The sequence below is a fragment of the Cantharellus anzutake genome (assembly GCF_015039405.1).
Source record: "Cantharellus anzutake strain C23 chromosome Unknown EI90scaffold_55, whole genome shotgun sequence".
Classification (NCBI taxonomy): Eukaryota; Fungi; Basidiomycota; class Agaricomycetes; order Cantharellales; family Hydnaceae; genus Cantharellus; species Cantharellus anzutake.
This window is the reverse complement of record NW_024067005.1, coordinates 5,864-67,585: the sequence shown is the minus strand read 5'-3', so window position 1 is coordinate 67,585 and position 61,722 is coordinate 5,864. Positions and strand designations below refer to the sequence as shown.

The window sequence follows — 61,722 nt, the reverse complement described above, 5'->3', positions numbered from 1 at the left end:
TCTAGACCGGTGGCCCTATGGACCGGATCACCGTACAACTGCACCAGAGCGTCATCGCTTTCCTTCACATCCTCCCATGGGAGTCATTCAGTTTGGTGAAGCCTGAACCCCATCCTCCCATACCTTGGCCCCAATCTCCCACCCCCAACGAGAATCCTTGCCTCCCCCACTTCCTCTGCCATCCTCCTATGAGCCACCATCGAGGCCGGGGGGCAGCACTGCCGGATATCACACACTTCACTTCAGTCGAGCAAATCGTGGTGCAGGATGGAGGGACAATATCTCTTCTCAGCAATGCCATGATCATTCGAGGTATGCAAGGTGTATACAGGAGTGTTTTGTCTGTTATTCTCACACTGCATGGTGATATCCACAGGTGCACCTCCTTTACCCGTTTGGCCACTCTCCCCTACTCCTGAAGCTGGAGACCATGTAAAGAAGTGGAGAACGGAATTATCTGGTAAGCTGTCTGCTCTTTTCCTCTGTGGGGTCGTTTCCGTCTAATCTGGAGACGATATCTTAGAAGGCACTGTCAACCGAGCTTATCGTCAGACACCGATCCGCATTGTGGGGACAAATACTTCTGCCCCTACAATGGATCATACGCCTCCTGGGTGCGTGCCGCACCTTCGGCAAAGACAAGTCTCTTGAACGTCTCTCCAAAACACTGCGAGTTCATGGACACTTCCCAGCGACCGGTTAGCTATGATCCACTCCGCCCACACCTTGCGCTCATTGAGCATCATCGCCCCTTCCAGTACATTCCGCTGCCAATCCTTAACATCGATCTACTTCGTTCTCCCGATGGTCTGAAGTGGCTTCCAACATCTGAGTGGAGGGAGAAGATCATTGGCACGCAGTCCACGGTAAAGCAACTTCTTCGCCATGTTCAAGACGTAGTCTCCCATCTCTGCCATGCAGAAATCCTTCCCTCTCACCATGAAATTATGGCTATACTCAAGCGCGAGTCAGAAGTCTACCTTGACAAGCTGTTCCACTCCCGGATGATTGCGGAATCTGAAAACTACCATCATGACACCGTTATCGATATTGAACGCTGGATTGGAGAGCTATGAGGGCATCTTCGCTATTGCTACCTCGTTTCTCTTGATGCATGTGCCATATTGGGTGGTGTGGAACTTCCGACATGGCCAGTTCAAGAGTTAGTCCTTGGGACCATCTTTGACGCCTCAGAGGGCATTCACGCTGAGGTCCATGACCCCACCCTTAGTGCCTCTGCCTTGGCCTTCGCCCTCACTCTGGAAAGGTGGGGGGTTCCCCATTGGAGGGTGGAGTATGGCGAGAAATGCTTTGCAGTGTCTCGGTCATGTCCACCTTTACTTGACCAGGTGGCGGAGCTTGCTCTTCAATGGGAGATATGGAACTGCGCTGAGTCCAAGGATCCAAAAGGTGCTGTGAAGGGGGACATTGTTGTAGGATTTGACTTTGTTGTTATGGCAACCGCTACACATACCCACCCACAGCAATTCTTGTTTGTGGCCCCGAATGACAATCACTCTGCCCAGCACTTTGTCATGGAGCAATGCCTCCAAGCGCTTGCCCCCAATGGAGATCCTACTTCCTTCGAATGCTTCTCCAGCATGATGAAGAACATCCTTCAGGGAGTCTGGCTTGGGTTGAAATATGAAGAGGGTCTGCATCGTAGTACAGCCTTGGAAGGCAGGAAATGGAAGAACATGAGAATCCCATTCCCCATTGGCACACACGCTCCACTCATGGCAGCATTTGTCAAAATCCCTTTCTCGTACTACCACCCTCAACACCCCCTTCCATCATCCATCCAAATGGTGCCTGTTATCAGTGTTCCCTTGTCATCTGCCACTGGCCCTGCCACCACCGACACTCGGCTAGGTATATCCATACACCTGTCAGGCCCGGTACTGGAGCTACGTGGTGATCTGGATGCAGTGAAGCAGTGGGGGGTTCTTGCCTATCGTGAAGTCCATGCCCCAACAGTGAATCAGAAAGTGGACGGCTGAGATGGGTCGACACACTGTCTCAACCTACTCTGCAAGACACAAGACAGTGCTCACAGTCTCAGGCAATACCTCCAAGCAAGATTCCCAGGTGCGACTATCAGAAATATTGCCATGCATGACTATACACCCAGCGGATACATTGGGGTATATGAGCTTGGATTTGTTGGTGAGGTCTTTTCTTGCGGGCTCAACCAAACCATGATCCAGACTCTCTTGGACCATGCACCTGCCCCGCTAATCCCTCAAGGCCCAGACACCTTGCCAACTGAGACAACGGAGCTGTGGACCCGGATGTACTCCCAAGACCTCTTTGAATACAATCGCTTCCGGATCATGACAACAATGTCCAGCCAAGGATGTTTACCGTTCAAAGTGGTTGAGGTGACCTTCAAACAAGATGTGCTCGAAAAGATGTGCCTGTGCGGGCCCTTTGAGTTGAGCGAAGAGGAACGTTTTGCTCTCCTTCGTTTCTGCCTTATCCTTTGTCACCTTCGCCGCTTCAAACGCACATTCCATCAACAAATCTACCCCTCAGAGGGTTCTATCTATCCTGGTGTCGTTCGTTTCATTGCCGGTTCTGCAAGGCAACTTTTTGAGGGCATCGAACTACGAACAAACGAGATGCTGAAGAGGTCAGGGAACCCGTCTCAAGAGGAGTTTGAGTCCATTCGTTGGCAGCCAAAAACTGGCCTCTTTACACTCAAAGTGGTGGAGAATCCACCTGCTCCCCTAAACAAGCTGACTGTGGAGGAACTACAGGGGTTGTAGTTGGAGAGACATGTAACATTATGCAGGAGGGGGTTGTGGCCGCCGTTCATACGTTTCATACATGGTCTACCATTTGTAGCACCTGCACCCTGTTCTTGATTCTCACTATGCAAAGCATATGTTCTTATTTACTGCAGTGTGAAACGGACTTATACAGACGTCAGCATGTGGTAACTCGTATTGCGACTCTTGGGCTGGTGTATCGCCCTCTCTGTAACTCGGACCGCTCTGTATTTGTGTTCACATTTACAGTATCCATCTTACATTTGTCAAGCTTACAAGTTGCGTGGCTATGAGTTAAATAATGACCTGTGTGATACCTCCATTGTAAATAATATCTATTCACGCTTTTAGCGATTAGCGTAATGTTGGGCTATCCTTCAACCAGGCAACATCTGGATCCACATGTTCAAAACCTCATCTTTCTTGTCACTAACTTCGTCGGTATCAAGCAATTTTGCCATGGCCCTGGCAAGTCTTCCTACATCGGCACCTTTACCACGAAGCTCATCTCCAACGTCCCTAACGATTTCCCAGTGCTGAGCTGTGTCCAAGGTTTCAGGAGGTGGTACCTTCTTGTCGATGGGCAGTTTAATGATGTCGATCTCCACCAAGCATTTGACATTTCCTTTCAATAGCGCCTCCGAATGAACCGCTGGCAGAATTTTCAGTGCAGCTCGCCACACCGAGTGTCATGCACATTTGAACAAGGTGTCAAAGGTGGCAGGCTCACCACCCGTGCTTGTTGTGGAAGATGGTGTCTCCGAGCGTGCCCAGGGTGTTGGCCCTTCGTTCACAGTGAGATACGTAATCCCATTATTATTTGATCCTGACATCGATTGCCCTCTAGCTGGAGTGCTGTTGGGGGTTGGATGAATCAACCCAATAGGAGGGATAACCATTGAGGTATGCGATTCTGGAACCGTTTTGCTAGTTCATTCCGTGAAGACATCATTTTGCGGGATGTCAGTGAGTTGTGGCTTGCGTTCTGGTTGGGATCTGGAGCGTACTTCCAGTGAGAACATGGGCAGGTTGAGCGGCTCTATTTTTGAAGGGAGTATTGGTGATAAGGACCTGCTTGATAAAGGTGAGCTGTTACTCGGTGACACTGTCTCTGGTACCACCTCATCCTCCTGTGCTCCTGTCACCTCATTCTGTGGCAGTCTGGCTCTGTCCACCTGACTGCTGTTCCCGGGCCTCATGCGAGGGGGCTTGGCCTTTGCTAAAGCATGCGTGTGAGTGGCCTTCGGCTTCAACAAGTCGAGTGGCTCTATCCTTGAAGGGAGTATCGGTGACAATGACCCGCTGGATACAGGTGAGTCATTATCCGGTGTCCCCGATACCACGTCATCACCCTGTGGTCATACCGCCTTATTCTGTGGCAGTCTAGCTTCATTCACCTGACTGTTGTTCCCAGGAACCATGCGAGGAGGCTTGGCCTTTGCTGGAGCACGCATGTGGGTGGCTTTGGACTTCTTCCTAACTCGCTTGGGAGATGGAGACTCTATCTTACTGTCTCTGACTGTATTCCCTTCCGGTGAGTCTGGTAAGTCTGCCTTGCGTTTCCTAGGTCGTGCCATGGTGAGCGCAGCTTTGGCAACTGCCCTCCTCACCTCATTTTCGGGTAGCATGTATTTGCCAACACTCCCATTTGCATCAGGTGCGTAATGGAGCACCTCACGCTTCTCATACTCCTCTGGTGAGTCGTAACCCATCAGCTGTGCCCTTTGGAACTTCACTGACATTCCCTTACCTTCTGTCATTGTCTCGATTCTCAATTTCTGTTCAGGGTCGGAGTGGTAGAGCTGCATCATACCCTGAGCAGACTCACATGGGGTCCAATCACAAGGGAGCGACTCGTTCAAATGTCGGATGCCATGATGCCAGCCAGCAAAATGGAGATGATGCTCAAGTAAGAATGGAAGTATGTTTGCAACCCTCCAGTCGGTCCTGAGCTCGCTTACACATGTTGCCTCCTCTGACACCAGATATCAGATAGGCAATGTGAAGTGCTCTGTCAAAGTAGGACGTACATATCATTGTTTTAGGCTGCACAGCAGCCTCAGTGTGGCGTCGGCTATGTGGGCCATATGACTTGTCTGCCATGGCAAGGCCGTCTTTCCTTTTCAATATCGGTGTATGATAATCGATGTTGTTTTCGTCCATGGCCTCCATCTTCACTGTCAGGTATTTGTCCAGGCTATCATGGAAATGGACACTTTTCCTGGCAGTTGCTACAACAGACTTCATCAGGCCTGATGCACCAAACTCCTCATTGTTGGACTTGTCCGGGTTCGTGAAGGCATGAAGATGACGAAGGAAGCTTCTGCAGTAATTTCAGCTGATGGGGACCATGAGGACGAGGTGCTCATACCTCTGTTTGCTGATATCGGGTTGGTATGGGCTAAAAGAATTACGAGTAAGCTATCTGCACTTTCCTGCGCTTGCGCTGCATACCTGAAAGCCTTTATGCCGTCATACAGATTTCTTATGGCAAGGGCTGCATCCTCGGTGAGCTGGTGAAAGCTACTGTGGACTGTTCCGGGGGGATGGTCTCATCCGCTACAAATCCCACTACAGTGACGCCAATGGGATGGGTGGAACTAAGTGTGCAGACCTATCATGACAACATGTAGTTAGATTGATTTCTATAACTGCTCCACTCAATCTACTTCACCTGTGCTGCATATTTTCCTGTCATTTTCTGAAGCAGGTGGAGACTTTCTGTCAGAGACCAGGTTGAGATGAAGGAGTGTCTCCATGGCAGAGGGCTTCGGCCTCAGCGACTTGTACATGGGGAACAATAATAACAAGGATGTCGTTGCATGGGGCACAGCCCCGATGCCCTCCGCAGGAGCTAGAGTCTGAAGAATGCGTGGGTGTGCAAGGAATGAGCACCCCATGGCTTTAAGGTCTCTAGTATCATTTGACTTCAACATGAAGAGTATAGCATGTGTTTTGTGGCTGTGTCGATTGATCGATCAACACTTGATTGACACTACCTTGACTGTGAGATGAGTACATGGTGCTGTGATTTCTGCCAAAAAGCCATTTATCTTGGAGGTGGTGGGATGATGAACTACATCCGGAAATCACCAGGCTGCTTTGTGAAGTTCCAAGAGTTCACTGCTGCAGATGTGCAAGCAACTCTTGATAAAAGTGATAATCCATCAACTTCTCAAGAGGAAGGGGATTTGCTGATACAGGCTGGATCCTCCTCATCTATGGAAGTTGATCCAGAGCTTTATTCCCCATTTGATCCTCCAGCTACCAATCTAGCACAGGCTGTGGATGACCCACCCCCAGACTCTGACAATGAATCGAATATGGAATCAGTTGCCTCCGACATGCTTCCTGAGGATGAGGAAAGTGACTGGGAGGATGGGATTGGATCTGAGGATCCTTTCACATTCCCTTTGGGTGTGATTGATACAGAGGAAAGAGGCTTCAGTTATGAGCACTTTTCAGATGCAGGGACTCCATGTAATGCCGAGCCACTGAGGACAAAATAGGAGGAGAGATATGAAGTGGAAGGACCAAACCCCCACCTTCCATGGGCAAATCTCAGTGAATGGAGACTGGTTGAGTGGTTAGTGGGTCAGCAGCTCTCACAGAGAGCCATTGATAACTTCATTGTTGGGTATGTGACTGAGTCCCTGTGCACCAGTATTGTGGTGCTGATGCACCTGATTCAGACCCAAGAACACCCAAAACAACTGAGCTTTGGGTCTGCAAAGGAAATGTACAACAAATTTTCATCAATGGATGGGGCCCCAGCTTGGCATGCAAAAGAGGTCATCCTCTCTGATGCCCCCACTGAGCCCCAGATCCTGTTTTATTGGGATGTGCTTGAGTGCTCTGATCACATACAAAATAATCCTAGCTTTTCAAATGCATGGGATTATGAGCCACAGCGCATCACATATTCTGACACAGACATCCGTGTCTTCCATGAGCCTTGTACAGGAAATTTATGGTAGAGGTATCAGGTGTGTGTTTAATTATTGGCATTTTGCATCAACTTATACTGGGAGGAGGAAGAATCCCCTGATGGGACAATGATCCAGGGTGTCATTCTTGCAAGCGATGAGACTCACCTTACAAACTTCTCTGGATCAAAAGTTTTTCATGCTGTCTATATGACACTTGGAAATATCCATGGTGACATCCGATGGCAACCTGATAGTGGTGCCTGGCTGCTTCTTGCAATCCTGCCAACATCCTCCTTTACCCAGACTGTCCTCACATACACATCTCCTCAATCACATGACAAATTGACCAAGAATGAGGCAGCCACCCTTCCAGGGATTCTTAAGCATCAACTCTTCCATGCATGCATGAAAATAATCACTGCACCACTTTGCCCCTCTCAGCATCCCCACCCAGTTCTAGGCCCAGACAGAAATGTCTGTATGTGCAGGAGCTGCCTCCTTGGCTATATTGCTGACATGAAGGAGCAATGCCTGATTGCTTGTGTTGCAGCAAGGTCATGCCCTGTCTGCTGTGCACAACCATGTGCTGATGGAACGACAATTTGAGACCATTTGACTGCCAAAAAATGTAATGGAGAATCCACCTTGCATGTTCTGAGAAAGGTCAGGGCAGAAAACCCAGATGCCCCAATTTGGAGGTTTCGGTCATTGGTGTATAAAGAAAAATGTTGAGTTTCTGGTTATGTGGAACATCCATTTTGGGAGGATCTAGATGTAGGACCATCTCAGTTCCTGCATCAAGACCTCCTACATGGTGCACACAAATTCTTCTGGGATCAACCATGTAAATGGATTGCAAGGCTGATAGGGGTCAAAACACTTGACAGGCGTATTTCTCTTCTCCCTAAAGAAGGCTGTTGCCAGTTCAAAAATGGTCTCTCAAAGTTAAAGCAAGCATCTGGGCGGGAGCACAGAGATGTTCAGAAATACATTGCACCAGCATTGGCTCAGGCACCAAATGTCTCACCTCCCTTTACTTCCCTCATCATTGCCCTCCTCCATATCATCTCAATCCTCCAGCTCCTGATGATTGATGATTGCATCTTGCAAGAGCTTGAAAAGCATCTGGAAGCAATGTATTCCCATGCTGATGAGCTTATCAACCTTGGCATCCGAACTAATCTTTGGATACCAAAACTCATGGCTCTGGCACACTTCCAACAGGATATCATTCTAGGTGGGGTTCCAAGCAATTGGAGCTCTGAGACACCTGAAACCCTCCATAAAGTGCTACCCAAATCACTCTATGATCAAACAAACCACCGAAATTTTCAACTCCAAATGATATCAATGCTGACCATTTGTGAGAAGGAAAGGGTGCAACATGAGTATGTGAGGTGGCGCTCATTAATTGCTGAGCCACGACTAGTACCACACAATGATGCACCACAACTTTCTAGCATCAAGATTGCAGATAGGCCCCACCAGGGTAATATCTCTATTGAGGTGGTTGCTGGTTGGAGGCCAGAACTATCAGACCTCCCATCAGCAATTTGCCAATATCATCATGAACAGCAATCACAATGCTCAGCTCAACCTCATTTTGTCTATACAATTGATTCAGAGTGGTTCCCACAACAATACAAGGGTTTGGATCTTTGGTGGTCCTATCAGATCACTGTTCCTGCTTTCAATCAGTTCTACAAGGCAGAAGCAAGGGTCATCAAGTGCAAACCAACTGGTGGTTACAGAAGTGGCGTATTTGATTCTGTCTTTGTCCTTGTCCATCCTCAGCACAATGGAATTCATAGTAAGGGCTATTTGCAGATACCCTAACCCACCCAATACTGACGTGACTTGGCAATGGCAGAATATCGTCCAGCTCAGATTCCACTCATCTTCCAAGCATCAAGTAAAACTGGTGCTAGGGAGGGAGCTGAGCATCATGGAAACAAGCTATTTGCATATGTGCTGTGGTGGTACACTGACATACCAATCAGGCTTTCATCAGGAATGTTTCCTGTAAAAAAAGATCTTGATCACAACAATCAATGGAGAAGTGCCATAATTCCACTAAATTGTATCATGTTCCATTGCCCACTTCACCCATCAATAATTGGAGAGCCTGCCCTTGGTACTACAGCTGATGAAATTTTTGCATCATCAACCCAATTCTATATCAACCCATTTTCAAGCTCCCAATTGTATCAGCGTTTGCATTTGTAGGCCAATATACTAGTATAGGCTGAATGACAAATCAGAGCATGGTGCCAAAATAACTCAGCATATTCTACTGCATGGTGACATGAAAACTGTTCATTAGTAAAAGAGCCCAAGGCAAATGAGCTCTATGAGCCCACTGAGCTCATAGAGCTTTTGGAGTGATGATGGCTATTTTACATACATTTACAGAAACATATATGCATATATCTTTCATTACTCAGCAGGTTCCATGGAGATGGGAAGACCATTCATCAGTAGGAAATCACAAGGTCTATAAGGTCTATGAGACCACAGAGCTCACAGAGCTCATAGAGCTCATAGAGCTTTTAGAGCTTTTCAACTGCTGTGATACATGCATTTTCAACAACATATATACATATTATATTTGCACTTCTGCATCCTTGGGAGAACAAAATGACCTATATTTTGATTTTCTGATCTCTATATGTAGAGGGTGGACAGCACAAAGACTCAATGTGCTCTCAGAGCTCTCAGAGCTCCATACTGAGTTTGCTGATGTGCTAAAGGACCGCCCCCTCACCCAGGAGCTGGACCGTGCAGAGGAGGAAGCAGGAGAGGAGAGACCCACTGAGGATTTTCAGGAGGATGACCAGTGAGGGATGTGTCCCAGTCATCCCCCAGCATCACTGTACCTGCATGTAGATACCATGGCAATTCCAGGACTACAGTGCAACCTAAGTTAAACCGAGTGATTGCTAAGAAAAAAAGAGCCACACCCACAAAACCCCACAGAGAGAACCCACAATGCACCTTGGCTGAGGTTGCTGTTCCCCCACCCACAATCTACGTACTATCCAAACACCCTCCCCAGTCCCTCAACCTTCTGGTGAAGCTGACTGCAACCACCTCTCTCACCTCAGTGACCACCTCCACCCTCCCAGACTCAGGGGCCACAGGGATGTTTGTCAGTCACGAATTCGTCTGGAAGCATGGCCTGGAGACTACCCCCCTACCCCAACCAATCCCGGTCCACAATGTGGATGGCACCCCAAATAAGAATGGATCCATCATGGAGGAGGTGGAGGCACTCCTCACATTTGGTCAACACACAGAGCGAGCTCACTTTGCAGTGACCAACTTGGGGTGTCAGTCAGTCATTATTGGTCACTCGTGGTTGACACACCACAACCCGGAAGTGGACTGGGCCCGACAAAAGGTCATCATGTCCTGCTGCCCACCTGCCTGCCAAAGGCTCAGGGTGGCGCCAATAGCTCCGAAGGAGCCTGACCTCACAGTAGAACCCGGGGATGGACTGTACGCAGCCATGATTCCCCCAGGATGGGGACATGACCTGAGGGCAACCACCACCCCATCACAGCAGATGGCCCAAAGGGCACAGGACCCCACCCCAGGGGAAAAGCCTCTTGAGGAGATGGTGCCTGAGTGCTACCGAGACTTCAGGGACAACTTCTCAAAAGAGGCCTTTGACCAGCTACCACTCTGGAAACCATGGGACCATGCCATCAACCTCGTCCCTGAGGCTAAGCTACCATGGGGAAAGACCTTTCCACTGTCCCCTGCAGAACAAGGAGAGCTTGATGACTTCCTCAGGGAGAACTTGGCAAATGGGCAGATCCACCCATCCAAGTCCCCCATGGGGGCCCCAGTGTTCTTCATGAAGAAGAAGACAGCTCCTTAAGGCTGGTCCAGGACTATCGAAAGCTGAATGAGATCACCGTCAAAAACTCCTATCCCCTCCCCCTAGTTTCTGACATCCTCACCCGCCTCTGGGATGCCAAGTGGTTCTCAGCCCTCGACCTGTGGTGGGGGTTCAACAACGTCTGCATCAAGGAGGGAGACGAGTGGAAGGCGGCCTTTGCAACCAACTGAGGGTTGTTTGAGCCAATGGTGATGTTCTTCGGACTGTGCAACTCCCCAGCCACCTTCCAGACCATGATGAATGACATCCTCAGGGATTTCTTAGACCGAGGGGTCGTCATCTGCTACATGGACGACATCCTGGTGTTCACACCCACCCTGGAGGAGCACCGGAAGGTCGTCTGGGAGGTCCTGTCCACACTGAGGGGCCGGAAGCTGTTCCTCAAACCGCAGAAATGCAAATTTGAGCAGCGGAAGATCAACTACCTGGGCCTTGTCATCTCGGAGAACCATGTTGCCATGGACCCAGTGAAGGTTCAGGGAGTGACCAACTGGCCAGCACCCACGAAGGTCAAAGAGGTCCAGTCTTTCCTGGGGCTTGTCAACTTCTACCGCCACTTCATCCAGGACTTCTCCGAGAAGGCCCGGCCCCTTCACACACTCACCCGGAAGTCAAAGCAGTAGACCTGGGGGAGAAAGGAACAGGAAGCATTCGACAGGCTGAAGGAGGCTGTCACCTCAGCACCAGTCCTCACCTTCCCATCGGACTCAGGTCAGTTCCAACTGGAGTGTGATGCCTCCAACTTCGCAACAGGGGCAGTACTCTCCCAGCTCCAGACAGATGGGGAATTCCACCTGGTGGTGTTCATGTCAAAGGGCTTCTCAGATGCAGAGAGGAACTACGAAATCTATGACAAGGAGATGCTTGCCATAGTCCGAGCCCTGGAAGAGTGGCGCCATTTCCTTGAAGGCACCCCTGAGAGGTTCGACAGATACACCGACCACAGAAACCTCTCCTACTTCCGCTCAGCCCAGAGGCTAAACCAGCATCAGGCACGGTGGTCCCTCTACCTCTCCCACTTCCACTTCCTGCTAGTCCATAAACCAGGGAGACTCATGGGGAAGCCCGATGCCCTCTCGCATTGGCTGGACCACCCAAAAGGGAAGGATGACAACACGGACATGACCCTCCTACACCCGGGCTGGTTTGAAGTCAGAGCTATGGAGGGGGTCACAGTGGAAGGAGAGGAGGCAGACATCTTGGACAGGATATGCAGGGGGAAGGAGCATGATGAGGGAGTGGTAAAGGCAATGAGAGAGCTGGAAAGGGGGACCCTACACTCAGACAAATGGGAGAAGGAAGGGGAACTGATCCTCCACTGGGGCCGGGTGTACGTCCCAAAAGACCCACAGCTCTGCCATGACCTGGTACAACTCCACCATGACTCAGTGGCAACAGGCCACCCCGGGCGGTGGAAGACTGTGGAGCTCATCTCCTGAAACTACTGGTGGCCCCGGATGGCACAGTATGTTGCACAGTATGTTTCAGGATGCAACACCTGCAACAGAGTGAAGACATTCCCATCTTGGAAAGTTGGGAAGCTCATCCCAAACAAGGTCCCCACCCGCAGGTGGCAGGTGATTTCAGTAGACACCATTGGGGAACTCCCAGACTCCAAGGGGTACAATGCAACCCTGGTAGTGGTAGACCGACTTTCCAAGCGCATTCATGCAATCTCCACAGTCACTACAGTAGACTCAGCAGGTGTGGCCCGGCTCTTCCTCAAACATGTCTGGAGGCATCATGGCCTCCCAGAGGAAGTGCTCAGCGACCGAGGCAGCACATTTGTCTCCCACTTCTCCAGGGAGCTAGCAGACCTCTTAGGGATCGAGCTCACTCTCCAAAAGTGTAATCCTGCGTCATGAAATCATGAGGTGTCATGACATGTCATGACAATTGAATTGAATCAGACATTTCTTACATTGAAAATTTTGGATTTCATGACAGTTCATGACAAATTGTCATGAACTGTCATGTGCTGACAAGGTTCATGACTGCTGGTGACACAATATGACATGATGCCTCATGGAGGTTCATGAGTGGTCATGATGTTCATGAACCCTCATGACCTTTCATGACAGGTCATGAAGGTTCATGGAGTGTCATGGAGTGTCATATGTTTATTTTGACCTTTCCCCATCATGTAAAATGCTATAATGTCCCATGATGCATCATGGACATTCATAATGCTCCATGAACATGTATGATGAGTCAATGCATGAGATGTCACAAGCACTTATGAACTGTCATGTGACAGACCTTATTTGTGACAGCACTGACTGATCAACCTCCAACTCATGGACTTGTGTTGGCACTGCACTGAACTCTACTTTTCCTCCAGCCACCTTTGCTGCTTGGTGTCAGAAACAGTGCTTGAGGGTATTCATGGGAAGTGGAGCAGAGTATGGCAGTGTGAGTGATCACTTAGCTGATAGGTTACTCCATTGCAAGGCATCAGGGGGTTGGGATGTTGGTTTCAACAACTCAGTGGGAGCATGGTGCCACATGCTCTAGGCTATCCTGTATTCAGGTGTAGTGGAGGGAACCTGGTGGCAATGTAGGCTCAAGTGAAGATGAAGTCAGATGTGAACTATTGTCAGGGCATACCCTGCCTGACCCTGTGCTGCACTGTGCTGCCCTACTCTGCTTCCCCTGCCATCGCTTCTTACTCCTCCTATCTCACCTTCCCCCTCACCTTTCCTTTTTCCTCTTTCTCTATGTACCACCAGTGCACCCACATACCTGGGAATGCTGCACACCCCTCCTGTACCACTACACCCTAATGCCACTGCCCCTATTGCCGCACCCACTGCACACATTCCCACCCACACAGTGGCCACCTCCAGGATCTCCTGCAGAGACACCCAGAGGGGTGCAGCTGTGTGCGGGGATGACATGGCTCCTTCCACGTGACCTCAGCCACATGTATATAACAGCACCTGGGGTGGGAACAGAAGAAGCAGCCTTCTTCACTTCAGACTAAGTGGTCAGGGACACTCACCCCATGACAGAACCACTGCTATGCATAGCTGCTACTTGTCCCATTGAGTCCCCTGTGCTGGAACTTTGCCACTTTCAGAGCTGTCCCTGACAACTATGGACAAGAGGACTTGGGGGGTATTCTACTTGACATTCAAACTGGGGTACATAGGTAGTATACTATATACAATGCATAAATACGAAAGGGAGAACAGAAGAGGGGCTGGTCAGTCTGGCACCTGAATGGGAGGCAGAGTGGTGAACATGACAAACTAAATGAGGGATGAGAACCAGGGAGACAGAGAGTGAGAGAATGAATGAGAGCGAAATGAACAATTAAACAAAGAGGCAAAGTAGGGAGGCAACTGACAACTTGGGTGCCAATATAGTAGCAGATCAAGTGTCAATATTTTACTTATTCATTCTTCACCTGGGTTCTTGTCTTTGAAAATCCCCACTCATTTCTGGACTGACTGGCCCTTCCCATGATTTCTCTCCCTTATTTATACCTTGTAAATACTTTCAGGGACCTTAGTCTGAAATCAACTAGGGCAACCCCCTCTTGTGTGATGCTTTCATATCACTTTCAACTTAAGGGTAACATGTAATTAACCATTATGCCCCCAACTGTCATTGTTGTACCAACAATCCTAATTTATGATCAATCACAACAATTCTTGGGAAGACTCATAGCGATTCATGAAGGTCCATGAGGGTCCATGATCCTTTATGACACTTCATGACACTTCATAGACAGGCATGTAACCACTCAAAACCTGCCTGGAACCACTTAAGTCATGAGCAATCATGACCCCCCATGCAGGTTCATGACATCTCATGAAATTCCATGATGGTTTGTCATGAACCAGCATGACTGTGTATGACCCTTCATGCTGCTTCATGAAGTTTGGTGACCATTCATGAAATGTCATGACTTCCATGATGGTTCATGAACCGCCATTACACTTTTTGCAAGTTACTGCATAGACTGATGGCCAGACGGAGCATGTCAACCAGGAAATAGAAACCTACATACCTCCGGGTGTTCATCAACCACAGGCAAGATGACTGGGCTGACTGGCTGCCGCTTGCCAAGTTCACCTATAACAACCGCATCCACTCTTCCACCCACCACACCCCCTTCGAGCTTGACTCTGGGCAACATCCATGCATGGGGACCGAACTGACCCGCACGTCTGAAGTCGAAGGAGCCAACGACTTTGCCTCTCAGATGATGAAGAGGCAAAGCCAGCACTGGAGCATGCAGCAGAAGAGATGGCACGGTACTATGACAGGAACCGGAAGGCAGCACCAGTCTACCAAGTTGGGGACAAAGTCTGGCTCAACACTCAAAACTACACAACAGACTGACCAACCAAGAAGCTTGACCACAGATGGATTGGCCCCTTCCAGATCGTCAAGGTGGTATCCCCAGCAGCAGTAAAGCTACAGCTTATGGCCCATCAAAGAGGGATTCACCTGGTAGTCTCAGTCTCAAACACCTGCCCCTACACCCCAGACAGAATCTCCGAACGCCATGCAGACCCGCTCCCTGGCTCGGACATTGTGAATGGGGAAGAGGAGTATGAAGTGGAGAAAATCCTGGATTCCAGGTACCGGTATGGACGGCTCTGGTACTTCGTCAAATTCTCTGGCTGGCCAAACTCAGAAAATGAATGGCTCCCCAGAGAGAACCTGGAGAACTCCCCAGACCTCTGAAAGAATTCCACCAGGCCCACCCAGAAGCCCCCAGACCAAGGAGGATAAAGGAAACCCCCCAACCACGGACCACAGCCACTTCGAGGCGAAGTGGCATAGAGGGGGGGTGATGTCAGGGATTGACCCCTGACCCCGCTGTCAGGGCACCCAACCACACCCCAGAACCACCCTCCCTGACTTCCCCCACTTCCCTGACCTCCCCAACCCTACATATCTCTCACAACTACAGCCCACATGTGAGCCCACAGGAAAAATCACGTGGGTCAAGGTGAGCAACTCGCCTTAACCCATGTGACACCTTTTCCGAGTCACAGGAACATGCTCAGCTTCTACCCAGAGTCACATTATGAACTGTACAGTACACTTCCCTTTTATAGCAGCCAAGTGGGGAATAGGGAAACTCACCCTTCTTCTCAACTCAATCCCTGCTTAGGCAAGTTGTAGTTACCCTCTGTAATACATGACAACTCAATCCCCGCTTAGTCCTTTCAGTGAGTTTGAGGAGCTGAGGACAGGGTCTAGCACCCAGCCACCCGGAACATCGCACACACCTAGGCCTGAGGCCGGGCTGTCCCTGATTGAGGACCGAGCCCTGACAGTCTGGGTGGACCCAGGTCAGGCAGGTGTGCCCTGACAAGGAGTACGTAGAGGTGGATGCTGATGTTTTCATTGGTGTGATGACATTTGTGGATCCCATGGATGAAAACTTCTCCATTAATGTCAGGGCACACCCACCTCACCCGGCTCCACCCAGCTCCACTCCACCCGCTACCCCCTTCTCCCCCTTCCTATTTCCTCCTCCCTCCACTTTCCCCTCTTTCTATTCCCCTTCTATATCATTCTCTATTCATGCTATTTCTATTTACATGGACAACTTTCCTTTGATCGATGTACTATTGACCCACCCATGACCCATGCACGATGCACCCAGCCCCGGATGCTCCGGACAACCCCTGGGTGCACCCAGCACATGTGCCTGCAGCAGATCCCTTCGGGATCCCCCATGGGGATACCTGGGTGGGTGGGGCTGTGCATGGGGACGACGTGGCAACTCCCATGTGACCCAAGCACCATGTATATAAACATACCTGGGGTGGGAACCAGAGAAGCAGTCTTCTTCTCACCATTCCCACTTCAGGGACATTTGCCTGTGCCGGACCTGTTGCTGTACACGCCTGCTTCATACCCCACTGGGCCCTCAGTGCCGGGTGATATACCTGGACACTCTCGACCCTGGACTGGTCCCTGACAATTAAATTAGCGTCTGCTCAGCAAGCGGACAAACTGCGATCTGAAGAGCAGATAGTGGCTGAGCTTGTTGATGATGCAGTAAAATCTTACAAATGGGACAGCGTAATACCAGTCCCTAAATCTTCATCCACCAAACTGTCAACACAAAGTGTGACAAGTTCTTCAGTGCCTAACAAGCTCCTGAAGAAAACCCTGCCAATATTCGATGTGAAGTTTAGAATCTCGCAAGAGGTGGGTAAATACCCTGAAAACTGCAGCACCAATTTAAGGTGGATGCTCACTGGTTGTGAGGTCTCAGTGGGGTAGCTCAGCATACAGAGCCATAAGTGATACAAAGATGTGTATTGTACAGTGTGTGTAGGCAGTTAACAGAAGTTACCACTTACCCATGTGACTATATGTATCTTGTAATTACATATGGCTCGGGGTTTGGGGCTATTGCCCTGACATTCTCCCCCCTTGCGTTGCATTTGTGACGCATACAAGGTTAATGATGAAGAGAATAAAATGAGTTACATTGAGTTTGAGATTATCAATGAGTGTTTTATTGTCACCACTTTAAAGTGGACGATTTATACATGTCGGTGAGAGGAATTGAGGGAATAAATGGGTGTGGGGCCATCACTTTGAAGTGAACGGTGATACATGGGTATCACAGAGGGGAAAGTGATGAAGAGAAGGAGTTTTTTGAAAATGAATTTCGACCCAAAGATTATATGTCATTGGTGTTCCTCCTCACTTGTTCTGTGAGGATTCATGTGTAAATGGTGTTTACACACAAGCAGTGGTGGATGTGGGTTTTGACGAAGTAGAGATACTTGCAGTTCCTCGCTACAATATTGTGTGTGGGGCCTCAAGTTGGGGGAAGGTGTTTTCATGGGCACTTCAATGGCATATTACCATGTCACTTTCCCTTTTGGTAGAGTTATTGCCCTGGAGGTGGGTTTTCCTCTGGGTTGTTCATCTGGACATCCGATTGCTGCGTTGGATGCGATGACATAGCCTGGGCTACATTGTCAAGCTGTGGGCTCGACAAAGTGGGCACTCCCTGGGTGGGAGCGGGTTGTTGTGTTCCTGAGCTACTTGGCTCAGGTGTAGAGTATGGTAAGTTTACTGTTCTTCCCATGGGGAAGGGTGGTCACTGGCCTGTTTGTCCAGCATGGAGACTTGCGTCTCTTTGGAAGTTTTCGCTTCCCACTCCGCAGTTCTTGCAGCGCGTTCCTCAGGAGTCCTGAGTGGTTTGAACTGGGACTTTATATAGGCAACTTTGCCTAGACTTTCCCAGGAGATTTTCCCCTTGTTCTCCAGGGAATTGTACTCCTCCACGAGTCTTGCAATACTTGGGAGTCCCAAGAAGTATTTCTCGGTTTCCTTTGCTTTTTTGCGAAGGACTCTATTGTCAAAAACCCGGATCATAGGGGAAAAATGCATGAGTCCGAATGCAGGCGGGGCTCAACTAGAGGGGATCTGAGAGCTCCGGTAGTGGACCGAAGCTTCTCCAGGAAGCCTGGTTCTGCTGGGTGGTACAAGAGGCTCTAAGGAGGACACAGCCTCAGTGACTTGGAGGGAGTGCTGTGCCTCCGTTATGTCTCAGTTAGTCCTTGTATTTCTTATGTCTGAGGTATCTTGTAGAAAGGGGCTGGGATTCACTCAGAGGGAATTGGGGTAGCATTTTAGTCGATATGAGAACTCAGGAAAAACTACAAGTTCTAATCTACAGGTATTTATAAGGAGGGATGGAAAGGACTTTAGTCAAAGTCCGAATGATAATAGAAAAACACCGAAAGGTGCCGAATGATACTGAGAGGTACCAAAAGGTTCCGAACGATATTCTTAATGGGGAACCGAGGTGTCGGGTCAAGAAGGGTGGAGTAAGAGGCCGGAAAATGAATGGGAACTGTCATATCCGTGCATACCCGACCCCGACCTGACTTCCGGACCTCCACCCTCTTCACCTCCAGAGTCATACCCTACCGCTGCCCGTTCTGATACTCACCTTCGGTCCTGGCAACACACCTCCTTCTACCCCCCATGCCACCTCTACTCCTCCTTCCCTCTCCTCCCCTATCTCCGTCTGCTCCGATACTCACCTCAGACCGAACACCGCCCCTCTCGCCACCCTCCTACTACTCCTCCTCCTCCTCCTCCGCTCCTCCTTCACACCACTGCCACCTTTCCATCACCCCCCTACACTTTCCCCGTCCGCTCCAATACTCACCTTCGGACCAGACAACTCTCCTTTCCGCCACTCCTTCCCTCTTACCTTTCTCCTCTCTCCTCCCTCTGGTACTCTTCCGCTGACCTCCCACCAAGTTACGACCTTCCACCGCTGTCCTGTACTTCGTACTCAGGCACTGCTCGTACCTTTGCTCCGAGCCTCCGTCATAGTCCCTACCTCGGACTTTGACTCCACCTCGGTCTTAGTCCATTGCATTGGTGACCTCATACTATGTAAACACCATTGCCAATATTCCTCGGACTTTCAACCCCGCCTCCGTAACCTCCGTAACCTCCGCAACCTCCGAGCTTCGCGGATTGCCTTTGGCACTTTCGCCACTTGTAATGTATCTTTTGCGTTTTCCCCTCATCCCTATTTGGACTGCTGCTTCTTCCCATTCTAGCCAGTTAGTCATCATCCCCACTTCTCCTCATCCTCCTGCCCCTCTGGGCCTCGCCCTCCCTACCTCCTTTCAGACGTATCACAGGTCCCGCCTTATGACCTTCGGTACCGCTCCGCTTCTGTCTTCCCTTTGTCCCCGTTTGGACGTCTTCGTTCCGATTCGGATCCCCTTTGTTTCCTTGTGCTTTGGCCCCCTCCATTATATATATCGGTGCTTGTACATACTCGTTTTGGGCTCAGTCCGAAATCGACCTGAAATGCCCCCTAGTGTCATATCCATACAATCCCGACCTCCGCTCCGGGCTCCTGGAACTCCGAACTCCGACTTCCGGAGCCCTACTTCCCTTCCATCACCTTCTCCTTGCCGACTCCCAAGAGGTTATCCCACCTCCGGCTCGGACACCACCTTTGGTCCAACTCCGGAACATTCCGGGTCCGACCCCAACCTCGACACCTTCCAGACGAGTACGCAAAACCTATGCTCCCGACTCCAGACCTCCGCTCCGGAATCCCGTTCGCATCTCTGTCTCCGGAACCTCCGGTCTTAGCTCTGACCTCGGACTTTGACCCCACCTCCGCTTATACCCATTGTATTGGTTAGCTCATTCCATTTAATTATGTTTGCCAATATTCCGGAGTTTAACTTCCGAGTTCGGACTTTCCGGACTTACGTCGGACCTTGCAACTATTGCATTGCTCCATTCAGTTCCGCTATTCTCCCTCATTCCTATTTGGGCTGCTGCTTCCTTTCTATTCAGTCAGCTAGCCATTCCCCACTCTGTCAGGGCCCGGCCTCGGACTCGGAGGCTCCCTGACCTCAACCCCCATCTGGCCTGTCCTCACACTATGCGGGGCATGAGATGTATAGTAAAAGAAAGGGAATATATACACTTGCCTATGCGGGGCATGAGATGAGAAGAAGGGTAAAGGTCTCATCTCCCCGCATGGTTGCTATATAAAGGAATGGGTCACATGCCCACAACTATACAGCTCCTAGAGTTGTGTAGTGTGACCCGGAGGGAACATCCAGGTGGCAGTGCCCAGTAAGCGTGGGAACGTTCTGGGCGAGTTGCTTGCCCAGAACTGTGGCTGTGACCCGTGGGAACATTCTGGGCGAGCTGCTCGCTCAGAAAGTTCCCACACTATCCCGTGCACGCATGTACACAACACACAAAGGCAACAACAAGGCAACAGTCAAAGAATAAAAGGGGGTAAAGTAGGTGAGGAGTCCGGGGCACCCTAAGGCAGGGTGCTGAACCCTGACACACTCCCAACCTCCTTCCTTCCTCCTTGGGCCATGGCTGTCATATCCATACAATCCCGACCTCCACTCCAGGCTCCTGGAACTCCGAACTCCGACTTCCGGAGCCCTACTTCCCTTCCATCACTTTCTCCTTGCCGACTCCCAAGAGGTTATCCCACCTCCGGCTCGGACACCACCTTCGGTCTGACTCCGGAACATTCCGGGTCCGACCCCAACCTCGACACCTTCCAGACAAGTACGCAAAACCTATGCTCCCAACTCCGGACCTCCGCTCCGGTATCCCGTTCACGTCTCGTCTCCGGAACCTCCGGTCTTAGTTCCGACCTCGGACTTTGACCCCACCTCCGCTTATACCCATTGTATTGGTTAGCTCATTCCATTTAATTACCTTTGCCAATATTCCGGAGTTTAACCTCCGAGTTCGGACTTTCCGGACTTACTCCGGACCTTGCAACTATTGCATTGTCCATTTCAATTCCGCTATTCTCCCTCATTCCTATTTGGGCTGCTGCTTCCTTTCTATTCAGTCAGCTAGCCATTCCCGACTCCCATCCTCCTTCCTTCCTTCTTGGGCCTTGGCCCTTCATTCCTCCTTTGGGAAACACCATTGAGTCAAACACTTGACCCTCGGTGTTGTTCCTCTTTCCATCTCCCTTTGTCTCCTTTTGTCCTACCCTTGTTCCTTTTGATTCCGGACCCCTCCTTATATACAATGTACCTAGTAACTTGTAACCTCAGTCCGAAATCGACATGAATTCCCCCAAGAGACTTTCCCTCTGCTAGACCCGAAATTAGGGACCCCTAGGACAACCAGCAATGGCACAGCGCTCCGCCTGAGTCACTGAGGCCAAGGTCCTTCCATGCTAAGTCTCCAATTCCATTCCGGAGTCGTCCGAATCCCCGCATTCTAACAATGGCCCTTCATTCCTCCTTTGAGAAACACCATTGAGTCAAACCCTTGACCCTTGGTGTTGTTCCTCTTTCCACCTCCCTTTGTCTCCTTTCGTCCTACCCTTGTTCCTTTTGATTCCGGACCCCTCCTTATATACAATGTACCTAGTAACTTGTAACCTCAGTCCGAAATCGACCTGAATTCCCCCCAAGAGACTTTCCCTCTGCTAGATCCGAAATTAGGGACCCCTAGGACAACCAGCAATGGCACAGCGCTCTGCCTGAGTCGCTGAGGCCAAGGTCCTTCCATGCTAAGTCTCCGATTCCACTCCGGAGTCGTCCGAATCCGCCCGGTTTCTAACACCTAGAGACTTCCTGCTCGCCTACTGTGAAATTAAGGACCAAATGGACAAACAGCAATGGCACAGCGCTCCGCTTGAGTCGCTGAGGCCAAGGTCCCTCCACGCTAAGTCTCCGATTCCACTCCGGAGTCGTCTGTATCCGCCTGTTCTAACAGGAATGAGAGATGGGTAAGAGGGGGTTAGCCGACTGAATGGTAAGAAGATAGTTGTGCTATGAATGGGAGGTGACTAATAAGTGATGACGTAAGAGGGGTCACCAAAGGATGCGGGTAGCTCCGAAAGTGGAGTTGCGTATCCGAAGGATGTTGGGTGACTCCAATAAATGAAATGGGTGGAGAAATGGTTTAGGGGTACGTCACAGGATGTTGGAGGTCCGTCGGGATATTGGAGCAAATCTGGAGTCTCTGAATGTTCCGACTCGGGACCAGGCTTCCAGGATGGGAGTGGCCAAGGTTTGGTGTGCCACAACCAGGCCGGAGCTGAGACAGTTAGGAAGAAAGGTGACTTGGGGAGTGGGGAGGCATGGTGTAGGGGATGGTGAAGTTGTTAGGAAGGTGTGGTGTGGTGGGAGTGCATGGGGTCGGGATTCCAGGATATGACATCTATGTACCTTGCCGCTTTTAAAGGTGGCTGTGGCCTGTTCGTACCAGTGTATGAATTTTTCCCACTCACACTTGTCCACCGCGTATGCAGCGTCGTGCGCCGCTTCTGACCCCGCTATTCTCCTGATGGGGAAGTTGGGGTCGATTGTTACATTGACTGGAGCTTCGACTTTACTGAACTCATTGAGTTTGGCAGTCTTGTATAACATGTGGACACTTCCCTGCAGGGTAGCTTGCCCATCGGGTCCTGAGGTACTCAGCAGCCCACCGCCTCTGGCAGTGGTCCCCATTTGGGGTATGCCGTTGGTTTCCCACTGCTCTCCCTCTTCCCCTTGACATGGGTTTGCCCTTCTGAGGGCAGGCCCTTATGCAACCCAGACAGGGTCGCCTGCCCACAGGGTGGCAGGATAGTCGATGCCCCGGCACCATATCCCCTCCCCCTGACCTGGGAGGCCCCCATCATGATGGGTTTGGCAGTGAGGTCTGCCAGTGTGCATGCCTCTTTGAGCTCAGGTTTTAGTAATTTGATCTCCCTCTTTTGGAGATTGACTTCTCTCTCTGTGTCTTTCAGAGAGGCGAAGATGCCCTCGGCATCTCTTCATGCTCTATTGTACTCACGCCTCCAATGGGCCCCATTATTGCAGGCATCATCTGACGCCCTTGAGTTATCAGACCATGCCCATTTGGATGGCCTGGACGAGGAGCCACTGTCACTCCCTTGTCTCCCTGCTATGAGGGACTTTGTCAGAGACCAGGTTGAGACGAGGGAATGTCTCCATGGCAGAGGGCTTCGGCCTCAGCAACTTATGCCAAAAGCGCTGTGCCAAGTAACATGTCTGTGCCCTAACTTACTAACTGGCAACCAGAACTGAAGGGGGTAAACTCTAGTCGATTTTATTACTGAGGTGTAACCTATGTACAGGTTGAGTATAGTTACAACGAGGGCAGGTCTGCAAATGGCAGAGCAGAGCTAACGGGGTTAGACATTAGCCGATTGAATATTACCGATGAGTCGGGTTACGGGGTTAACGGAAAGGTAGGCGATAACCCAGAAACGGAAAGGAGGGATGGGCCCAAAGGTGGGCTTTGCAGGGCAAGCAAGTGTATTACCCAGTGGAGGTGGGGGTGCGCTAGCGGACATCGGAGCTGTCCGGAAACCTTTGGGGCTCTGTACTTAGGGAGGCGTAGGTAATAAAATGAAAGGAGGGGGTGGTGACCATCGAGGGGTACCGAGGGGATTGCAGAATACGGGAGCTCCGAGGTTAGTGAAGAAGGAGCAGAGGTAGACTGGAGGGATCAGAGGGATCAAAGTCGATGGCCGGGGATGGATATGACAGACTTCATCTCTTTCAGCTCCTGACAGAGTTGACCTGTCTGAGCAGCTACCGCTGATGCGATAGCTGATTCCCAGCCTGCATTCGGCTGAGGTGTTGTTGGACCTGGGCCAAATTGGCCAATCCAGGGGGTGATTTGGCCAGGGAAGTTCCCTGGGGAGTATGCCTGGGGCTGCAGCAGCAAATGCTGCCCCTGGAATGGCACTTGTTGCGCCATCGGTGCAGTTTGCACCATGTATGGTTGGAAGGAGGCTGGGGGTATGTGGTGCCTGTTGGCATCGTGGATGGTTGTTGGTTTGTGTCAGGGACTCGTCCGGGTCGAGGGGGTCCGGGTATAGCGTCCGGGACCGAGAGCCTGGCGGGGGGCGGATCGGGCGTGCGTACTGACAGGCCCGATATGGGACAGTAGTCCCTGGCCACTTAGACTGAAGTGGAAAGTTGTTATTATTATTAAAGGAGAAATATTGTACTACTTACCTGAAGTGGAAAGTTGAGAAGAAGGCTACTTCTTCGGTTCCCACTTCAGGTTCGTTTATATACATGCGGCTTGGATCACATGACGGATGCCACGTCACCCTCGCACACAGCCGTAACCACCCGGGTGTCTCCGTGGGAGATCCCAAGGGTATCCGGTGCAGGCGCGCGTGCTGGGCACAGCGGGAAGTCACCCGAGGTGCCCGGGCCGGGTGCATGGTGGGCGCGCTGCAGATGGGTCGGTTGTACATTGATACAGAGAAAGTCGTCCATGTAGAATAAAGGGAGAATAAAGGAGAAGTAAGATAAGGAGAAACTGAGGAGGGGAGGAAGGGAAAGGGGGAGGAGGTAAGGAAGGGTGGACCGGCGGGGTACTGGGTCAGGTTGGGCCGGGTGGAGCCGGGTCAGGTGGGTGTGCCCTGACAGTTTGTGGCACTCATTTGTGCTGCGTGGATCATGTAGTCCATGGTGCTTATCTGCACCAGGTGTTGTTGTTGTTCCAGGGAGCCTTGCTCCCTGGGTTGTCATATCTCAATGTCTGGCAGCTTGTTCAGATCAAATTGAGGGTTGCCTCCCCCAGAGAACGACATTTTCCTTGTTTTGTTTCTCGTGGTGGTGGGAGGGGTTTAGGTTCTTGCATGTGTGGGATTTGCTGCAAGTGTGTGTGGTTTTACATGTGAGCCTGTGGTTCACATGATCTAGGTAGGTTACTCCTAGCCCATGTGATGTCTAGCACATGGTGTGGCTGTCCGGGTGAGTTGCTTGCCCAGAATCTTCCCACACTCTTGGCTGTGGGCAATCGCCCTTCAGCTTTACTTTTTCTGCCTCCATTTTTGGGGGCATAGTGATGCCGAGAGTTCCCTATCTTCTTTGATAGGGAGACCTGGTTCCCTCACATTTTGTAATGTGAGGTACTTGTCCAGGTGGATGAGGTCATTACAATTTCCTAGGGGTTCCCATGTGGTGTCCCCTAGCTCCCCTTAAACCAGAGTTTGTTATGAACCCACACATGGTTTGAGATTTCATGAACTACTGCTTCACAATTGGGTCTTCCCCAAAATTGTGAAATATGTTTATGAGAAGATTTCTTGGTTGTTCGGCTTGTGAGGCACAAGCCAAGATACATGGAATCTTGGGTGGACTCCACATTGTTCAAGTTTTGGTGGCAACTTGAGGACATAGTTTGACATCTCTGGAAATATTTCCAGAATTTCATAAGCCCCTATATACAGGGGCTTTACTTTGCCTGCCCTTCCTTTGGGTAGGTTCAACTTATCTGTGGATAAGTATGCAAGCTCACCTTTTCTCCAAGGCAGCTCCGGGCATCTTTTCTTATTCATCTGGATTGTTTGGGCAAGTGCGATTGTGTATTATTGTGTCATGTGCTGCCATTAGGTTTTCCTTCGCCTTTTGGGCAAAGTCGTTCACTCCCAGGTAGTCCAAGGGTGGTGCTGTTAGGCACATCTTTGGCATGTGGCCATAGATTAATTCAAATGGGGCAAATCCTGTCAGTGTGTTTGAGCTCGCATTGATTGCAAATTCTGCCATCAACAGCTTTGCTGCCCAGTCGCATTGATCTGGTCTGACCATCACACATAGTATCTGTACTACTTTTTGTATCATTCTTTCCACTTGGCCATCGCCTTGCAGATGGAATGCAGTTGTGAATTTCAACTGCACACCAAGTATTCAGTGTAGTTTGCACCAAAATTTTGATGTGAATTTTGAGTCTCAATCTGATATGATTGAGTGTGGTAGACTGTGAAGTCTTACAACTTCACAAAGGAATATGAATGCTAGTTCTAATGCATTTGTTGTTGTTTTTATTGGAATCAGTGGACGTTGGATGTCAACCTGCAGATGATTACCCAGAGGTAATCATATCCCAAGCTTGTTGGGAATGGACCTGTGAAGTCCATGGATATTGATGACCACGGTGTTTCCGGGGTTGGGAGTGGGGGAAGCAGTCCGGGATTTCTCCTGGTGCTTTTCTTTGTTGTTTGACAAGTTCCGCAAGACCTGCAGACCTTGTGGGTGTCCTTCCTCATTGACTTCCACCAGAAGTATTACAGAGGGTTTCCACTGTTTTCTTGGATCCTCAGTGTCCAAGTGTTTCATGGATGTTTTTGAGGATTATTCCTTGAATGGACTTCCTTTTGTAGTTTCCTTTTGGGACTACTATTTGGGTCATCCCTCCTTCTCCAAGTCGGGTTATCAGCCCATCTTTTATGGAGAACTTTTTGAAATTCCCCAGTGTCAGAGACCAGATCGAGATGAAGGAATGTCTCCGTGGTGGAGGGCTTCGGCCTCAGCAACTTATGCCAGGAGCGCTGTGCCAAGTAACATGTCCGTGCCCTAACTTACTAACTGGCAACCAGAACTAAAAGGGGGTAAACTCTAGTCGATTTTATTACTGAGGTGTAACCTATGTACAAGTTGAGTATATATAGTTACAATGAGGGCAGGCCCATAAATGGCAGGGCTGAGCGGAGCGGAGCTAACGGAGTTAAACATTAGCCGATTAAATATTACCAACAAATTGGGTTACGGGGTTAGCGGAATGGTAGGCGATAACCCAGAAACAGAAAGGAGGGATAGGCCCGAAGGTGGGCTTGCAGGGCAAGCGAGTGTATTGCCCAGCAGAGGCAGGAGTGTGCTAGCGGACGTCGGAGCTGTCCGGAAGCCTTCGGGGCTCCGTACTTAGGGAGGCATAGGTAATAAATTGAAAAGAGGGGGTGGTGACCATCGAGGGATACCGAGGTGATTGCGGAATACGGGAGCTCTGAGGTTAGTGGAGAAGGAGTGGAGGTAGTCCGGAGGGATCGGAAGCGGTGGAAGTCGATGGCCATGGATGGATATGACACCCAGGTTCTCTAGGATTTCCCAGTGGATCTGGCTTTGCATGTATCCAGATTTTATTGCCTCAATGAGGTCTTTTCCTTTGAATTGTTTTCGAAGGTTCTCTTCTGGAATTATGATTTCCTCCAGGTTTTGGGCACTCCCCCCTAGAGCTTCCTCTAGGGTATTTCTCACACGTATTGCTGTGAGTCTCTTTTTCTCTGAGTTTTTACTCTGAGTACTGCTTAGCAGCAGTTCTTCGTATTCCTTGACTCTGTCGGGGATAATATCTTCTGCATTTTTATCCAGATGGATATCTGCCAACACATAGTTGTTGAAATGCAGATCCTTGTCAGTTGACAAGTCATAGTACTGTGAAAGTGCATCTGCCACTTTGTTCTTGTGGCCTTCCACGTATTTTATTTCACAATTAAAGCTTGCGAAGAAGGCTTGCCATCTCAGGTGTCTACCTGAGTTGTGGTTTTTCGCTTTGAAATATTCCAAAGCTTTGTGATCCGTGATTACTGTGAATTCACGGCCTCCCATGAGATCATCTTGCCATCTCATGAGTGCCTTGAGGATGCCCAGTGCCTTGAGCTTGTAGGCGAAGTACCTACATGGTGTGTTGGTGAACTTCTTGGAGGTACTATCAAAAAGTATAATCCACTTCATGAACCTTCATGAACCTTCCTGGATCCCATGAATTTTCATGAAACATCATAAAGGTTCATGAACCTTTATGCTTATATACAATATTTATATTGAAATCATTAATTGTCAACCCAAAAAGTTGATTTTTTTTGGCAAGCATGAACCTTCATGAAAACTTTCATGAAGCAGCATGAAATTTCATGCTGTTTCATGAAACTTCATGACTGCTGACTTCATGAAGAGGAAGCCATGCATCATGAATCGTCATGCAGAGCCATGACTCTTCACAGGAATTCATGAGCATGCCCAAAAATTCCCATACCTGCACATGAATGCTCATGACCCTTCATGAATATTCCTAACTCTCCATGAATATTCCTGACTCTTCATGGAGAGTCATGACTGAGCAGCACATACATGGCTTGAGTGTGCAAGGTGCAACCAAATTTCCCCCCATTTGTCTCTCCTTCAATTCTCCATCAAATGTTATGTGGTAGGTACCATTTTTGTCACATGAATTAAGGCTTTTTTCTGTATCTCATTGTGATGCAATAGTCCCAGATTATATGAAGGAATTTGGATGAGTTGGTTCACTATATGTGCACTTATTCTGCTTACTGTGCTCTCAAAAAATACAGAAAATGGTTTGGGTTACATGAAACACTTGATTTCTCTCGATGCCAGTTTGATTGTTACAAAAATGGGGCCAGAGGCACCCATTTTTGTCCATTCGAGGTGCAGGGAAGGTGGGAGATGGGGAGAGATGATCCATGTGGTCTTACAGATGTTGTTATAGATGTTGTAACATGACATTTAACAGATGAGTTGACAAGCGGGTTTTCAGATGGTAATAGTTGGATACATATCATGTGATTTGGGTGTGTGCAGGGCCCATAAGAGTCTAAATTGGGAAATTTCCCATTTCCATAACATTGATTGCCAAAATCCATGAAGATTTGGTGTAGATATGGCCATGCACCCAGGGTGAGCACTTATTGTGACTGTGATTGTGGCTCTATTTGTGAGAAGGTGGCAGATTCAGATGGTTCCAGAAGTGGAATTGAAAGGGATCTTACTTGTTTTGGGGACAGTACGTTCCATTCCCCCATTCGCCTCAGGCCTCAGTTGGTCCGTTGTAATGGGTCTATCAATCTAGACTCGCAACTCAGGTCTGGGGGGGGGGTAGGGCTCTCTCTATCTCAGGTAGGATGGTCCTTTTGAGTATGGTGCTGATACTCTGTCTAACCTCTAACTAACTGTCTGTACAGTTGTCACGGAAGAGTCCGATACAAATATAAAAGCAAAATCACATGTGAATGAATGAAAATAGTAAGGAAAATAAAGAAAAAGTTATATCTCCTCAACCACTCCACCAAATCCGACGATATTGGACTCGTCAGAACCATCTCCACAGTCTCTACAACTCCTACTATTACCACAACTCACCAATCCTAGTTCCTGATGCAGTAGGGGGTGGAATGTGTGATAAGTGTTGGTTTGACCTGCACGGACTTGTCCCCACAACACTGTCTAAGTATACACTTTGATGGGCTGTATATTAACAGGGTAGAAGTAAAGGCTGATCCGCCTTTTACAGCTACCCCAAGGGTTTATATACATTCTAATGCATTCTCAGCACAAATAAATAGAGAGGCTTCCGCGATGCTAAATTAGCGTTACGACATAATTATTAGACAACACAACATCAACTGATGTTGTGGGCAGAATATAGACATGGGCTGGGGCCTCACAGGAATGGAGACTTAATACATGAGGACCTTGGCCTCAGCAACTCAGGTAGAGCACTGTGCCACTACTGTTTTGTCATTCATTTGGAGCTAACAAAAGTCTCTAGGGGAAATTGGGTGGGGTTTCAAGTTGATTTTCAGACTGAGGCAACAGATAATTATGTACATTGTATATAAGGAGGGTCAGAGAGAACAATGGGGGATGAATTGGGACAAGGAGCCTGAATGGAGACAAAGGGGTCTAAGAAAAGGAACAACACCAAGGGTCAAGGGTTTGACTCAATGGTGCATCTGAGAGGGGGTAAAGGGGGTGCAGGCCCAGAGGAGCAGGAGGAGTGGGAGTGGGGTGTATGGCTCTAACTGGCTGAATGAAAAGAAGCAGTTGCCCAAATAGGAGTAAGGGAGAAAGGTGAGAGTGAATGGGACAATGCAGAAAACTGCAGGGTCCATGGTGCATCTGTGAGGTCCAGGGGTAACAGAGGTTACAGAGGCAGAGTTGGAAGTCCAAAAGGATATTGGGAAAGGTGATTGAATGAAATGAGGTCACCTATGCAGTGGACTTAAGTGGAGGTGAGGTTAAAGTCTGAGGTCGGGGGTAAGACAGAAATCTTGGAGACAGAGGCACACCATCATGTCTGAGGTCAGGGTATGGAGACAGAACAGAAGGTAGTACCTTAGTGGAGAAGCAGGGGGGGAGTTGGGAGATGGAAGGTGATGTCAGGCCAGAGGTAGAGTAGACTCTTGGAGGCTGGCCAGGGCATGGGTGAAGTGGGACTCTGGGGTTGGTGCAGGAGTTGGGTCAGATCAGGTATGTACAGATATGACACTATTCTTCTTCAAGGAAAGTCATGCACATTCATGCACATTCATAAGAAGGCATGGGGGTGCATAATATTGTAGATAGGTTACACTCCAGTGATAAAATCGACTAGAGTTGATCCCCCTTTTTAGTTCTCGTTGCCAGTAAGTAAATTAGGGCACAGATGTGTAACTTGGCACAGCACTCCTGGTCTGAGTCGCTGAGGCTGAAGCCCTCTGCCATGGAGACAACTCCTTCATCTCGCTTCTGGTCTCTAGCAGTTTGTCCATTTGGTCCTTAATTTCAGAAGCGGTGGGCGGGAGGTCTCTAGGGGGCATTTCTGGTCGATTTTAGACTGAAGGTCCAAAACGAGTATGTACAAGCGCCTGTATATAATGGGGAGATGAAAGCACAAGGAAATCAAAGGGGGTCTGAATCGGAACAAAGGTGTCCGAATGGGGACAAAGGGATGATGGAAGCGGATTGGCACTGAAGGTCATAGGTTAGAACCTGTGCTACATCCGAGATAGGGAGGGCGAAGCCCAGAGGGGCAGGAGGATGAGGTGAAGTGGGGGTGATGACTAACTGGCTAGAATGGAGAGAAGCAGCAGTCCAAATAAGGATGAGGGGGAAACGCGAAAGATACATTACAAGCAGCAAAAATGCCGAGTATGATCTGTGGAGCTTGGAGGTTGCGGAGCTTATGGAGGTTGTGGAGGTGGGGTTGAAAGTCCAAGGAATGTTGGAAATGGTGTTTACATAGTATGAGGTCACCAATGCAATGGACTTAGGCAGAGGTGGAGTCAAAGTCTGAGGTCAGGACTAAGATGGGATCTCGGAGCGAAGGTATGGGCAGTGTCCAAGTACAAGGTACAGGACAGCAGCGGAAGGTCGTAACTTGGTGGAGGTTTGGCAGAAGAGGGGAGGAGGGAGGAGAGTGATGAGAGGAGTGGGGAGAGGGGTGGAAGGGTAGAGGTAATGTGGACGAGTGAGGAGGAGTAAGAGGAGGAGGGTGGCGAGAGGAGTGATGTTTGGTCCAAAGGTGAATATCGGACCGGACAGGAATAGGGTAGGACTCCGGAGGTGGTGAAGATGAGGGTCTGGGAGTCAGGTCGGGATCGGGTATGTACAGATATGACAGGTACATAGAGTCCTTCACAAAAAAGCGAAGGAAAGCGAGAAATATTTCTTGGAACTCCTGAGTATTGCAAAACTTGCAGAGGATTACAATTCCCCAGAGAACAGGGGACAAATCTCCTGGGAAAGTCTAGGCAAAGCTGCCTATGTGAAGTCCCAGTTCAAACCACTCAGGACTCCTGAGGAACACGCTGCAAAAGCTGTTGGGCAGGAAGCGAAAGCTTCCAAGTACTGAGAGAGAGAGATGCAAGTCTCCGCACTGGACAAATGAGCCAGCAATCATCCTTCCCCATGGGAAGAATGGTAAACTTACTGTATTCTACACCTGAGCCAAGTGGCTCAGGAACACAACAACCCACTCCCACCCAGGAAGCACCCACCTCGTTGAGTCCACAGCTCGACACCATAGCCCAGGCTATGTCATCGCATCCGACGCAGCAATCGGATGTCCAGATGAACAACCTGGAGGAACCCTCCAGGGCAATATGTTAGATACAGCGGATTCGGATGATTCCGGAGTGGAATTGGAGACTTAGCATGGAAGGACCTCAGCCTCAGCAACTCAGGTGGAGTGCTGTGCCATCCCTGGCTGTCCTGGGGGTCCCTAATTTTAGATCTAGCAGAGGGGAAGTCTCTTAGGGTCGATTTCGGACTGAGGTTACAAGTTACTAGGTACATTGTATATAATGAGGGGTCCAGAATCAAAAGGAGCAAGGGAGCTGGAAGGAGGAACAACGCCGAGGGTCAAAGGTTTGACTCAATGGTGTTTCCCAGAGGAGTGAAGGGCCAAGGCCCAAGGAGGAAGGAAGGAGGATGGGAGTGGGGAATGGCTAGCTGACTGAATAGAAAGGAAGCTGCAGCCCAAATAGGAATGAGGGAGAATAGCAGAATTGAATGGAGCAATGCAATAGTTGCAAGGTCCAAAGTAAGTCCGGAAAGTCCGAACTTGGAAGTAAAACTCTGGAATATTGGCAAAGGTAAATAAATGGAATGGGCTAACCAATACAATGGTTATAAGTGGAGGTGGGGTCAAAGTCCAAGATCAGAGCTAAGACCAGAGGTTCCAGAGACAGAGATGCAAATGGGATTCCAGAGTGGAGGTCTGGAGTCAGGAGCATAAGTGTTGCATGCTTGTCTGGAAGGTGTCGAGGTTGAGGTCGGACCTGGAATGTTCCGGAGTTGGACCAAAGGTGGTGTCAGAGCTGGAGGTGGGATAACCTCTTGGGAGTCGGCAAGGAGAAAGGTGATGGAAGGGAAGCAGGGCTCCAGAGTCAGTTTCAGAGTTCCAGGAGCCTGGAGTGGAGGTCAGGATTGTATGGATATGACACAATAACTCTACCCTCGAAGAAAGGGAAAGTGACACAGGTGCCTGTGAAAACACCTTCCCCCAACTCAAGGCCCCACTGTTAGACACAGGTCCAGGGTCGGCACTGAGGGTCGCTGTTGTGGGCCACTATAGGCCACAATGGCCACAATGCCATGAACAAGGCCCAAGGGTAGTGTCAAAAACCCGGATCGTAGGGGAAAATGCGTGAGTCCGAATGCAGGTGGGGCTCAACTGGAGGGGATCTGAGAGCTCCAGTAGTGGACTGAAGCTTCTCCAGGAAGCCTGGTTCTGCTGGATGGTACAAGAGGCTCTAAGGAGGACATGGCCTCAGTGACTTGGAGGGAGTGCTGTGCCTCCATTATGTCTCAGTTAGTCCTTGTATTTCTTATGTCTGAGGTATCTTGTAGAAAGGGGCCAGGATTCACTCAGAGGGACTTGGGGGAGCATTTTAGTCGAGATTAGAACTGAGGAAAACTACAGGTTCTAATCTACAGGTATTTATAAGGGGGAATGGGAAGGACTTAGTCAAAGTCCAATGATAATAGAAGAACACCAAAAGGTGCTGAATGATACCGAGAGGTACCGAAAGGTCCTGAACGATATCTTGAATGGGGAACCGAGGTGTCGGGTCGAGGAGGGCGGAGTAAGAGGCTGGAAAATGAATGGGAACGAGAAATGGGTAAAAGGGGGTTAGTGTCAGGGGACGGACCCCGGGTCCCCATGACCCCTCTCTCTATAGCCCACAGCCCAACCTGTAACAGCCTAGTCTCAAGGCAAAGAGCTACTGTGGGTAAGAAAGTGAATAAGATAAAGGCAAGTAATGTACACTTGCCTACTGTGGGTAAGAAAGTGAGAAGAAGGTTAACTTCTCACTTTCCCACAGTGGCCCAATATGGCGAAAACTTCCGGGGATACCCGGAAGTCACATGAAGAGTGGGAACTGGGCCCGGAGCATGCGGCACGCGGAGCATGCGGGGCAGAGCGCACATGCGGGTCCGGGTCCGGGTCCGGGTCCAGGCTAGTCAAGGTGTGTGCCCTGACAGTTAGCCGACTGAATGGTAAGAAGAAGATAGTCATGCTAAGAATGGAAGGTGACTAATAAGAGATGACATGAGAGGGGTCACCGAAGGATGCGGGTAGCTCCGAAAGCGGAGTTGCATAGCCGAAGGATGTTGGGTGACTCCAATAAATGAAATGGGCGGAGAAATGGTTTAGGGGTATGTCACGGGATGTCGGAGGTCCGTCGGGATATTGGAGCAAATCCGGAGTCTCTGAATGTTCCGACTCGGGACCGAGCTTCCAGGATGGGAGTGGCCAAGGTTCGGTGTGCTGCAACCAGACCGGAGCTGAGACAGTCAGGAAGGAAGGTGACTTGGGGAGTGGGGAGGCATGGTGTAGGGGATGGTGAAGTTGTTAGGAAGGTGTGGTGTGGTGGGAGTGCACGGGGTCAGGATTCCAGGATATGACAGGTAGGGCATTTTGCCTCAGTGACTCTCAAGGAGTGCTGTGCCCCCTAGCTGTCTCTTGGCCCTCATTTCAGACTCACTGGGGTTGCCTTGCTGGAGTCAGGACTTGGGGAGTCATGGTCAAATCAATATTAGAGCTGAAGTACAATAAAGTATCATTCAGGATATATATAGAGAGAAGGAATGAATGGGAGCGGACCTGGGCCGAAGGCCGAAGGGTCCGGAAGCAAATATCAATAGGGATCAGAGTTAGCCAGCAATGACCATGGGTCAAACAAACAATAATGTCATATCCATCTACAGCCATCATCCTCCACTACCTCCGATCCTTCTCTGCTCCTTTGTCACTAACCTTGGAGCCTCCATATTCCGCAATCACCTCCGACTCCTCAATGGTCACCACCCCCTCAATTCAATATATTACCTATGCCTCCCTAAGTACAGAACTGTCAGGGGATGCGCATGCTCACGCAGGATGCTCCGATAACCTAGTTGTGATTAAAGCCAGGGGAAAGGGATGTCCCCATCTTAGGGTCAGCTATATACATGTAGAGTCCGGCAATAAGGAAACCAAACAGATTGCCGATAGAATCACGTGATCATAGAATGTTCCAGAACAATGCCAGAGATGATCCGGGTCACCGGGGCTTAGGTAAGCGGAGTAGACGGGAGTTACCGGCATACTTCCCACGCACATATGCACAGCCGGCATAGGGTCCAGGGTCGTTACTGATCCCTGACAGGAACCCCGAAGGCCTCTGGACAGCTCCGACGTCTGCTAGCGCACTCCTGCCCCTGCTGGGAAATTCACTTGCTTGCCCTGCAAGCCTACCTTCAGGCCTATCCCTCCTTTCCATTTCTGGGTTATAGCTGTCATTCCGCTAACCCTGTAACCTGACTCGTTGGTAATATTCAGTCGGCTAATGTTTAACTCCGTTAGCTCTGCTCCACTTGGCCCCACCATTCATGGGCCTGCCCTCGCTGTAACTCTATATACATAACTTGTAGATAGGTTACACCCCAGTGATAAAATCGACTAGAGTTATCCCCCCTTTTAGTTCTCACTGCCAGTAAGTAAATTAGGGCATGGACGTGTAACTAGGCACAGTGCTCCTGGTCTGAGTTGCTGAGGCCGAAGCCCTCCACCATGGAGACATATCCCTCATCTTGTATCCGGTCTCTAACAGGTAAACAAGAAAGAGCATAGGGTTGCGATAGTGGCAATGGTAATGGTAGCAGTACTGGACTCAGAGTTGGGCCGGAGTCGGGCATGGGAATGATGGCAGTCCTGTAGGGGCCAAGTGGGTGGGGTAGAGGAGTTGGCCAAGTGTAGGGGAGCCTAGGGGCAAGCAGGGGAGTGAGCAGGGAGTCCTCAGGGAGGATAGGGCTGAGGTTGGGGCTCGCACTCATGCTCGCATGGTGGGAATGGGCTCAGGCAGCATCGGGATGGGCAGGGAATGGGCCAGAATGCATGGCCATGACACCTGCACACAATATTGTATGCGAGGAACTGCAAGTAACAATTGCAGAAATTTCTACTCCATCTAACCCACATCCACCACCGCTTGTGTGTAAACACCATTTACACACAAATCCTCATGGAACAAGTGAGGAGAAATACCAAAGATATATAATCTTTGGGTCGAAATCTATTTTCAAAACTTTCTTCTTCTTTTATTACTTTTCCCTTTCACAATACCCATGTATCACCGTTCACTTCAAAGTGATGGCCTCACACTCATTCACTCCTTCAACTTCTCTCACCAACATGTACAAATTGCCCACTTTAAAGTGGCAATAACAAAACACTCATTGATAATTTCAAATTCAATGTAATTTCCTCTTTTTTTTCTTCCTCTTTAACCATGTATGCATCGCATATGCAACACAAGGGGGGAGAATGTCAGGGAAATAGCCCCAAACCCTGAGCCATATGTAATTATGATGTACATAAAGTCACATGGGTAAGCGGGAACTTCCATTAACTGCTTACACACACCATAGAATACATACCATTGTATCACTTATGGCCTCATGTGCTGAGTGATCCCACTAAGACCTGTCAGGGCCTGGCCTCAGACTCAGAGGCTCCCTGACCTCAACCCCCATCTAACCTGTCCTCACACTATGCGGGGCATGAGATGAGAAGAAGGGTAAAGGAATGGGTCACATGCCCCAAACTATACAGCTCCTAGAGTTGTGTAGTGTGACCCAGAGGGAACATCCAGGTGGCAGTGCCCAGTAAGTGTGGGAACGTTCTGGGCAAGTTGCTCACCCAGAATTGTGGCTGTGACCCATGGGAACATTCTGGGTGAGCTGCTCACTCAGAAAGTTCCCACGCTATCCTGTGCATGTGTGTACAACGACACACAAAGGCAACAACAAGGCAACAATCAAAGAACAAAGGGAGTGAAGTAGGTGGGGAGTCCGGGGCACCCTAAGGCAGGGTGCTGAACCCTGACAAGACCTCACAGTGGGGCAACTAGACTTGGGGACTGTGGAACTGTGGAACTTTGGAGGGGACCCAACAACCTGACAAGTAGACAAGGTGGGAGCTGAAAGCAGGGAAGAGAGAGAAGAGGGTAGTGGAACCTGAGGAGAAGGAAGAGGAAGAGGAGAGGGGATAAGAGAGTGGAAGTGTATAGTGCAACTGGTGTAGAGAAGAGAGATAGTATATATATATGGAGTGCAACTGGCAGAGGGGTTGGTCAGGTGAGTTGAGTTTGGGTGTTGGGTTGGGTTGGGTTATAGGGTGATTTTTTTTGGATTTGGATGCTTGATTTGGTTTGGATGCCCAACCTTTGGGAGTTGGAGTGGGAAAACCTCACTGCCACTGCACTTCCACCTTATATGGAGGCCTCTCAAGTAGAAGTACCCACAGTGTCAGCACTCTGTACACTGAGTCTGACCTCACTGTTTCACCCTTCCCAAACAAAGAAATAAAAGCATGCAACAGCACATGCTCTGCATCCAACACCCATTCCTTACAATCTCTTTTCCTTGGATACTGGGTCTATTCAGTACTGCTCTGTTGTTGTACAAGGTTGTCTTGCTAAATGGAATGAGGGAATGCAGATGGCTCAATAGTTGGCCACAAATAACAAGTGTCCAATTAGGGACAGAGAGGTAAAAATGAATTCGGGAAGTGGTGGATCAAAATGGGGATTTAGCAAGTAACTAGAATGGTTGCTGCACTCCCCTGACCTTTCTGGTGATGGGAATTTTTGTACCCAACTATAGTCAAATCAAATAATGGAAATCAGGAATACTGTTGTGGAGACAAGTCTGTGCACCGAAAAATTCCCAGATTAGCAGATTTTACCTGGTAACACACACTACACATACAATGGTTCTATTCTAATCTGCTGCATCACTATCCAACAGCTCATTTCCATATTTTTCCTCATGCACCAAGTCAAAATTCCAATGCCCAACCACACTGCCAACTTGATCCCCCACATCTCCACAATCACACATGGAATCTAACCAACTCCTTAAATGATGGTGATGTTAAACCACCCCTCCTTACCCACAGTGCATTTCCCAGAATGGATATTTGGAGGATTCAACATGATGTAGAACCTCATGTGGTCTTGACAGCACCTGTCAATGGCCATACCTCAAGAACTACTGCACCAATCAATGGAGTTAATCTCTATATTTCCATTTTTGATCTGCTATTGTAATTCCCCCATTCATTTTGTTGCCTGATTGGACACTTGTTATTTACTGCCATCTTGGGTCATTGTCAGGGCACACCTGCCTGACCCCACTCCACCCAGTCCAGCCCCACCCGATCCCACTGTCCTCACCCAGTGCCCCTGCCCTCCTTCCTGCCCTTTCCCTTTTCTTCTCTTTCCCTCTCTTCTTTCTTCTTTCCTTTTCAATTACACAGATGACTTTCCTTGCATCAATGTACCATTGACCTGGCCACAGTGCAACATGCCTGGACCCAGGCACACTGGGTGACCTCCTGCACACTGGATGCTTCTGGGATCTCTTGCAGAGATACATAGCTGTGTGTAGATGATGTGGCATCTCCCACGTGGCCTCAGCCACATGTATATAAACATATGTAGCCTAAGTGGGAACTGGGAAGTAGCCTTCTTCTCACACTTCCCACTTCAGCTTAAGTGGCCAGGGACGCCTGACTACACTGGGCCTGTTGCTATGTGCACCACATCACACCCTACCAGGCCCTCCTCAGTGCCAGGTGATACACCCGGATGCTCTTGACCCTGGGTCGGTCCCTGACAGCCATTCACATATCCCCATTCCCTTTATTCCATTTCTAGTTCATATAAAAGAAAAACCTTGTACATAACAAGTTAGTTGGTCGAGCTTGCAAGGCATTGTTTACAGAGTGGAGAGACCAATATGGCCATTATGAGGGGGCTGACATAGGAATAACTGAAACATCGTCAGTATGACCCACCTGGGATAAGAAGGAGGCATACTGTTTGGTGGTGAGGCAGAATTTCGCTTTCTGTATTGTCGCTCTTAGTGAAGAAAGGGGATGATGAATTTAGTGATACTCACAAAAAACTCCAGTGGTCCTACCTCACACATCTCTCTCAGAGTGGCCGCACAATAATAAATGTGACTGATTAGGTGCTGGGAGTTCGTTTCTAGATGTACCGCATGGTTGATGAGGTGTTGTAAAGTGGGGACTTGGGCATCAGGAAGAATGGGGCAGGAGGTAGAACCAAGTTGAAGGAGATTGGGGGGCTCCCTGCATAATGCAGTAAGGCGATCTATAACATTGCCTAACCAGTACTGGACGGTCCGCCTGTTGCTCTTATCAAATGTAAGGGTGCCACCGGATAGGCTTGAATCGAAAGTGTACTGATGACAACCTAACCAGTGAGTGTGAACCAGCAGCATAGAAGAAATGATCAATGGAAAGATTTCTCTGCCTACTCGTGCTTTGAAAGTGGGCAGATGTGACATCGGACTCAGCACAAGGTCTGGCACAAGATCCTTTCTCCAGGGGCCAAATTTCTGCACTGTCTCAATGAGGACTCGGTAAAAATAAGACTCATCCTGGGGCCCAAAGTCGTCCAAAGCATCTTGAACCAGATCCGAAAAACTTTCGAATTCCTTGGGCATAGACATTGGTGAATTCAGCGATGGTGAATTCGGCCAACGCCGCTATCCTCCATATATATATAGCACTTGGCACATGACTACATGTGATCGGTATATCATTAATGGAAATTGGGTTGACACTTGCCTGGACAACATAATCATCTACTCAAACGGAATTTGTTGAAGTTCCTTGTTTTTCTTTGTACGCTGCGGACTGCCCATTGAGTCCTATGAATTGAATTTCTTGCACACAGACATTTCCCTAAAGGATTGCCTGATGCTTCCATGTTGATGGACGCAGAGGATGGCTTAAAAGCCACCTCGTGCAATTTTCTTTCCTCTCCTCAGGTCACATACTTGGAACCAAGGTGAGATCTCCTTCATCCTTTAACCTTCTAACGTTGTATGTACTCTTAAACAGTCTGATCGGTCCTAGCCAAAGTAGTAAACTTGGGCCAGCAGCAATTGCCATTCAAAGGAGCGGCCCAGGGTGAGCAGTAAAAAATGATGGTATTATAGGATGGTGAAGGGGAGGGAGGTGGTGAGATAAGATGAAGACTAGGCTGTGATTGATGTAGGTGGCCTGCACGCTGCGCATCAAAGACCAAATGGCCAGTGAGAGTGCTTTGAATCAGCAACGGGTTCTGACGAAGGTAAATGAGGAAGGCCTCGGATGACCAGTGCCCAATTGCAGGGATACAATCAAGAGGCACTCCAGCGAGAGCGAGGGCAGTTGCTCCTCCTGAGTGGAAAGAGTGAAAAACCCTGGTCAGAAACCTGAGCAGACAGAAGCAATGTGACCATGAAGTCTCTGCATGAACGTGCCAACACGAAGACAATCACGAGACCTATATAGTCATACAACACAGGAGAGTGCACACCTGAAGGCTTCCTGGCCTTGTAGTATATGTAGCTAGTATATGTAGATATAACAATAAATTTGGACAACTCCATGACATGACAATATAACAATATAACAGGGAGGTGAAAGTATCACGTGACATTCGACACCGTGTCAAAGGTATATGGCAAGCGCAAAACTTGGATTCCTCGACAACTATGGATTCATTTGAAGGAGTTGACTCCATTTTTGAGACAGTAACTCGCTCAGAGCTTTCCCACGGCATCTCAGCGTGTGCGCTTCAACAACATTGGCATTGACCCTCAAACACTCAACCCTCAATCCTCATTGTGCCCTTGCTTCTCCTTGTCATTACCACCATCAACCGGCTCCAGTGCCAAACTACCCAGAACTCGGTATCGCAATACTGGGGAACCATAGGTCAAATGGGAGGATCGGGCACAGCAGTACGCCCCATTTCCACTCCCATAGCTAACCCATGCCCACAGCTACTGATTTCGCTCTCGCTGTAGAATTCCATACAATGCGCGATCAACTTTGCACTGGAAGACTCAGTCAAACATGGGTGTTTAACTGATGTCCTTTGCATGCTGGGGTCTCTACTGGTTGGTGCTCGGCGCCATTGTCAGCTTGGGCTGGGGCGTCGTGTGACTCGTGTGCAGGCTTGGGCTCATCATCGGAACCAGGGACTCGAAGCTAGGGTTGGGAGGCCTTAGCTCTTTGGGCTTGGCTGGGGGTTGCTAGGCCGTGGAGGTTATGCCTTTTGTGCCTGCACTCTCATGTCGTATACAACAGTTTGGGTTGGTGCTGCTACAGTAGGCACCGCCCATGGGCTCAGGATCGACGTTGGATGGCAACTTGATACTAAGGCCTCTTGGCCTTAGCTTGAGCTCGGTGCACTCTGGTGCTGTGAGATCGGGTACGGTCGTGGCATCGTGCCCTGCACTTGGGGGACTTTAACATCAAGTACGACATTACCGTCTAGCAATGTAGGCACCATCTGGTGTCTCCAGCATGAACATTGGGGGAAAAGGGTTCGTATGTCGCGGTATTGAGGACTGACGACATGTCTGACTCAGGTAAAACTCTGAGAAATTTCAAATGACGAAGGCATCTTGCACAACCTGCGTGGACCACCATGTTGGAATATCAATGCTCATCGACAACAGCCAAGCTGCAGCGAGGATTGGGGAGTTTTTACTTTAACTTAATATCATCATGACTAACAACGACTATATCCTTTTTATTTCAGAATCGCGATACCACATGCTCCCAATTTTTCCTTTGTCTTATATCATCAGTTGTCACTGGCAATCGCGTTAAGTGATATTCGTGCCAGTCGTATAAGTTACGCTGGATGCCGTAATTTTTCTCTCTCCCTCAGTTCTCCATTATGAGGCTGAGGTGATACCATTTCCCTCCTATCTGTGTTTGCGCATAACTCATTGTATTTTCGTGTTACAGTTACACGCGATAGGCGAAATATCTTGATATATAAGTTCTCCATTACGAGACTGAGTTATGTGCGATAGCTCCTATTCGAGCTGCTCCTCCTGTACCCTGTGACCCACCAGGAGAGTAACGATCACACGCCCCTACACCCATCTGTTGGGATTTATGAGGGGGAATATGATGTGTTTTTCCTCTTTCCGGGTGCTTGCTTCTTTAGCTAGACACTTTCCTCTTGTACTCAGCATGTAGATAGTCGATATGCAGTGTAGAATTGAGCTCAGATGGAAACAATTGTGTGGTTTCACATGTGAGAATAAGCGTGCATGTTGCATTCATCACTATTGCTGCCGCTGAGGCCAAATGGACCCCTACGATCTGGCCCTTCTTTCCTCCAAATTCCAAGTATGGTCTCATATCCTGAATACTTACCACCCAAGCCACAGCCCTCCATACCACTGGCCCCTTTGATCGCTCATTTGTTATTGTTATGTCATTTCGCTGCTTATTCCTCTTGCATGTACAGTAGTCACGATGTATAAGATCCTCACATATATACAGGTGGTTTTACCCTACAATATGACAAGATAAAAGGACTATGTCGTGGCTTATAGCAGGACCTTTTGACATGATTCTGGTTGCCGCTCACGTAATTCCAGATAGCGCCGGTTGGGTATAAAACCCATATGAGGCTGTGCACACTCTTTTTTCTCTCGGGTGCAGGAATATGGATTGGGATGGTGGAAGGGTGGGCCGCTCTTCTGCTGCCTAGCAATCCAGGCTCTCTAGCCTGCCCAAGAATGGCTGTACACACCTGGGGACCATTAGTCGGCTCTTGCAACCCAGCCAGCATAATTGGTAACCCTGCACCATCCCATAGTTCCCTCCTCTTCGTCATGGCATTGAGGGCCAACTTCGAGGTTGGCTTCTAGGTGTGTACATTGGTTTGTTGGCAAGTTAGCTGACCACAAAATTACAAGAAAAGACTGTATGTAGATCCATTGGGGAGAGGGTACATCTTACGTTCTGCAGCTTTCCATTTCCACTCGTTTCATCTTTCCTTCTTTCTGCGCTTCTGATGCTCCCTGGGATCATGACACTTTGGCACATGGGGATCAGAGCATAATCCCTCAAGGTGAACAAGGTCCCAGGCGGAAGTCTATCTAGGGCGTGCTGCCTAAGGCAGAAGCGCCAACTTGTCCATTGTTTTCTCTCTCTCTTTTTTACATTTTGATTATTTTTCTGGTGACTGGGGGAAGAGCTGCCTACAAAGTTGGAAGGTGGGAGGGGGAGTGTAGCTTGTTGATTATGTGTCAGAGCCCAATAAAAGGGGGTGCTTGGGATGTTATGGTCATGTGCCATGGTGCATGTGGCCCTTCCTGGTCTTTGCGGCATCCATCACGGTCCTCTCTATTCACTCATTGAAACACTACCAGCTGCCAATGCCCCACAAGCCGCCATAACGCATGTAACACCTGTGGCGCTTTTCTGACACGCTCATTTTCGAATAGCATGTCCGCTTCCAAAAAAAACTGTGGCCCTTGTTGAGAATGAGGTTGAGTACAGCGGCAAAGGTTTGCAAAAGCGCCATGACAAATATGCGGTACAAGATAAGAGAAAGGTACTTGGTGTTCTGCCCTGTCTTTAGCACCTATAAATTACTCTCCAGGTACGCTTTACAGCAATAGCCCACAACACGGAGGCACGCAAGCCTAAGGAGCTTGGGCCAGGCAAAAACTAGATGCGTGAGCTTGAGGAGTTCAGGTCAGAGGGGAGGAAAGAACAATCATTCATCATGTTGCTGATTGTCTTATTTCTAGGTTAACGAGCATCATGTTTACACCTTGCACTGCAGTCCCTCCCTTCACCACATCTATGTAATAAATCCTTTTTTCGTCATGTATTTGTCCAAAATCATGTCATAAAATCTTGTCCTGACAAAGCTGTGATTGTATCTGTAATATATCATCTTAACGTTGTGACGAATCCCAACATTAGTCGTGTATTCACCAAGGATTTTATGTTCTGCAAGCACGTATATTACATTTGAGCGACACAGATGGTATGCAGGGATTGGTGGGGATAGGAAGAAGAGCATTCAGATTTCTAGCTTCCCACAGTGTATGTTAGGGTGATGGTACCAGCAATCCCTTCAATGTGAGTACCTCGAACAACGGACTTGACATTCTATATCTTGGAAGAGGTCGTATTGTGAATAGTAGAGCCCAATCCACTCAAGCTCATTATGGGATGGCTTCTGTGGTTGTGTTAGGTTTCATTTGCAGCTTACTGGCCATCCATGCGTACCTCCATGCTAAATTCTCGCCAACTCTCCACATTTTCATCCACGCTTGACGGGGCCTCCCTGGTCAGAACCCATCGTACTGCCGCAGCCCATTCATCTTTTGAGAAAGCTGGGTGCTCCTCGGAGCAACCCTCTGGCCTCCTTGTCAGTGTCACCTCTGGCCTCACCGGAAGGTTTCTATGTTCCCTGAGGTACTTGCTCACTGCTTGGGAAAAATCGTCACGGAATCTTTGGTGGTAACAAGAGTAAGTAGCTAACGGTGCCACCCTTGTTATTCCCGCTGTCAGTGTGCCATTGAGGCCACTACAACTAGGCCACAACTGGGCATGACACATAACTCCTAAATCGTTTACCGGACTTCTATTCTCATTACACCATTGGAAAGGTGTGATTTTTCTCTTTTTTATGATACCAAAAAATCGCCATGGCACAAGTATTATGATTCACTGTGATTAGAATAGCATCACAAGGTCACAACCATGTTCACTGACCCCCTGGTGGACGAGTGGTGGACAACCATGCATCAGAATCAGGATTTCACGAGCCACTGCAAAAAGGGCATCATCCCCATCGATATGTACTATTGACTGCTACTCAAACATGTAACCAATCATAGCGATATCATGCTCAGCCTTAATAAGCTGGTCATCAGATGCTCCTTCGGGTCGCTTGATTTCAACATCATTCACGTTCATTGGATATCGCACTTCTCCAATTTTACCTGCCCAGTCAAAGTCGACTAGGAGGATCCCAGGCTTACCGTCTTTCCGGACCATGATGTTGGTAGTTCGAATGTCACCATGCACAAATTCATTTTGGTGGAGGTCGGTCACCTTCCTCTCGATTTCAGATTTGAACGAGGCTTTCATGTCTGAACACCGCAACTCATGATAATCATCACCGATCAAACCCATGACAACCATATGCCAACCCCCAGGAATGTCCTGAAAGCCCTCCAAAGCAGGTGCACATTTCAATGCGACGCATTTGAGATGTGCATCCTTGGAGTACCGATGAGTGAACTTGATGAATATTTTCTTATCACCAGCGGTACCAGAGAATAAGAGTCTCTTGTGGTCGAGCCACGATAAGTATTCAAATGCGCAGTTCTCGCCGCTGTCCAGGGAAATGAAATCGGTGGGATACGGAAAGTTGACGGTAGGATCGACCGTTATCTGTGGAAGTTCGGATTTGTAGTAGTGGTTCAACGCGAAGATCGCCTTCCTTGTTGCACCCAAAAAACGTGCAGTTTGCATATGCATATTGACGTCGGATGCATGGTAGAAGAGCGGCAAAGTGGGGGCCAGGACCTGGACATGAGGGTAAACGGTCCAGAGGGCACCTGCAAAGCCAATGTGGGTGCCTAGAATATGAACTTTAGGGTACATCCAGGAAACACACATGTAGTACTCACCAGCGAGGTAGAGAATAAAGCAAGGGAGACAGGAATGGGTTTTATCTACTGAGTGATCCCATGTCAAGGCGTTATAATACCAGGCGGCCTCAAAGAGAGGATCAGCACCGCCCGTGGAGAGCTCTTGCTTGACTTCGAGGAGCGCCTAGCAAAGGTTTTTATACCGAAGATCCCCATCAGTGCAATAGGACTTGATTTTGGTGGGCAAAAAGTCGAGTTTATAATCTGAAAAGTGATTTCGAGCTGTTTGAGCCCTGGCGTCCTCATTCCCAAAAAAAGCCGACATAGAATGGGAGAACTTCGAGGCGAAATCATGATCTTCCTTGGTGGGTGTGTAAGTTTTGCAGTCATCTTGGAACTCGCCAAAGATGCGATGATACAGTGTAATGGGTACCGTCACGTCAGCAATTGGGGGGCGGCTGAACGCGAACGCAGGGGGCGTCTTCTTCTGGTTGGCAGCAAAGGTATCGTGGACACCTTTGGATGAAGGTGCTTTTTGTGAAAAGGCTTCACAATACTCCTTGCGGGCTTGGGAAACAAGCCTGCCTTTATACGGGAACACGTGACGGGTGGAAGGGGTCCCCAGCCATTTACTGAAGGCAGCTACAGCCAATTCAGAGCGATTAATCTTGTATACCAATAACTGAGCTGAGCCAACGAAACCATAACTTACTATCTGGCAGTACAAAACGGGGCAGTTGCACGGTCAAACAGATAAGGAGTAACACAATAATTGGTCAATCATGCACTCACCAATACGTGGAACCTGGACGACAATGTGGAGATGTCTACGCTGAGGTGGATGGAGGAAAATCTCGGATAATATATCCACAGGTGATAGCGATCCCGCATCTTCAAGTTCGACGGTCTTCATAGCCTCGTCGAAATTGTTATCGACTGCAATGGAAACCATCCAGAGTGTGAGGGCGTCTGCGGGAACGTGATCGATGATGGGTGTCCTCCCCTCCTTGATGGCTTTCTTGAGGGCGCCGACACACTTTGAACTTGCAATTTCGACCGGAAAGATATTGTTGGCGTCACTGCCACGAATGAGACAGTACAGTTCAAGAATAGGAGGATCTAATTGTGGCACTAAAGACAAGCTTGAGGGGGAAACGAACGTGTTGAATGCTCACTGTCGTCCTCTGTCTGTGGCTTTCGGCCTGTCACAAAGTCAGGTGTCTACTTATCGGGATGAGTGTTGACACACCGGGCAACTTGACGAGCAGTGCCTCTCCATTTGACAGTGGCTCTCCATCTGACACTGCATTTCGATCTGGATTGATCAAGTGTTCTATTACCTGCCTCGGACGGAGTTTTTTAACCCCCCTATTAGAGAATGCCTTGCTGACTAGCTCCTTAAGCACTTCATGATCATAATCGACGAAATTAGCTGGTGAGTTTGTAAATCTCCACACTTCGAGCTCGAACGCAGCAGTGTCGTCAAGGCGAGGCGACACCTTATCCTTGACCTTCTCCTTCAAGTCATCGACATCAGTCTCAGAAGATACTTGGACCTTGATCGGCTGTCCAGCAACAGGCCTGCTTTCGTGATCGACGAGGAGGCACCAAACTTCCATGACAGTGAACCAGACAAAATAAATTCGGCCAACTCCGTGACAATTGCCTACAGCTGAGCAAATCGATAGGTCAAATCGTGAGCGGTCCGACGGGTCCCTATTCGAACTTAGGCCACCAAGTAGCCGATGGAACATTCAAGCTGCTTCTGACGTTCAATGAGTCCTATCCCAACAAACCCGCCACCATTGCCAAATATGCTCCATCCAAACGTTTATGCGAACGGAGAGCTTTGGCCGGTCACCTACCCACGATGTCGCTGCAGTACTGACGAGCATCTAAATGTTTGTTTCACGATCCCATCGGTATGGGTTTCGTTAGTTTTGACGCAAACCCTCATCTTATCCTGCACAACATCATTTGAGAGTGATTGATTACGCATGTACAAACAGTCAGCTCTCCTTTAGGGTTCATGTAAATGACAAGTCTGGTAGCAATGCGATGTGCTCAGAGTCGACCTCCCCCAAACCCGTGTCAAGCCGAGTCAGACAGATGCTAAGTTAAGAGTTGATAATGGTGCCAAGGCTAGGATGCTGGATCACCAGAACCCCATAGATGGTCCGAAGCAACGCCCCGAAATGACGACAGAGGAAGCAGACGGAAAGGATGAGACATTTCCTGCTTCGATTTTTGCGTGCAGGATCGAAATTTCGGGCAGAGTCAACTGAGCGTGACGATCCAAGCAAGTAAGCAACGTTAGTCGCGAGCCAGTCAGAAGTGGGGATGGGCATACTTACTGATAGGTCCAAATCCTTCTAATCGACCAGTGGTTTTCCCGAAGTTAACAATATTATTCCGGGCATGAAAACCTACTGGTTAAATGATGGAAGCACATGGAGATGGAGACAGGCAGCGACGATCGAGCGAGGGGCCCATGCCGAGATGGAGATGGCGGTATGGGAGGTATGGGAGGCTCAGGCAGAAAGGTTCAGGGGTGCGAGCTCAAGAGCGTTTGAAGAGGGATAAAGGTGAGTGATACCCAGTGAAAGAACACCGGAAAATCAGCCAATCGACCATAAATCGGCGTTCCAACCCTCAAAACCCCAGCGGAATCGACGCAAAAGCTGAGCACAATGCAGCCTGTCATCACCAACCCCACGGGTCATCGATTCTGCGAAAATCGGTGAAATTGCCCACAAATTCAGAATGTGCAGCACACAGTGGCCCGCCACCACAGACGTTGTACAATCGCTGATCAGGAGTCGAGAGAAACATTCGATGGTAGAAAGGAAGACTCGAGCATGGAGAGTCTGAAGCGCTTGAGCCAAAGAAGTTGAGATGGCGAGTTTGGTGGCGAGATCGAGACAGAGATATGGGGGAACCGATACTTACGTCGTCGAGGACAAGAGACAGTGTAGATTCCTTAGCATCAGAATCAGCGGGCTGCGACTCCGATGAAGCGACTGGGCAATGCATGCCTCAGGACCGGTAGCGTTTCTAACGCTAGGTCTAACGAAGGATATGACTCGCTCACAATTCAGCCCAGCGGACACTCCTTTCGAGGATGGAACACTCAAGTTGGTTTAGGTACGGATGGTTTGACGCAAATGGCTCCTCGAAAGTCGCATCGTCGTCGACACTGAAACCGATATGACACGCCTGGACCGAATTCTCGTCAGCCAGCAATTTATGAATGAAACAAGAGAGCACACGCAAACGGAGGCACGGAGGCGCGACTAATTGGTATGGGTGAGCGTAGCTAACCTAAATGCCCCACCCAGCACGTTCCACAAAGAGCACGTGAAGGAGCACGTGTCCTCTTTTTTTTGGCGGAAGAAAACCTTGTTTATTTTACCACTTTGCCTCCGGCTGGCTGTATGCTAGTATAGGCACAATGTATTACTTCCCTATTCCCCCCAAAAACCCTATACCATACTCCATGGATGAAAAAATCTGTCGACGCTGCAAACAGTCCAGGCCCCTCCCACAATTTCGGCCTACAACTGCTGGCCTTACCCTTGCCTGCATTGTTTGTTTGGACCTTGTGTTGTTTGAGCAAGACATGACGACGCGCCGGTACGCATATCATGCCCATATCGGCTATCCGATATGATACCCTTTACCATGTGTTTCGTGTTTCAGTGTTGATTGCCTTCCACATGTAGCGCTGTCGCGTATCACATTTTCTTATCACTTTTGTCTGATATCCGTGTTATTACTTTAACTACTTATACCGCTGTGCGGTTACAATATTAAGTCGGTTGTTCCCCCGTTATCTGAGTGTCCCCGCTGAGAGCTACACAACAACAGGTTATGAGCCCAGCCTAGGGCTTAACCACCGTAACTCAAAACACTCGACGCTGCTTACATCTAAACCTCGCGCTCAACTTCTAGTCGACCTAACCCATGGCTGAAGACTTGGTATCCCTCGGCAAACGTCTCCCTATCTTGTCCGGGAAGGAAAACTACACTCAATGGAAAACCAGCATGGAGGATATACTGACTTACTCGGATCTATGGGCTTACGTTCAAACCGGTTACACGTTGCCCACCGATGCGACTCAGAAGGCCACAGCCGAGAAGGCACAGCGCAAGGCGCTTACGTTGATTCGTCTGCAAGTATCACCGTTCGTCCACACGTTTGTCGTTGATTCTCAGACCCCCGAGGCGGCCTGGAAGATCCTCAAAAGGGAATTTGAGGTGACCGGCGCCACATCCCGCATATTCCTTCGCCGGGAGTTATACACAACTCGCATGGCCGAAGATGACAACCTGGACATGCATGTCCAGAAGATGCGCACGATCTATAATAATCTGCGCATAGCCGGTGATAATATTCAAGACTCAGAGTTTGTAATGGCGTTACTTATCTCACTCCCCACCTCCTGGGATAGCTTCACCTCTACCATTGAACTCAAAGATCTCGACTCTACGGACACTGCTGTGAAGAGCGCTGCTGCTGATTACATCCTTAACAGGATTAAAGGCGAAGCCAATCGTCGTCAATCGCGCAATACAGAGCCGTCCAACTCCGCATTCAATTCCAAATCCGACCAACCAAACAAAGACAAACAGAAACCCGATCGATCCAACTCCGAGTGCCGCTACTGCCACAAGCATGGACATTGGGCCAAGGAGTGCCGGAAGCGGATAGCAGACGAGAAGAAGAAGAATTCGGCAAATGTCTCCTCTCAGGAGCAGGAGCCGAGCTTCTCCTTCGTCGCATCTGCCAATCCTGCTGTCCTGGCTGGTAGTCGATGGATTGGGGATACTGGTGTGGATGACCATGTTGTATCTGAGCGAGAAGCCTTCTTTGACTATGCAGAGACCCCTGGCCAGTTTGTGACTGGCGTAGGGGGAGCTAAGGTTCCCATCCGAGGACGCGGGACTGTTGCAACGGTAATGCATGCTGGGGACTCTTCACGGATTGTCACTCTCCACAACTGTCTACACATTCCATCATCCCAACCCAACCTCCTATCCCTTTCCCGTCTCGACGATGTCGGTGGTACCATGCAAACACAGTCCGGCCAGATCAAACTTCTCACGCGTGATCGCACACCACTCTGTGATGGCCGAATCCAAGACCACCTCTACCGTCTCGACATGCAGACTGTCGTGGCCGATGCCCCTTCCATACTAGCTGCGATTTCAGGTGATTCTTCGCCCAAAAGTCGTACCTGGGAGGAGTGGCATCGGGCCCTCGGACATCTTAACCCGTCCTCGCTTAGGACGATGAGGGACATGGGAGTCGTTGAAGGCTTGGAGGTTACCCCCAATTCCACTCTGAATTTCACCTGTGAAGCCTGTATCCAAGCTAAGCAGACCTCGAGGCCTTTCCCCAAAGAGTCCAGAACTAAATATAAATCAGTCGGGGACTTAATCGTCACCGATGTCTGGGGTCCGGCTCAGGTTCTAGGCAAAGGCGGGTATCAGTACTTCATTTCATTCACCGATGTTGCCACCCGTTTTAGCGTCGTAGCATTCCTTCGTCAGAAATCCGAATCGGTTACTCAATATCGTCGATTTGCTGCTCGCATCCAGACTCAGTTCAATCGTAAAATCAAAGCCATCCGGTTTGATAGCGGCACCGAGTATCTCAATGATTCGATGAAGTCTTTTCTCGCTGAACAAGGAACTACGTACACGACAACCGCTCCCCATTCCTCCGCCCAAAATGGCATTGCCGAGCGTCTGAACCGCACCGTTCTAGACCACTCGCGTGCCATGTTGTTCGATTCCCAACTCCCTAAGTCCCTCTGGCCCTATGCCGTATCATATGCCACTTTCCTGAAAAACCGTACCCCGACGCGCGCGCTTGATGGCCGAACTCCATACGAGTCCTTCTTTGGAAAGAAGCCAAGTGTCGCAGGCGTTCAAATATTTGGGTGCGATGTTTGGGTCCTAGACCAATCTGGTAAGAATGGGAAGTTAGATCCCCGTTCTAACAAGTTCAGGTTCTTAGGCAACTCAGAGGAGACCACCGCCTACTGGTATTACAAGTCCAGCGGGGAGGTTGTGAAGTCGCGGAACGTCATTTTCCCTAACCCCACCCCTGAGAGTCCACCTTCCCTCCCTCTTCCACTGCCATCGCCTGAGGGGGAGATTGCTGAAAGTGGACAGGCGACGCAGGAAGAGGGGGAGCACGCTACCCACAATCCCATTTCCCTTCCCAAACACTCTGAACCTCCTTCCAATCAGTCCAACCACCCCATCCGCCCATACCACACACGCCGTACTCCTCTGAACGAGCCTTTCCTCAAGGTTGTCTCCGACCGTGGTGCTGTTCAATCAACGGTACAGTACTCCCATTGTGGGGACTGTGACCCTGTTGCTCTTGCAGCTTTCACAGACGAGAAACCCGAGGTCAAGGACGCTCTTCAAGGACCTCATGCTGAGCACTGGCGGGCCGCGATGGATGCCAAAGTCGCACAGTTACTAAACCTGGACACTTTCGAACCCGTACGTGCACCTGCGGATCGGAAAGTTATTGGATGTCGATGGGTTCTAGCTACAAAGAAGGATGCTGAGGGGGAGATTGTGAAGTTTAAGGCCTGGTTGGTTGCGCAGGGTTTCGCGCAGGTTCCGGGGATGGATTATGGTGAGACTTTCTCACCAGTGATGCGGACTGAGTCGTTCAGGCTCCTGCTGGCACTTGCTGTGCAGCTAGACCTGGAGATTCACCAGATGGATGTCGTAGGGGCGTATCTTAATGGGGAATTGGAGGAAGAAATCTATATGAAGCAGATACCATGGTATGAGGATGGGACGGATAAGGTCTTGAGGCTGAAGAAGACGCTCTATGGCCTGAAACAGGCAGGCCGAGTCTGGAATAGACGTTTGCACACTGCTCTTGTCGATCTGGGCTACACTCGTTTGTTCACGGACTCATGTGTCTACATTCGGCGCTTAGACGACCAAATCTCTATGATCGCGTTCCACGTTGACGACTCCGCGATTTTCGCCAATGACGCTCACATGGACCAAGTCAAGGATGAACTTAAGTCTAAGTTCGACACACGCGACCTTGGTGAGCTACATCATTTCATTGGGATTAAAGTAACGCGAGATCGTACACGCGAGTCCATCACCATCTCCCAATCATCCTATACCCACGAAGTCCTCGAACGGGCTGGGATGGCCGACTGCAACGTCGAAGACCTACCCATGTCGCCCAAGAGGAAGCTTTCCCCATTCCCTGGCCCCCGTCCAAACTACCCTTACCTCACTATGGTCGGATCACTTATGTAGTTGGCTATTAACACCCGTCCCGACATCGCATTCGCCACTCAACATCTTGCCCAATTCAACACGACATACGGACCCGATCATGTTCATGGTGTCAAGCGTGTCTTACGTTACCTTAAAGGCACTGTCAATCGCGGGATCGTGTATAGGGAATCTGACTCTGGTTTCGCTGCCGAAGGTTTTGCTGATGCTAACTATGCAGAAGACTTCGATCGCCATTCCATTACCGGTGCCGTGTTTGTTATGTCTGGTGGACCGATTGCGTGGACGTTGAAGAAGCAGGGCACTATCGCCCTTTCTACGTTGGAGGCCGAATATGCTGCTATCAGCCACGCTGTTCAGCACATACTTTGGCATAATATGCTTATGGCGGAACTAGGTTTTGAGGCCCCGCGTCCATTCAGGCTTAACAGCGATAATCGAGGAGCGATAGCGTTGTCGCGCGACCCTCAGTTCCATGGCCGCAGTAAGCATATCGATATCCGTCATCATTTTATTCGCGACCACGTCGAACGTGGAAATATTTCTATTTTTCACATCCGTTCTGAAGATAACTTGGCTGATATTTTTACTAAACTGCTTCCGAACCCCGTTTTCACCAAATTTGTCTCTTCACTAACGGACGACGTCATGACTTGAGGGGGAGTGTTGTTTGAGCAAGACATGACGACGCGCCGGTACGCATATCATGCCCATATCGGCTATCCGATATGATACCCTTTACCATGTGTTTCGTGTTTCAGTGTTGATTGCCTTCCACATGTAGCGCTGTCGCGTATCACATTTTCTTATCACTTTTGTCTGATATCCGTGTTATTACTTTAACTACTTATACCGCTGTGCGGTTACAATATTAAGTCGGTTGTTCCCCCGTTATCCGAGTGTCCCCGCTGAGAGCTACATAACAACACCTTGACAAGGCCCGGCAACGGGAAAAAGTGCGGGGGAAGTTGGCCCACACCCTTGAAACCCTCCCAACCATTGGTGATTTCTACTCAATGCTCGAGGCTGCCAAAGAAAAAGAGCATCATACCCATACAATCCCTTTCTATTCTGAGGGTGTGCAGTTCGTCCGAATTACCACTCTAGGCAATGATGACATCCTCAGTGTGGACCCTGAGAGTCATACTGGAGAAACGGCTTACAGGGCACAAGCAGATGCTATAGGTGTACAGTGTCGAGACATTCTTGGCTACCGGTGGAAGTACGTTTAGCTAAAACTTGATAATTCTGAAATCACATTGAGTAACCCTACTCACTTCAGTTATCATGGCACCAAAAGACGCTCGGGAAAGAAAGAAGAGACTCCAGCTCTCCTATTTCGGTATCGCTGTGCACAAGACCAGTATCTTCAGAGATCACGAAAAATTGCTGACCACGCAAAGCACCAAGATCGACGTACCCATGCTTTTTTTGGCTGTGAAAGTCATCTGGACATCACTCTGCAAGTTATTCAGGGATTACTTACTGCAAGGATTGATCTAAAACACACCGATGATCATATTCCCTACCGTGCAACGCACCTGCCACCAAAAGCCTTAGAGTTGATTACACTCAATAAAGATAAACCTTTGAAGGATGTAAGTGACCGGTTCCAATCAATACACATGGGAACTTATATATTGCTAGCTCTGGCTGGATGTCCGAAGGGAGTACCCAACACTGCCATTCAGCCGAGATGCTGTGTATAATTTTTGGCGCTCCCTCAAGATGAAGGATTGGAAACTGGATGATGATCCAGTAATCTCGGCAAAAAAGTTGTTGGAGAAAGCAAGTATTGACAATGGCTGGGAAGACTTACCGCGTCGAGTCCACATAATCGAATTAGGGGAGAGTGAAGATTATGAGAGTCTTGGATTCTCAATCACACCGGTGCTGGAATTATGGCGAGGTCGCATTAAGGAATTAGTAATAGACTCAGCATGTAAGTTCCTTTATCCAGATATGGTTGAAATGACTTAGCATTTCAAAGGGAAATGCGCAACTGGTAATTGGGAATTGTTTGTGCTCCTTGGGGAAGCAAGAGGTTCGGGGCTCCCATTGGGCTGGTGCTTTGTGAGAACAAAGTCAAAACAACCAAAGGCCGGCAGTAAAGAAGCTGTGCTTACCACATGGCTCAGACATTTCCGTGATGATTGGAATATCAACGCCCTTGTCACTCATTCAGATAAGGACCGCAGCGAAAAAGTCTTTCCTACTGCCAAACACCAGCTTTGTTTCTGGCATGTGTTGAGAGCGGTGAAACAACGGCTTGCTGTCCTCCGTCGCCAACCAGCTCCGTATAATGCTGCACAAGCGGCAACCGAGTTTGCATTCATCAACCCAATCTTCATACCCATCCACCAAAGAGAAAAGCTCCCTGAAAAAGTCGTAAGTGATGCACCTCTTTAGTGTGTGCTCCATCAACTAACTTGAGTCATAAGAGGAAAGATGCCGACATACCTGTTATTCGTACCCACATTCCTCGGGTTTCTTTTAAGCTTGGTGGACAGCTCATTCAACCTCGCCTGGAAGCAAGTACCCACTTGGCCGTGAGGGTGGGAAGTAGTGAGGTGGAGGAAGTCCCTGAGGGCCACGACGACGACGATAATAATGCTGACAGCATCCCTAGCGATGTTAGGGATTTGATTACAAAAGTCCTGAATTGGAATGTCGGTAATAATCGGGAGGGGCAGGAGGGCTGTGTTGATGATGGCGATGCAACTGATGAGGCCGACGAGGAGGATGCACCGGATTGGATGTTTGAGGCTAATGAAACTCGTTCAGCGGACCCAGAGTATGAGTTTTGCCCTGCAGTTCACCGAAAACAAATTCTGTTAATACTCACCCGCCATTTCTGCCGCCACCCCTTCTTCCCCACCCGTAATGGCATACATCAAAGTGATTGCGAAATCCGAGACAACTCTGTGCAGGAAATGTACACCTTCTGCATTAAACGAGGCTTAGCGGATGTCTGGGGTTACCTCTGGACATCATGGTACTCACCTTTGGCATGGAAACTCTGGGCGCGGTCCAGCAATCCATCAATTCTCTCACGTCTACGAACCACAATGACAGCGGAGAAGCACTGGCAATATCTGAAGCACACTCACCTAGGCTTCATGCACCGGCCACGGCTCGATCAAACCATCTACACAATGATAACGGGCGTTATTCCATCAATAATTGACAAATCAATTGAGTTGGATGGCACACGTCGCCTTGGACTGGCCCCGCCACTGACAACCTTCCAAACCCAGGCCAAAAAAGCTTGGCGTCTTCTTGCAAAGCGGCCATGCAGCGGAATCGACTATAGCACGGATGTGATGAAATAGGTGTGTGAGTGTGGTGGCCAGCAGCTGCGGGCGCAGCACCTTTGCAAGCATCTTGTTCAGGCCATTCAAGCGCGTGGCCCTCTGCCTCCAGACTTCTTTGAAACACTCTCACGGCGACGCACAATGCCGATCTACAAGATTGCTCACATACGTGGAATGTCCGATATTGATAATGGCTCAATTTCGGATGGCAACGACAGTTGGCTAACTGTCCACAAAAACCTGTCAAGAGGCGCATGGAGACAGCATGTGACTGGTGGCCCCACCGGCATGACTGCTGAATCGTCAAAACGCTGCCACTCATCATGTGAGGCTGAGGAAATACCCCGGAAGAAGGTAAGCCCACCAAATTCATATCCTGTCGTGTTGTCAGTCACTAAGTAGACATTCAGCCCAAAGGTTATTTGCGTGATTCTTCATCCTCCGGTGACACTGTGGGTTATGGGTCAGATTCTGATGAGGTATGCCTGTGCTTATTCTGCTCAAATTATGCGTGCAGTCCCGGATAACTGACCCAAAATTTTACTTAGTCAATTGAAGGGAAAGAGAAAGTCCGGGTTTTCATGAATAACCTTGACCGTTTGCTGCAAATTCTCGCCAAACAATCCGGATTTAACAATCCGAAATGGGACAAAGCCATCGCTGCAACTCCCTTATTCACAACCGCTGGCAATATCATTGAAGACTACATCAAAATTGTAGAACACCATGAAGCGCGGCCTGAGAAGACATAGCCAAAGACTACCCAAGAGCGCCAGGCTTCTCCTTACACCCTCTACCACCAGGTCTAAGCGATATCTATTCACCCTAAACTAAATCGCGATCAAGGCTCTCCCACCCACTGCTCCGCTATCGCTTGAACACTGTCATCTAGCCCAAACCCACCACCTTCGTCGCGAAGCCTGCCAGTGTGGGAGGAACCATCTTGTCACTGGTGGAGTCAAGCGTAAGCATCATGCCACTATTGCTGTAGCTGTGGTTCAGAGTCGGAGAGCGACAGAGGGAGTGAATCGATTTGGATTAGGCCACACCCACGATTGATGATAACTCGCTCTTTCATCAACCTTATGCTTGCGATGTTCTCTTGTTCTTTGCGCGTTTATGTACATTAGAGTCACTATTCATCTTCTAACTGGTCATTGACTTGCTATCAACATATGCTAAAACCCTCCGAACCCACATTCTTGAACATCATCTAACTTAGACTAATAGTGCGTGTGCGGGCCCAGCCGGACGACCGTCTCTTTCTAATCTTACAGTTTGAAATTATTGAAACCTCTGGTTGATTTTAGAATCGTATTTTACATTTTTAAGATTTTTTTTTCACCTGCACATGACCTTTGTGGAACGTGCTGGGTGGGGCATTTAGGTTTAGTGGGTGAGTGTCCGTCCTCCATCTTCAATGGCAGGTCGGGTTGGGGTGATGTGCAACAAGGGCGAGAGAAAGGAAGTTCAAAAAAAAAGCTGGGTCATTCCAACGGACGGTAGGGTCACGCTTGCACAAACCACCGGGAAGGGACCCGTTGGCAGCACTCAGTGCCAGTCGCATCATGGGATGGTCATGTGCAACGTTGGGCCTTTTATGGAATGGAGTGGAGGGTCAAGGAGCGCGAGAGAGAGGAGATGCCAACGTGAGGCTCGATGGTGCACTTGGTATGTTACGCGGGGGATTCCGAAACGCCTGAGAGGGCTTGTGTTCGAATCCCTCCGGTGTTCATCATTAAGTTTTTTCCATTGGGTCACTTCCCATAGTTGCTGGATCCTCCCAGGCTCCTGTGATCCCTCCACCCCTCTACTCTTCCTTGGCAAAGTCGGAGTTGGCACTTGGACTTGAGGACGTCCTCCTCCTTTCCCGAAAAGGAAGGAGGAGTGACCCAGAAAGGCAGGAAGGGCCTCCGAAAGGGGAAGGAGGCTACCTTCCCGAAAGGGGGAGAGAAAAATGGTAGTAAGGTACTACAGTGGGATGAAGTGAGTTGTGTGGTTGGGTTGTTGTCTTCTCAAGTCCTTCTCAACTTCAGTTCTAACCTTTCTTGCTCTCTTCTCCCCACTTTCTTCCTATCAAAAATTTCTCTTGTGGCTGTGCAAAAACTGCACTGCCACTTCTCTTTTTTTCCTTTTATAATTTTCACTAAAATCACACCTTCCTAACTCTATCAACCATTTTCATTTTCATCCATCCAGTCAACTTATTCCACTTTTAGTCTCACTTGCACCCTCACTGCACCGGAGTGCACCCTCAAAATTCATTTGCCAAAAAAAAATATTTAAAAGTTCCATTCCATCTCTGAAAAAGACCCCATATTTATATCTATTTTCTTCACTAAGATATTTCACTTTTAATTTCACTTGCACCCTCACTTGCACCCTCTGGCACCCTCGAAAAAAAACTTCCCCAAAAAATTACAAATAAAATATCTCCCCATTCTATCTCCTCACCATATTCCACTCCAAAACACCCCGCATTTTTCCCTATTTTCTTCATCCACTTATCAATTTATTAAGGGCACAACTTGGCACACTATTTTCTTTCCTTGATAACTTGGTAACCAGAGCAGCTAATCACTCCGGGTTTGTTGCATCTTGTAGAGGACATCTATACGGCCTTTGGACATTCATCAAAGCCTGATAATACCAACAAATGGATGAATAATGGTCCATGGCACGATTCGGCACAAGTCAATCGTGCCCTACTTGTGCCATTCCTGTTTTCTCCCCCATTTCTCAGTATTATCAGGCGTCGTTGATGTTCCAAAGGCCGTATTCATAATCTCCACCGGATGCAAAAGACCCTGAGTCAATAGCTGCTCTCGTTCTCGAGCTATTCACTAAACACACTTGTGCCCTCCACTCGTGCCCATGGTCCCATGTTTGAACTTTATTTCTTGAATAACTTCACAACCAGTGACCCGTTTCGCTCAGGGTTTTCTGCATCGTGTATAGATTTTCAATACCTACCTTCTGATATGCTATACACCCCAAATGAATCGATTCTCAACTTGAGCTCAAACACTAAAACTCAGGGCACAACTTTGTTTCCTCAATAACTCAGTAACCGTGGCAGCTATTCGCTCGGGGTTTTTTGCATCTTGTAGAGGAGATCCATACGGCCTTTGGACACTCGTTTATATTTCATAATATTGAGAACTGGCCGAGTACTGGCCAATGGCACGATAGGGCACGACTAGGGCACGACTGGGCACGACAATGAATTGGCCATAACTCCTGAACCGTTTACCGGACTTCCATTCCCGTTACACCGTTGGAAAGGTGTGATTTTTCTCTTTTTTATGATACCAAAAAATCGCCATGGCACAAGTATTATGATTCATAATACCCACTGTGATTAGATAGGATCGACAAGGCCATTGACCGTTCGGACAATTGCCAGGGCATACGCTTGTCGAACCCCAAGGAACGACGAACCATTGACTTCCCTCCTAACATCACTGTGATCCAGCAGAACAGCCATTAGCCATGTGGACTCTATTGAGTGCAGAAGAACAGTTGCCACCCTCCGCAAACTAGAGAACAATCAATGTCTGCGAGGCAAATCGGCGGGGGTCAACACACACTTTGGCAAGGGCCTTTCGCTTCGAGACCTCGTCAGCAGCGTCGGAAAATATCCAAGAGCATACTTCTTCAAGCTCTGATATTGAGGCCCAGGGAACTTGTTGGGGGAGTGGTGGTCGAACTGGTTATTTGCAGCACCTATTTTCTCAGCGTAAATAGCCCATAATAAATCGTTCTCTCGGTTTGGGGGTGCGCATGCCAACGGACCACTCGGCCTTGGCTTGCGATACTCCATCTTCCGTTCACAATAAACCTATCTTAGGCGTTCGTTGACATTCATCCATCCCATACCGATCCTGATTTAACGCATGAACTACTTAGGGGCATGAAGTATGTGCCACACTCGAGTTAAAACCAGGTCCACACACCGGCCACACTGGCTCTCGAATGATGTTGCTGATGAGAGATACATACGTACTATCCTGTCTGACAGAGATAAATCTTATAGAAATTGGTAGTAACGGCACCTTGACGAGCTCTGGAAATGCTACTATTCTTCCCTACGCTGGTCCCTACCCTGCTTCTGGAAGTGGTCCTCATCGGTACACTCTCCTGTTGTACCCTCAACCAGCTACGTTCGTGGCCCCTTCGACCCCCAAACCCAACACTGGTGTCCAGCTGTTCAAGTGAGCTACCTTTTGATTGTTTTTTTTGTCCCCGTCTCGATCTTTAACTGTAAACCTTTTTTTTTTTTAGTTTGACGCGTTACGTTAGTGAAGCAAGTTAATGTTTTGTTCACCTTGGGGTGTATCATAAAACCTCCTTGGCTGACGGGGTGATATATATGATTTATCCAATTGCCGGTTCTTATTTCACTGTGGAAGTCGGTACCACTACCGTTACCCCGCTCTCTACTTCGCCCGTCGACACTAAAACTCTCACGTCTATCTTATCGGGAACGAATCCTGGCTCGAGCGCCTCGACCACCAGCAGTGGTCAAATGATATAGGGGGCCCTAAGGGTCAGGATGTACGTTTTATTTTGGACCAACTGAATAATAGGAGCTGCGAGGCCAAAGGCCTGACAAGACGGATCGAGTGAAGCAGGCACTGCGCCCCTTTTTTGATCACATCGGAACCAAGCCTTTCCATACGACATCCGTTGCCAATGAGGCAAGGCACATCAGCCTGAAGCATTAGAGATGCGCAGTATAACCTTCTCAGGTTTATCGCGCTCAGGTTTATCGCGCACTGCATGATTCTCGGAACATATCAACAACGACACTATTCGATAGACCGAAAGCCAACCATGCCGTTCTCGCCTTTCTCTCTTCTCCGCTTGATGTCACGGAGATCAGTAACACACCGTTCGATTTTTGAAAGGCGCCCATCATCTGCAGCCGCAGCGTTGATCGCTAGGTACAGAGGATGGTGGGCAGATGCAGGAAAAGCGTGAAGACAGAGGAAGGAGTGGTTGAGGTGATACTATAAACGAATGAGTGCTGATCGATTTTGTACGGTGTGAGAAATGACTCGGAACATAGGTAGCGTCGGCATGGTTCCTCGAGTCAACGAGTTTGGAGTGCGGAACGGATGGCATGACGGGAACAAGTGAGTGAGTAACAGCTGAGACGAGTTAGCGATGGGAGTGGAAACGAGGCGTACTATTGTGCCCAACCCTCTCAATCGACCGACGGTTCTCCAGCGGAGCGATGACAACACTAGGTCCCTACTGTTTGCCGAATCGAGCGAGGTCGATAAGAATCCCACGACCTGGCTTCAGGTTCCCTGTGCCCCATGGCAAACGTCCCCTTCCCACACAATGGCCTTGAATGTTGAGGATAGCGCAAAAACAAGGAGATGACATACAGAAGAATCAGTCCAAACATAGCGCGTCCTCTAGTCGCTTGAGCTTGCCCAAAGAAGCACTCGCGCCCCTGTCGTATCCAGACCCAGGAACTCCTGCACATGATACTAATGGAGGGTCTGGGTTGCCATGTATCGTGTCGATGCGGTCATCGATGATGTTGAAGATAGGTGTCTGACTACGTAATCTTGCTCCCTAAGCCCAAGTTACACTCAACGACGGGGCTCACCGTGTAAAATAAAGTTAGAGTGATGCCAAAGGAGCAGGAGAGCCTCTCTGCAGCGTAGATCCCATTCTGAATATGGACTGGATGCTTTGGCGGAAGTTTGGGACTTCCTGCAGCGTCTCGGATCGTTTGGTCGTAGAGCGCTTCGCTTCATCCAAAGGCGTACCCATTCCGAGATATGTACCGAAGCGTGGACTCACATTTGAACTCAGGTTGGACCTTTCGGATAAGTCCAGCAGCTCTAATGAGGTCTTCAAACTTGTTAGGACGATATCTGGTCTAGCAATCCCGGAACTGGTGGTACAAACAGAAAGACCATGTGAGCACTGGGATGCATGGTCAGATCCAATGACCAA

The 61,722-nt window shown here is 49.1% G+C and overlaps 9 protein-coding genes across 9 annotated transcripts; 5 read left to right on the top strand and 4 right to left on the bottom strand.

The window, feature by feature from the left end:
- Nucleotides 1–3,148: 3,148 nt before the first annotated feature.
- Nucleotides 3,149–5,018, bottom strand: EI90DRAFT_3019245 (uncharacterized protein; the record flags this gene model as incomplete). The annotated part of the gene is made up of 5 exons (XM_039057324.1): nucleotides 3,149–3,423; nucleotides 3,502–3,698; nucleotides 3,843–4,123; nucleotides 4,169–4,521; nucleotides 4,802–5,018. The coding sequence occupies 5 exons, from the start codon at nucleotides 5,016–5,018 to the stop codon at nucleotides 3,149–3,151; spliced, it is 1,323 nt and encodes a 440-aa protein (XP_038911995.1).
- A 1,292-nt stretch (nucleotides 5,019–6,310) lies between these two features.
- On the top strand, nucleotides 6,311–6,748 carry EI90DRAFT_2933031 (uncharacterized protein; the record flags this gene model as incomplete). Its single annotated transcript, XM_039055089.1, has 2 exons — nucleotides 6,311–6,420; nucleotides 6,490–6,748. Coding segments are annotated over 2 exons (369 nt in total), but the record flags the coding sequence as incomplete, so codon positions are not given.
- A 57-nt stretch (nucleotides 6,749–6,805) lies between these two features.
- Nucleotides 6,806–7,306, top strand: EI90DRAFT_2933011 (uncharacterized protein; the record flags this gene model as incomplete). Its single annotated transcript, XM_039055087.1, has 2 exons — nucleotides 6,806–7,006; nucleotides 7,058–7,306. Coding segments are annotated over 2 exons (450 nt in total), but the record flags the coding sequence as incomplete, so codon positions are not given.
- A 126-nt stretch (nucleotides 7,307–7,432) lies between these two features.
- On the top strand, nucleotides 7,433–8,104 carry EI90DRAFT_2816674 (uncharacterized protein; the record flags this gene model as incomplete). The annotated part of the gene is made up of 1 exon (XM_039053555.1): nucleotides 7,433–8,104. A coding segment is annotated over one exon (672 nt), but the record flags the coding sequence as incomplete, so codon positions are not given.
- A 30,346-nt stretch (nucleotides 8,105–38,450) lies between these two features.
- Nucleotides 38,451–39,609, bottom strand: EI90DRAFT_3238810 (uncharacterized protein; the record flags this gene model as incomplete). Its single annotated transcript, XM_039066524.1, has 3 exons — nucleotides 38,606–39,609; nucleotides 38,502–38,565; nucleotides 38,451–38,476 (listed from the first exon to the last, which is right to left on the bottom strand). Exons 1-3 carry the CDS (start codon nucleotides 39,179–39,181, stop codon nucleotides 38,451–38,453), a joined length of 666 nt encoding a protein of 221 aa, XP_038911991.1. The 5' UTR covers nucleotides 39,182–39,609.
- Nucleotides 39,610–42,196: 2,587 nt separating this feature from the next.
- Nucleotides 42,197–43,206, top strand: EI90DRAFT_3291884 (uncharacterized protein; the record flags this gene model as incomplete). The annotated part of the gene is made up of 4 exons (XM_039067305.1): nucleotides 42,197–42,385; nucleotides 42,462–42,600; nucleotides 42,977–43,086; nucleotides 43,135–43,206. The coding sequence occupies exons 1-4, from the start codon at nucleotides 42,203–42,205 to the stop codon at nucleotides 43,204–43,206; spliced, it is 504 nt and encodes a 167-aa protein (XP_038911990.1). The 5' UTR covers nucleotides 42,197–42,202.
- A 1,154-nt stretch (nucleotides 43,207–44,360) lies between these two features.
- EI90DRAFT_3129111 (uncharacterized protein) lies at nucleotides 44,361–46,764 on the bottom strand (the record flags this gene model as incomplete). Its single annotated transcript, XM_039064159.1, has 6 exons — nucleotides 44,361–45,133; nucleotides 45,185–45,329; nucleotides 45,579–45,856; nucleotides 45,938–46,276; nucleotides 46,321–46,347; nucleotides 46,395–46,764. The coding sequence occupies 6 exons, from the start codon at nucleotides 46,762–46,764 to the stop codon at nucleotides 44,361–44,363; spliced, it is 1,932 nt and encodes a 643-aa protein (XP_038911989.1).
- A 6,684-nt stretch (nucleotides 46,765–53,448) lies between these two features.
- Nucleotides 53,449–56,986, top strand: EI90DRAFT_3157113 (uncharacterized protein; the record flags this gene model as incomplete). The annotated part of the gene is made up of 8 exons (XM_039066095.1): nucleotides 53,449–53,654; nucleotides 53,715–54,030; nucleotides 54,080–54,374; nucleotides 54,423–54,820; nucleotides 54,874–55,752; nucleotides 55,825–56,100; nucleotides 56,157–56,225; nucleotides 56,295–56,986. 8 exons carry the CDS (start codon nucleotides 53,449–53,451, stop codon nucleotides 56,496–56,498), a joined length of 2,643 nt encoding a protein of 880 aa, XP_038911988.1. The 3' UTR covers nucleotides 56,499–56,986.
- Nucleotides 56,987–59,107: 2,121 nt separating this feature from the next.
- EI90DRAFT_3129108 (uncharacterized protein) lies at nucleotides 59,108–59,569 on the bottom strand (the record flags this gene model as incomplete). Its single annotated transcript, XM_039064158.1, has 2 exons — nucleotides 59,108–59,285; nucleotides 59,337–59,569. The coding sequence occupies 2 exons, from the start codon at nucleotides 59,567–59,569 to the stop codon at nucleotides 59,108–59,110; spliced, it is 411 nt and encodes a 136-aa protein (XP_038911987.1).
- Between the last annotated feature and the right edge of the window lie 2,153 nt (nucleotides 59,570–61,722).